Source organism: Hemibagrus wyckioides, linkage group LG09 (assembly GCF_019097595.1).
Source record: "Hemibagrus wyckioides isolate EC202008001 linkage group LG09, SWU_Hwy_1.0, whole genome shotgun sequence".
In the NCBI taxonomy this organism is placed as follows: Eukaryota; Metazoa; Chordata; class Actinopteri; order Siluriformes; family Bagridae; genus Hemibagrus; species Hemibagrus wyckioides.
The window spans coordinates 25,928,410-26,000,498 of record NC_080718.1 but is presented as its reverse complement, the minus strand read 5'-3'; the positions used below and the strand labels follow the sequence as shown (position 1 = coordinate 26,000,498).

The 72,089-nt window shown below is 38.7% G+C and overlaps 1 protein-coding gene across 1 annotated transcript; it reads left to right on the top strand.

Moving 5' to 3' along the window:
- The first annotated feature begins 15,078 nt into the window (after nt 1–15,078).
- htr1d (5-hydroxytryptamine (serotonin) receptor 1D, G protein-coupled) lies at nt 15,079–66,849 on the top strand. Its single transcript, XM_058398469.1, has 2 exons — nt 15,079–15,486; nt 64,934–66,849. Exon 2 carries the CDS (start codon nt 65,361–65,363, stop codon nt 66,504–66,506), a length of 1,146 nt encoding a protein of 381 aa, XP_058254452.1. The 5' UTR covers nt 15,079–15,486; nt 64,934–65,360; the 3' UTR covers nt 66,507–66,849.
- The last annotated feature ends 5,240 nt before the right edge of the window (nt 66,850–72,089 follow it).

The window sequence follows — 72,089 nt, the reverse complement described above, 5'->3', positions numbered from 1 at the left end:
TTAACCCCAGCATCTGGTTCAGAGTTTATAATCACACAGCGGAAATATTTCACAGCCTTCCAGTAGCCTTGGTTTCTGCTGCGCATTCAAGATAGAAAAAGAAGAAGTAGAAGGCTTTATTTGTCACATATTTCCAGTAAAGCAAAGTGAAATTCTTTTATTTGGGTGTCCCAGATGGTTAAGATGTTGGGGTCAGAGCACAGAGTCAGCTATGATGCATCATAGAGACAGAAACACAATAACAAATCCAGAAACACAATAACAAATCCAGAAACACAATAACAAATCCAGAAACACAATAACAAATCCGGAAACACAATAACAAATCCAGAAACGCAATAACAAATCCAGAAACACAATAACAAATCCAGAAACACAATAACAAATCCAGAAACACAATAACAAATCCAGAAACACAATAACAAATCCAGAAACACAATAACAAATCCGGAAACACAATAACAAATCCGGAAACACAATAACAAATCCAGAAACACAATAACAAATCCAGAAACACAATAACAAATCCAGAAACGCAATAACTAATCCAGAAACACAATAACAAATCCGGAAACACAATAACAAATCCGGAAACGCAATAACTAATCCAGAAACACAATAACAAATCCAGAAACACAATAACTAATCCAGAAACACAATAACAAATCCGGAAACGCAATAACTAATCCAGAAACACAATAACAAATCCAGAAACGCAATAACAAATCCAGAAACACAATAACAAATCCAGAAACACAATAACAAATCCAGAAACGCAATAACAAATCCAGAAACACAATAACAAATCCAGAAACACAATAACAAATCCAGAAACACAATAACAAATCCGGAAACACAATAACAAATCCAGAAACGCAATAACAAATCCAGAAACGCAATAACAAATCCAGAAACACAATAACAAATCCAGAAACACAATAACAAATCCGGAAACACAATAACAAATCCAGAAACACAATAACAAATCCAGAAACACAATAACAAATCCGGAAACGCAATAACTAATCCAGAAACACAATAACAAATCCAGAAACACAATAACAAATCCGGAAACGCAATAACTAATCCAGAAACACAATAACAAATCCAGAAACACAATAACAAATCCAGAAACACAATAACAAATCCGGAAACGCAATAACTAATCCGGAAACACAATAACAAATCCGGAAACGCAATAACTAATCCAGAAACACAATAACAAATCCGGAAACACAATAACAAATCCGGAAACACAATAACAAATCCAGAAACGCAATAACAAATCCAGAAACACAATAACAAATCCAGAAACACAATAACAAATCCGGAAACGCAATAACTAATCCAGAAACACAATAACAAATCCAGAAACACAATAACAAATCCGGAAACACAATAACAAATCCAGAAACGCAATAACAAATCCAGAAACACAATAACAAATCCAGAAACACAATAACAAATCCAGAAACACAATAACAAATCCGGAAACACAATAACAAATCCAGAAACGCAATAACAAATCCAGAAACACAATAACAAATCCAGAAACACAATAACAAATCCAGAAACACAATAACAAATCCGGAAACACAATAACAAATCCAGAAACACAATAACAAATCCAGAAACACAATAACAAATCCGGAAACGCAATAACTAATCCAGAAACACAATAACAAATCCAGAAACACAATAACAAATCCGGAAACGCAATAACTAATCCAGAAACACAATAACAAATCCAGAAACACAATAACTAATCCAGAAACACAATAACAAATCCGGAAATGCAATAACTAATCCAGAAACACAATAACAAATCCGGAAACGCAATAACTAATCCAGAAACACAATAACAAATCCAGAAACACAATAACAAATCCGGAAACACAATAACAAATCCAGAAACGCAATAACAAATCCAGAAACACAATAACAAATCCAGAAACACAATAACAAATCCGGAAATGCAATAACTAATCCAGAAACACAATAACAAATCCAGAAACACAATAACAAATCCGGAAACGCAATAACTAATCCAGAAACACAATAACAAATCCAGAAACACAATAACTAATCCAGAAACACAATAACAAATCCGGAAACGCAATAACTAATCCAGAAACACAATAACAAATCCGGAAACGCAATAACTAATCCAGAAACACAATAACAAATCCGGAAACGCAATAACTAATCCAGAAACACAATAACAAATCCGGAAACGCAATAACTAATCCAGAAACACAATAACAAATCCGGAAACGCAATAACTAATCCAGAAACACAATAACAAATCCAGAAACACAATAACTAATCCAGAAACACAATAACAAATCCGGAAACGCAATAACTAATCCAGAAACACAATAACAAATCCGGAAACGCAATAACTAATCCAGAAACACAATAACAAATCCGGAAACGCAATAACTAATCCAGAAACACAATAACAAATCCGGAAACGCAATAACTAATCCAGAAACACAATAACAAATCCGGAAACGCAATAACTAATCCAGAAACACAATAACAAATCCGGAAACGCAATAACAAATCCAGAAACACAATAACAAATCCAGAAACACAATAACAAATCCAGAAACGCAATAACAAATCCAGAAACACAATAACAAATCCGGAAACACAATAACAAATCCAGAAACACAATACCAAATCCAGAAACACAATACCAAATCCAGAAACACAATAACAAATCCAGAAACACAATAACAAATCCAGAAACACAATAACAAATCCGGAAACGCAATAACTAATCCAGAAACACAATAACAAATCCGGAAACGCAATAACTAATCCAGAAACACAATAACAAATCCAGAAACACAATAACAAATCCGGAAACACAATAACAAATCCAGAAACACAATAACAAATCCAGAAACACAATAACAAATCCAGAAACACAATAACAAATCCAGAAACACAATAACAAATCCGGAAACACAATAACAAATCCGGAAACACAATAACAAATCCAGAAACACAATAACAAATCCGGAAACACAATAACAAATCCGGAAACACAATAACAAATCCAGAAACACAATAACAAATCCAGAAACACAATAACAAATCCAGAAACACAATAACTAATCCAGAAACACAATAACTAATCCAGAAACACAATAACAAATCCAGAAACACAATAACAAATCCGGAAACACAATAACAAATCCGGAAACACAATAACAAATCCAGAAACACAATAACAAATCCGGAAACACAATAACAAATCCGGAAACACAATAACAAATCCAGAAACACAATAACAAATCCAGAAACACAATAACAAATCCGGAAACGCAATAACTAATCCAGAAACACAATAACAAATCCAGAAACACAATAACAAATCCGGAAACGCAATAACTAATCCAGAAACACAATAACAAATCCAGAAACACAATAACAAATCCAGAAACGCAATAACAAATCCAGAAACGCAATACCAAATCCGGAAACGCAATAACAAATCCAGAAACACAATACCAAATCCAGAAACACAATAACAAATCCAGAAACACAATAACAAATCCAGAAACACAATAACAAATCCAGAAACACAATAACTAATCCAGAAACACAATAACTAATCCAGAAACACAATAACTAATCCAGAAACACAATAACAAATCCGGAAATGCAATAACTAATCCAGAAACACAATAACAAATCCGGAAACGCAATAACTAATCCAGAAACACAATAACAAATCCGGAAACGCAATAACAAATCCAGAAACACAATAACAAATCCAGAAACACAATAACTAATCCAGAAACACAATAACAAATCCAGAAACACAATAACAAATCCGGAAACACAATAACAAATCCAGAAACACAATAACAAATCCAGAAACACAATAACAAATCCAGAAACACAATAACAAATCCGGAAACACAATAACAAATCCAGAAACACAATAACAAATCCAGAAACACAATAACAAATCCGGAAACACAATAACAAATCCAGAAACACAATTTATTTTTTTATTTATTATTTTTTGCACTATTTTAGGAAATAATGTCACAGAAAATGAAACACCTTCTGGCCAATCAGAATCAAGAATTCACAGAGTATTGTATAACATGATTTATAGCATGGAAAAGTTTTGCTTGGTAACTATGATTTGTGTAAGAGAGAGAGAGGGAGAGAGAGAGAGAGAGAGAGAGAGAGAGAGAGAGAGAGAGAACGTGTGTAAGGAATAAGGAAAAGTGCTTTGTGCAAACAGGACACCTACTCACATAACCTCTGTCTCCCAACACAACATCTGTACTGTACTGTTTGCTTCAACCTTTTAAACACTGACCTGTGTCTAAACTCGCTCTATTTTTATTTTTTAATTTTTTTTTTTTTACGTTTTTGCACACAAGCCATCCCACCATCTACACACACACACACACACACACCTTTACACTGTCAGACACACTTCACCAGCTCTCTCTTCTCTAACCTCAAGAATAGTTTCCTGTGTAAAACTGCTGAATGCAGCAAACATGACCAGGGAGCTTCCTAATGACCTCAACAACCTGAAGATCTAATCTCACCCTCCAGCTGGATCAATCTGCCCCCGTACGACACGCTGGGTGGAAACAGATCAAGAGAATATCAGACATGTACAGGAAAAGCACTATTCAAACTATTATTTGAATCCTTTTATGCAGAAATTATTTATACACATAGTCAGATTCTGTAGATATTCTCTCTATCTATTTTTACTTAAAACTGCATGATATATCAATTGTGTTTACATATTAAATATTAAAAAGTAAAAGAGATGTCCAGGAATCAAAAGGAATGCTTGAAATGCTTATTATTATTATTATTATTATTATTATTATTATTATTATTATTATTATTAATAATAATAATAATAATAATAATAATAATAACAATAATGATGATGATGCAATCTTCCAAGGTCTAAATATTCAGGTCTAAATTTGTGTATTTTATAAGTCAATAGACAATTTATTTTATTTATTTATTCATTTTTTCAGAAAATACGAAAGCATAGAAAATGTACATAGTTTTAGACTGTTTCATGATGCCAAGTGAAAAAAATCTAAATCTAAGACTATTAATTTTTACTGGAATTTGACGGAAAATATTTATTTTCAGATGTTTTAAAAAAATCTTTTTTAAAGTATTCAGATTTTTTAAATATATTTATTTATTTCTACTATATATATATATATATATACACTATATTGCCAAAAGTATTCGCTCACCTGCCTTGACTCTCATATGAACTTAAGTGACATCCCATTCCTAATCCATAGGGTTCAATATGACGTCGGTCCACCCTTTTGCAGCTATAACAGCTTCAACTCTTCTGGGAAGGCTGTCCACAAGGTTTAGGAGTGTGTTTATGGGAATTTTTGACCATTTTTCCAGAAGTGCATTTGTGAGGTCACACACTGATGTTGGACGAGAAGGCCTGGCTCTCAGTCTCCGCTCTAATTCATCCCAAAGGTGTTCTATCAGGTTGAGGTCAGGACTTGTATGCAGGCCAGTCAAGTTCCTCCACACCAGACTCTGTCATCCATGTCTTTATGGACCTTGCTTTGTGCACTGGTGCACAGTCATGTTGGAGGAAGGGGCCAGCTCCAAACTGTTCCCACAAAGTTGGGAGCATGGAATTGTCCAAAATGTCTTGGTATGCTGAAGCATTCAGAGTTCCTTTCACTGGAACTAAGGGGCCAAGCCCAGCTCCTGAAAAACAACCCCACACCATAATCCCCCCTCCACCAAACTTTACACTTGGCACAATGTAGTCAGACAAGTACCGTTCTCCTGGCAACCGCCAAACCCAGACTCATCCATCAGATTGCCAGATGGAGAAGCGTGATTCGTCACTCCAGAGAACGCGTCTCCACTGCTCTAGAGTCCAGTGGCGGCGTGCTTTACACCACTGCATCCGACGCTTTGCATTGCACTTGGTGATGTATGGCTTGGATGCAGCTGCTCGGCCATGGAAACCCATTCCATGAAGCTCTCTGCGCACTGTTCTTGAGCTAATCTGAAGGCCACATGAAGTTTGGAGGTCTGTAGCGATTGACTCTGCAGAAAGTTGGCGACCTCTTCGCACTATGTGCCTCAGCATCCGCTGACCCCGCTCCGTCAGTTTACGTGGCCTACCACTTCGTGGCTGAGTTGCTGTCGTTCCCAAACACTTCCACGTTCTTATAATACAGCTGACAGTTGACTGTGGAATATTTAGGAGCGAGGAAATTTCACGACTGGATTTGTTGCACAGGTGGCATCCTATCACAGTTCCACGCTGGAATTCACTGAGCTCCTGAGAGCGACCCATTCTTTCACAAATGTTTGTAAAAACAGTCTGCATGCCTAGGTGCTTGACTTTATACACCTGTGGCCATGGAAGTGATTGGAACACCTGATTCTGATTATTTGGATGGGTGAGCGAATACTTTTGGCAATATAGTGTATATATATATATATATATATATATATATATATATATATATATATATATGTATTTATATATATATATATATATATATATATATATATATATATATATATATATAAGACTTTAAGTGGAATCTGACGGAAAATATTCATTTTCAGATGTTTTAAAAATGTTTTTTTTTTTTTTTTACAATATATAGCCTTTTTATTTATTTATTTTTTTAAATAATTTTTTATTTTATTTTACTACATCTAGAAATTTTTTGAAAACACTGAGAATGTCTAGAGTGCTCCATAAAAAATATAAAAAATATTTTTTGAAATTGATTGCCCATGAGTGTAGATATTATGCATGAAAGGGTTAATTATACATTATATTGTGCAATTTAATGGACATTCATGACAGTAACATCTTCATGACTAAACTTTTATAGAGTTACGGCTCAATTCCTGTAGAAATGTTACAGTTAAAAATTTTTTTTTTTTTAAATTATAGAACTGTTTTTATATAAAAGGTTCGTTGCTCTTCAAGGGTTACACATAGAACTGTATTTGGGAGGAAAGGTTTCTACTGGCTGAGTACAGAACCCTAGAACCCCAAGGAACCCTAAGGAGAGTGGGTCTGAAAGTAGAGTCTATGATTTCTCTGATTTGGATATAACAGTGGAAATTATAAGCCACTATTAAAAAATGATAATATTTTAGTATAAAACATTGATTGTTTAGTAGTCTAGTCCATTTGAAATATCTCTAATTCATCTAATCATGTATCTAAATCTCAAACCAAAACAGTTCTGGCTTTAATCATCATTTGGAGCAGACGTTTTGGGAGAAACGTCTTTGCTACGTCACATACCCTAAAAGGACACGTCTGATTGCTTGTTCTCTGAAAAGGTCGGCTCGGAAAAACTGGGTCAAATTTCAATTTGGACGGATTTTTAGTGAAATCCAAGTGGCGCAGAAGCCAAAGCGTTGCGACTCCACACTCAGGGAGTCTGTTTGACTGCTCAGATGATCTGAATGGATTGAATCCAAACCTCGATGATGTAAAAAAGAAGCAATCAGTAAAAAAATTGTGGACTCGGACCTGCTGTTTTCTTTCTGTATAAAGTTCTAGATCATCTATGGTTTGGATAATTAGTAGTGAAGGGTATCTGTATGGTAGTGAAGGGTATAAAAGTTAAAGAAGTGATTAGCTTTAAAATGGGGGAATGTGTTTGCATGTTCTCCCTGGGCTTGGGGGGTTTCCTCTGGGTTCTTGGGGTCCCTCCGGTCCGAAGACAAGTGTTGTAGGCTGATCTAAAATCTCTAAATTGTCCATAGTGTGTGAATGGGCGTGTGCGTGTGCCCTGTCTGGGGTGTCCCCTATCTTTGGGATAGACTCTACAGGATAATGGATACACAAAATGGATGGATGGATGGATGGATGGACAGCTTCAAAAAGTTTACGAACCTCTGCACTAGATACTTATTAGACACTTAAAGTTATACGTATCATGTTACAGTCTCCCAACAGAAACACGTTTATCAGGAGATCAACTCCCAGTGATGTTGCAGCTCTCCACAGCTTGGAGTCAGGAGAGATAAATTGGATGTGTTGGTGTTATGCTCTCGAGAGGGTTGAGAGAGTAGATAATGCTTTCCTCTCAGTGTGTTTTTCTGCAAGAGCAGCACTTTAAAAAGATGCAGAGGTTCACTTCATACGTCTTGGAGAAAGCATGTGTAAGTCTTCACCATCAAAACTATTCTGAAGTTTCTCAAAATGCGATCTTGCCTCTGTGTGAACTCGTTCTACATCATCCTCTACTGCTGTTGGTAGAATTCCGATTCTAAGTACCGAGGATGCATTTCAACCACTTGAGCTACCTCCACCCCAGTGGTCTCCACCTCTGTCCTGCCATTGGTCAGTTTCCTAGTGTGTGCACCTGTTTTAGCTCATGCCTTAATTACAAAAGAATAATTCTTACTAAATCACTTTACAAAGTCTTGCTAGCCTCCTGGTGGTCCAGCGGCAGGACCCCGTGCTCTCGTTGCCGCAGCCTGGGTTGGATTCCTGGGCAGGGCGCTAACCCAGCCACTGAAGAGTTAACTCTGATTCTCAGTACTGAGGGTGCAGGAAATGACCGAGATTGAGGATGGATTTCAGTGCGCTGAACTTGCCTGAAGTCCCAGAAGTCACTGCAGCACAGCGGAAGTTTTAGCATCTATTTAACACAGGGATTAGGGATTGATACCAATACATTTAAATATGAGTCTAATATTAATCGCAAACTTTTTGTACTACATTTCTTATGTTCTGTAAAGCTGCTTTGAGACATTGTCCGTTGTTAAAAGCGCTATACAAATAAAATTATTTTTTTAAAGCAATAAAGTAAACGTGCATCTAAAAAGACTGAGTTTGATATAGGATTCCGATTGAATTGTCAGATTTATCCCTCAGAAGTCTCTGAATTAATCTATGCTAGTAACTCATTAGCTTAGTAACATGAGGTCCCAGTTGCGAACAGTGAGCTTACTTTATTAAAACATGCTTAATCAGGTGAAACATATTACCCAGGGAGCACTGAAGAGGTGAATTTATTATCTGCTCAGTGATCCTGTCCCAATAATACCTCACAGGACTCACAGCAGATCCAACAGACTTTTATTTGTCACGTAGACAGTTCTATAGTTTGCAGTAAAATGACTCTGCCTAGACTTTGCATATAAATAAACAAAACTGAAGAACCTAGGTTTAAAAAAGGGATGAATTGAAATAATAAGCAGTAAGATGAGGTTATAGAACGGGATTGCAGGAGGTTACATCACGTTACATGGAGTAGCATGATGTGTTCCATGTAGTAAAGGTACAGAATTCAGTGCAATCATTGAAGAGTTGAGGTATTTAACGTGCAGGTGAGTTATGTGTAATTCCTATTAAAGAGCAGGTGAGTCCAAATTCTTTCTCAATCTCAATTCTTCATTCTTTCAAAGATGCTCTCTTTACACCCTCCTCGTCTGTTCTTCCAGGGTAGCCTTCACAAGAATGCAGCATTTTGAGATAAGTTAAATTAAGAAGCCTTTAATTTTTGTCACATATACATTATTGCACAGTGAAATTATTTCATCGCATATTCCATCCTTGGAGGGTTGGGGGTCAGAACGCAGGGTCAGCCATGATGCAGTGCCCCTGGAGCAGAGGGAAGAGGATTGGGGGCCTTGCTCAAGGGCCCAATGGTGGCAGCTTGGCAGTGCTGAGGCTTGAATCCCAATCTTCTAATCAACAATCCAGAGCCTTAACCACTTGAGCCACCACCACCACCTCAGTGGTCTCCACCTCTGTCCTGCCATTGGTCAGCTTCCAAGTGTGTGGACCTGTTTTTAGTTAATGCCTTAATTACAAATGAATAATTTTTTGCAAAATCTTCATAGCCTCCTGATGGTCCAGCAGCAGGATCCTGGGAATCGAACCACAGCCTGGTTCGATTCTCGGGCAAGGAGCTAACCCAGCCACTGAAGAGTTAACTCTCAGTGCCGGACCCAATCCCGTATAAAATGGGAGGGTCGCATCAGGAAGGGTATCAGGTGTAAAACCTGTGCTAAATTAAAACATGTGGACCAAATGATCCTCTGTGGCGACCCCGAACAGGGAGCAGCCAAAAGAGCAACAACAACAACAACTTACAAAGTCTTGCTAATTGTTTATGTGTGTTTTCCGAATCTGTTACCTGTGCTCTGATTTACAATATGTAGGTGTTTTTTATTTTTTATTTTACTGCATGTAGGAAGTTTGTAAACACTGAGAATGACAAAGAGTCTAGAGTGCTACACGATTTTACGGTAATGATCTCACGAATCCAAATTCTTTCTCAGTCTCAATTCTCCAATTCTTTTAAAGATGCTCTCTTCATGTCCTTCGTGTTTTTCCAGGATAGCCTTCACAGGAATGCGGCGAGATTTTTATTCTGGTTTCTGGTCTTGTCTCCGCCTCTGTCCTGTCATTGGTCAGTGTTGTTGTTGTTCTTTCGGCTGCTCCCCATTTGGGGTCGCCACAGCGGATCACTTGGTCCACATGTCAGTTTTTCTAGTGTGCTAAATACAAATAACTTATTTTTCTAAAATCAATTTTTAAAGTTTTGCTAATGTTTGTGTGTTTCCGAATCTGTTATTTCCAGTTTTCCGGTTTACGAATACGAAATTCTTTTCTTTGCTGTTGCTCAACCAGTGCTCTGATTTTTTTTTTTTTTTTTTATGAAAACAACTCTCAGTTTTAGCTTTACACACTCAGACTCTACTTTTACTTTTTTTAGCTAATCTGCATCCTGCACATACCAAATGCTAGGCTGTCATGCTAATACGTACATAAAGTATGCAGTACCACGAACATCCTTCGGTGAATTGATATTTATAGAGGAGGGAGTGAAATCAATACCATGCATACCCCTCTCATTTACTACTCTGTGCAAAGAAAATTCACGTTTCGTCTTCACACTGGATCCTGTAGTTTTCTTTCTAACCTGTACAATCCCGAAGGACTATTATCCAGCGTGCGAGCCAAATACTGTATAAAATATTCATTATCCAAACATTGCCAAGGGATTGGTTTTGAATGCACGAAAGGCTTTAACGCAGCAGTAAAAGAAAAGAAAAAAAATTAAGAACATTCTGGAAAGGATTCCTCCAGAGAGAGGTGAAATTGGAATGAGCTTCATAGTGCACATGAGGATTGAAAGAGCAAACAAATGGCAAAGAGAGTACGAGTCCACTCGTGGTCGAGGCTTCGGATGTGCAGAGTCTTCAGGGAAATATATTTGTTTTAATAAGCCAAATATATAGATATAGTATATTTTAATAAGCCAAGTTCATTTGGTAGCCACGAAGAAGATCGATGAAAAAAAAACGTAACACGGCAAACGAGTCTTCAATTTAGTGCGAAAGAAAATTCTATTCGATTTGTTTAAAATTAAACGAATCTAGTAATTCATTCTCCTCTAATTGATCACAGCAAACTAGCATCTCAAGCGTCCAAATACGACTGTGCAAATTAGCCGTAAGAAGCATCATTCGCTTTCTTTGTGAGAAGGTTATGTTTATTTAGTTCATTTTTTCTTCCAGCACAGAACGATATATTGGGCTGTTGGTTTAAAACCTGTCGAAACAGGATGTATACTGTATTGATTCACTGATTCGAATCGGTTCACTGGTCTCCAGATCCGAGTTTGGGGTAAAGGTTCAGAGCTGATTCGGCGCAGGAGTCGTTTTTATCAGGGACAGCAGATATCACGCTGACAGTTCTCCATTTTCTTTCTTTCTTTCTTTCTTTCTTTCTTTCTTTCTTTCTTTGCCTGTCAACGATATCACGCTCACACCAGAGCCTGCTTTTAACTCCAGCTTTTGTCTCTTCACAAACAATTCTGCGCTCAGGGTTTGGAAATGGCTGGAGTCATTAGTGAGTACTTTGTTACTTCGCATCATTTAAGCATTATTTTTGCCGTATTTCTATTACATTCGAGTTATTTGAAAATGAATTAATTATAATTGCATGAAATAAAAGATTATTTTTTTTATTCGTTGCATTTTTATTTATATCTTTAGTCAAATTCACACATTACAGATGTCAGAAGTCTCTTTTTCTCTCATCTAGCCAATGACCGTATACTGTACATCAATTTTATTTACATTTCGGTTGAAATTCATCAAACGAACGTTCCATGAGACCATGAGCACAGTACGTTTTTGCCCGGATGTGTTCGCTTTTCATTTGAATCTGATTTGTCATATGCTGTGTACGTCTATATTGTGAGAAATTATTAAACAACACACTTTTCTAAGATATCGTGAGCATCGTGGTGTCTTTGTGGATGAAATGGTGGATCGTGTATCTGAGAAAACATCAGTAACAAAGGGCTGCAATTGGATTCCGAAGAGAAATGTATTTCTCGATGAATAAAATATCATTTCTCACGTCCTTGACTCAACCCTTTCATGCATTGTGTCAATCATCCTTCATTCATCTCTTACAGACAATAACGTAGTGTAAAATACAGTAGACATGCATAAACCTTCTGTTCTCATACATACACTTTCTGTAGATAAAATAATAATTATAAAAAATTACTAAAAAATAAATAAGATGTGCCAGATTATCACTTTTTGGAAAGATTTACTTTTATTATTATTTTTTTCTTCTATGCTTCATGTAATAGTCCTTAACTGGAGAAATCTTTCTGCGTTCAAATAAATAATAATAAAAAAAATAAACAAACAAATAAATTAATAAATACATTTTCTTTTTCAGAATTTAACATTACATATTTTAGACCTGGACATTAACATTTCTTTTTAAAAGAAAGATTTCTTTTCATTTTTATATTATTTTAGCCATAATATTATTTTAGCCTCTTTTTTACACATGGAAAATACATTTACTTTTAAATCTTAACTTCTGATCTTCAGAACTTCATGAGAAGCCTGAAAATAATTAACATTTAAAATAATAATTAAGAGTACTTTAGAAAGTTAACATAATATTATTTTTATTATATATATATATTACTACTAACATATAACAAGACCTTTTTAATCAATTTTAACATTGGGTGCTTTAACTGTATACTCTATTCTATAAATCTATATCAATATTACTTATCACACAACTAAATGAATTTTTTTTATTAAATTCTGTTAAATTCTTGATTCTGATTGGTCAGAAGGCGTTCATTCCTTTTACAGCATAACTCAACATAATATATATAAAGTAAGGAGTCTCCAGTGCTACTGAAGATACGAAAGAGGACAGAAGAGATTGTTATTTGTTTTAATAACAAGCTCTTTTGTCTCCTGATGGGATAACCATTCCTTACTCTAACAGCTTGTTTGGATAATGATCCACTCAATTTACATTCCCTGCACGTTTTGCTGGTACAGTATGGATCGTGATTCCAGGTTCTGTCTGCTCTAATTAAAGAGGTTCTGTACTTACATTAACCTGCTTCTGCCCCCCATTTTATTTCAGCTGCTCTTTCCTTAATAACCTTTAAAGAGCTGCTGATTGGTCTTTGGATTGTCCAGGATAACTACAATAGACCACATTTTGTTCCTTACGTTCGAATTACTCCAACAAAGAGGTCCTTGTGTTCCCACGAAAAAACTAAAGAAAGATCCCATTAAAAATAAATTCCTGTTTGCAGCACACAGGGGAACTGAGGCGTCTCTTCATTAGGAGGAAGAAGAGGAAAGGGAAACAAGGCCAGTAAATAAGCTCTCCTCTTCATGTATGTGCATGTGAGCACTTGACAATCTTTGCTGTTCAATTACTAGAGGGGGAAAAAAGGTGAGCAAAGAGACAGAGTGTGAAGATTGATTCAGTTGGTGCAGTGTGTGTGTGCGGCTGTGTACCGGGATCGTTTGTTTTGTTTTGTTTTTTTTCTGTTTATAAGACACTTCAAAATAGATTTTGTGGAGTGAGATGAAATCGTTTCAATATCTAATTTTCTAATCTCCTAAACTTTGACCATTTCCATCACATCGCCGATGGACATTCATCTACTCGGGGGATTATTACACACACACACACACACACACGCGGAATTTTGTTGATATATGATGAAATGCGATGAAGCTGACAGGAAACATTCAGGACATGGAAACGGATTGCAACATAAACCCATTTCTGGTCATGTTTTTTTAAAACTTTTCCTATACATGTTTACATTTCAGTATGTCTTCTGTTTTGTTGCTGTCTCCAGCTCTGCACCGTTATTAGTTCGTTGCCCTACAGTGTTCACCTTTACTGTGTCTCATAGAATCAATGTAATCAACTTATCAGGTATTTCTAGCATTAAGTCTAAACCCTGTTCCATTTGTATTATAATTACGGATCATTATAGCTCGGTGCTCTCTGCTTGCGTCTTAACCCTTGCTTAAATCTTTAATAATAATGGTTCGCCCTTAAAGAAAGCATTTGTTGGGTTTTATCATGTTTCATGCACATGGGAGCTGGTTTCATTTTATATACATCTAACAGGAGTGTGTGCATTAGCTAGCAGTGCATAAAGGAGTCTTTAGGTTCTTTAGATGCATTGTTGCTTCAGGTTTGAGGTTCTCATACCCTCATTATGTCTGTGTGGATTTCCTCTCGGTTCTCGGGTTCCCCCAAGCATACCAGTAGGCAGATCAGCTATGGTAAATTACATAGCCCTGGATTGATCTGTCTTCCAGGCTGTATTCCTACCTCATGCCCAGTTTTCCAGAGATCCAATCCAATACAAGGACTTCTGTTTGAGTTTGGAGCGTGTTCTTTCTCAGTGTAGAGGAATGTCTGTGCTAATCATAGCTCATCATACCCTCAGTAGATCAACAGATAAAACTGAACGACAGCTTCATGAAGACGGGAATCAGCACGCTTCTTTCTTGGAGCTTGATTAAGTGATTCTTTTCAGCAAACGCTTGCCAGTAATTACACATCTGGAACACATCTGTCTCAGCTAGGCTTAAACCGGATTACGCTTCCAACTTTTCAATGCGGGTTCGTCTTATATCTCTTAAATACGCACAGAGCGAAGAAGGGGAGGGGGGAGGAAAGGGAGGAAACTGGGCAAACCACGAAACTTAGGCTGTGTGCGCGCGACCCGGTGTCGATCTGAGCGAGCGCGCACCGTCAACCGACATCCGCGGCACTTTACTAAAGAAGCGGGAGACGGGACGTTGTGCACTCCCCTCTCTCTCTCTCTCTCTCTCTCTCTCTCTCTCTCTGCCTATAAAACGACTTTCCTCTTGCTGCGCTTTTTAATAAGCGCTAATAATCGCTCTGAAAGTCGCTTTTCGAAGTGCGGCGCAGGAGCGTGGCGTTTACGCACGGCACTTTTATTTACCAAAAACCCCCCGTCAGTGTGTTCGATGCTCTGGATATTCCTCTGTAATGGACTCACTGATGAAGTGTAAAATGTGATCGAGGCTTCAGACTGATGGAGTGAGTAAAACGCGTCCTGCTGTAAGATCACTGGGTCTCAAAAGTGCAGCAAAACCGAGGAGGTAGGGGTCTGTCATTTTATTATCATTTTTATTATGGAGATCTTTATCTTCCCACCCGCCGTGATCAGATATAAGTTTTAATAACAACAACTATTTGACTTCTTATATTCTTTATTACCTTATAATAAGTTAGAACTTGTATGGAACGGTTTTACCTCAGCTACCCCAAGTTGGAGTATTATTAATATCAGCCTGGACCTTTTATGTGTCCTGTCTGTGTACATATCACTGACAAAAAAAAAATCCACAGTCTATATTTATAGATATATCTATATTTTTTAACCCTTTCATGCACAGAGTCAATCGCTGTAAGATGTGTGTTTATAGGAAAATCAGAGAACATAAGCTGACCTCCAAATTTAAGATAACATTAACATTATTGTGATTTGGGCTGCTTTGTGTCATCACCATGTTCCTGCATCAGCTTTACATCCTATCTACACAAAATCCATGAAATATCTATAATAAACTAAACTTATTTATAATAATTAAAAAAATGCATTACAGCTTATAGCAATGTGTCCAATGCATTTCTTAACAGATCACTGTATGCATTATAAGCAGTGTTTATTAGACTTTATTATAGTGCCAATAGCCAAGAAATTCAGTGCCAGGTGACTTCATGCTTTACTTATACACTAGTTTTGGGGTTTTCTGTTTTTTTCCCCCCACTCTGTCATAATTCATTTATTAAAGAAGAAGTAAGAGATATCATGACTGCTCTTGAGATGTGCCTGATTTCTTTGGTATTAGTGTCGTGTATTTCATGTCAATTAACACTGATATAACAATAAAGACAGCTAGAAAGTGTCATGCATTTTAACCATTATAATATCCATCTGTGACCAATATGGAAAGTGTTACAGAGATATTCCTGCTTGATAAACCAGCCGAAGCTGTAAGGATTATTGCTATGTTTTGCTCCGTATCTGTTTGAATGAACCCGGAGCATTAATCCCCGTGCCTGGTGTGACTGACCGGTGATGAATGAATGATTTTCTATATGCCTGATTCAGCTCAGTTAATGTGTATGTTTAGTAGGTGTGTCAGAGCAGGAAAAGAAAAAAGAACCTCATTACGTGTGCTCAGCTCTGGTGTTTAATGTTTAACTGATGATGGAGTGCAGCAGTGATACAGGTATACATCTCTCCTGCGCTTCTGTATTGAAAGTGGTGACGGCGTTGACGGATTTCTCTAGAAACAGCTGGTCCTGTTTCATCATCTGTCACGGGCGATCTTTCTGATATGTCACTGTTTCGCATGTAAGGTTTTCGGGAAGGAGTCTCCAGTGTCGGTGCTACAGGAAAGTCTTCAGAACGTTGGATTTCTCGGTAGCACAACAAGCTGTTTTTGTTTCACAATTTTTGACATCAATCTCTTGATATAAGATATAAATGAGGAAGGAAGCAGCCTTTATTTTTGCCACGTGTACATTACAAGACAGAAATTATTTCTTCTGATATCTCAGTTGCACAAAAGCACAGAGTCAGGCATGATGGTAACAATAAACAGATAAATATGACATGTTGTTAAAGAATAATTTACACATCACTTCATGTTACAAGAGGAACTTCAATAAGTGCTGTGATAGGAAATGGGCTTTATATCCAGATGTTGATTATTTTCCTGTTACAGAACATTACTTGTTTCTTTAGTAGGAAGGCTTCATGCGTTCGTGTTACGCAGGTTTGATATTCTGGTGCAGAGCAGCCCTGGGAGAGACACTGGCTTTATCATCATGATGCAGGTGAAGCTGGGTTAAATCATCTCTCCCTTTCCTCTCTCTCTCTCTCTCTCTCTAGGCTGTAATTAAGAGAAGCATGTTACTTGTCCGTCACTGCGGGTGTTTCAGAAGCCAGTTTGTTTTTGAACCCATGGCTGACTCTTTGGATTCCCTGACAGAGCAATGAGAATTATCACTGTGTGTGTGTGTGTGTGTGTGTGTGTGTGTGTGTGCATGTGGGTTGAATGAGGATACACAAAACTCTTTGAGAATCCGTGTCACTCATCCTGGCTGTAGAGTTAGTTACTGCATTGTGTAAAAACTAATTTACTTTAATAGAGCATAGTTCATTGTCCTCTCTCTCTCTCTCTCTCTCTCTCTTACTCTCTCACTCTTTCCCTATGGTGCTCTCTCTCTCTCTCTCTCTCTTACTCTTTCCCTATGGTGCTCTCTCTCTCTCTCTCTCTCTCTCTCTTTCTTTATGTTGATCTCTCTCTCTCTCTCTCTCTCTCTCTCTCTCTCTCTCTCTTTCTTTATGTTGATCTCTCTCTCTCTCTCTCTCTCTCTGTCTCTCTCTCTCTCTCTCTCTCACACACACACACTTGTTCTCTCGTTCATTCAACACTCACTTTCTCTGTTTCTTTTTCTATGGTGCTTTCTCTCTCTCTCTCTCTCTTTCTCTATGGTGCTCTCTCTCTTTCTTGCTCTTTCCCTATGGTGCTCTCTCTCTCTCTCTCTCTCTCTCTCTCTCTCACACACAGACACACACACACACACACATACTTGTTCTCTTGTTCATTCAACACTCTCTCACTTTCTCTCTTTCTTTTTCTATGGTGCTTTCTCTCTCTCTCTCTCTCTCTCTCTCTCTCTCTCTCTCTCTCTCTCTCTACCTATGGGGCTCTTTCTCTCTCTCTCTCTCTCTCTCTCTCTTACTCTCTCACTCTTTCCCTATGGTGCTCTCTCTCTCTCTCTTTCTTTATGTTGATCTCTCTCTCTCTCTTTCTTTATGTTGATCTCTCTATCTCTCTCTCTCTGTCTCTCTCTCTCTCTCACACACACACACACACACTTGTTCTCTCGTTCATTCAACACTCTCACTTTCTCTGTTTCTTTTTCTATGGTGCTTTCTCTCTCTCTCTCTTTCTCTATGGTGCTCTCTCTCTTTCTTGCTCTTTCCCTATGGTGCTCTCTCTCTCTCTCTCTCTCTCTCTCTCTCTCTCTCTCTCTCTCTCACACACAGACACACACACACATACTTGTTCTCTTGTTCATTCAACACTCTCTCACTTTCTCTCTTTCTTTTTCTATGGTGCTTTCTCTCTCTCTCTCTCTCTCTCTCTCTCTCTCTCTCTCTCTCGCTCTCCCTATGGGGCTCTTTCTCTCTCTCTCTCTCTCTCTCTCTCTCTCTCTCTCGCACACTCCGATAACTTCATGTTCGATAACGGTTGCCCAAGTGAGGCGCTGATGAAGTGCCTGGATCATTAGCTGATAGCAATCTAAAGCACTGTACTTCTCTAACTAGCCAATTTATGAATTTATGAATAATCCCACAATCCCACAGCAGGGGCAGCTTCTGACCGTGGATTTTAGCCTCAAACAAAAATGAAGTCAAGATATGAACAAATTTGAAATGAACTAAATATGTAACTAACGAGAATAAAGTAAGTATGGAGTAAGAAAGTAAGTATGGTGTAAGAGTCAGCGCCTCCAGCACAAACATGGAGACGGCTAAGACGCAAACAATACACTTCCTTCAAGCCAAACAACTCTGTCATAACATCACCACGCCACTGTTTTTATTTTTGCTGCATTTGTAAAGATGTTTATTTCCTTGTTCTTTACGGCTTTGGTGCAATCAGATGTAAGAAAATTTGCGTAACAACAGTTGCGAGATTTCTGGTTCCTGGATAGAAGTGTTCTCCACTGTGTGATACAGAAAGTGTTTCTTCACACTGCCATTCAAACCAAAAAGACTTGAAAAGACAGCCCTATGTACAGTTTCCTGTTTTTAACTTTGACCCTCTCTGGAGATTTGGGTCTTTTAATAAAACTAATCTGACATTTACAGCTCACATCTACCTTTATGACTACTTTTATAGCTTCCTGACATATTCTTGATCATTATGTACCATACATACGGTCAGTATACAAATTACCAGTCACTCTACGGCATGAAGGGCTCATACATTTTCCTGCCTTTGATTTTTCATCTCTGAAATCCACTTTGGTGGTTTGAGTATTCATTCACCATTGTCTCAACTCTTAAATCAGGCTGGTTTTGTTAAAGCACTTTTAAGAAACCTAAATGTCCTTGTTGAAGTTCTTGAAGAAATCTAACAGCTGCTAATCCTCCTCCAGAGAAAGAAGGTCTAAGATATGATTATAAATATATAAAAAAATGGAGTACATTTTACTATTGATTGGAAGGTTCCCAATCCCCGAATCCCAGGACCTCCAAACTGCCACTTCTGGGACCTTCGGCAATGTCCTTAATCCTCCATTGCTTAGTTGTATAAATGAAATGAAATAAATGTAAGTCATTCTGGATGACAGCATCTGCCAAATTCTGTAAATGTAAATGAGTAGTCATTGGATGAATCTCTTTTAAAACCATTCACCTCTCCTTCTGTGAAGCATTCCTTCCCTGGGATTTTAGCCTCACTGGGTTATCACAGGGACAGTGCTTGGTTCCTGGCATAAGAGACAAAAGAAGCTGTCTAACAAGACACTGGGCATTGGGAATGCCAATTTTGCTAAGCCTTTCACTAGATATGAAACAACATACAGGCAGCATCTTCAACAAAACTGAGTAAAAGGTTTAGCCCTGTTTCAGACTACTTGAAGCTTGCAGCACCAAAATCTGCTAAGCTTTGCACTGGGTTATTTTCATCAGTGCTTTGTCAGCTGATCCCTCAGCCATGTACATCTGTCCACCGCTCAGCTCAGTGCTCGGTGCTGCAGAAAACCTCAACTGAATTCCAGGCTTTCCTCCAGTGTTGGATCTCAGGGATGACAGACTGGTATCTGTTAAGCTTACAATCATTTCTCTTGTCCGTTATCTTTCACAAAGAAATTGCAACATAATAAAGGCCACCAGCTATGTGTGCTTCGATTGGGGGGATGATGTCTGGTGAAAAGTATGTGCTAGCAATTTCCTTTGGGAAATCTCTAGAATATCCTGAGATTTTACTTGTATCTCCCTGTCACTCACTGCAGCCAGAAGAAGGTTCTTGGTGTTTCATGTTTTGTCTCTTTCTTTAGTCTTCCAGCTAAATGGCCAGGCACTTGGTCATATCACAACCTAAACATACTCTACAATGTGAAAAGGTGAACCATGGCAATGAGTGTGTGGGATCCTGCCGCTGGACCACCAGGAGGCTTGCTACCATACATGATTGCTAAATTAACTTCGCCTTTCATTTTTGCCAGTACTAAGGTGTTGAAAATAAATTAACATATTATGCGGTATGGATTGTGGTAGCTGGGGATGTGATAGCTTACTGGCTAAGGCTTCAGGCTACTGATCAGAAGCTGTCACTGCTGGGGCCTTGAGCAAGGCCCTTAACCCTCACTTGCTCAGTTGTAAGTCATTTTGGATAAGGGTGTCTGCCAAATGCCAGAAATGTAAATGGATTAAGCTTAGAAGATTGTTCCACCACTGAGAGACTGTCAGTTTGAAGGTTCTGGAAAGGAATCTCATGCCTCGCTGGTCATTAACTATTGGTGATTCCTGCAGGTAACATAAAGGTAGAGCATAGTGATGAGGTAGGGGGTGCTATTCCAGACAAGGTCTTGTATGTGAGCATCTAGGCCATGAATTTGATGCAGGAAGCCAGTGAAGAGAAAAAACCAAGGCTGTGACATGGGTCTTTTTGGGCTGATTGAAAACGTGGCATGGTGCTACACTGAGTATCATCTGAAGGGGTTTAATGGAGTTGGCTGGGAGGAGCAGGAAAAACACAGCAATCACAGAATCTAATGCTAGTTCATATTCCACATCTGATATTTGTTAATGTCATCCCCGTAAGATTGTAAGACTTCAGACTTTTGCAGTTGGGCTTCTATTCTTCAAGCTTGACCTAATGATGGATCCAACACCAGCCTGTTCTTGCCCATCATCCCAAAACCAATGCCAGGTTTCAGCCTCTGCTTCACATCCGTTACTACTACCTTCCTAACCGCTTACATGTTGGCAAGATGCCAGAGTCTGCATGGTGGATTCTCTCTCACCCCTGATCTGTCAAAGGGTCATGACCTGGCTTGCTGTAAAAACCCTGGATTCTTCGTACTGATCTTAGCAGTGGCTGCATTTTATTTCTCTGATCTGTAAACCAATCGATCAGAAACCCTTGCAGCTGTATATCGTCCTTTATTGTGCATCAACTGAGGAAAGGTTGTGAGAATTTTTGGTATCGGTAGCTCCAGACCTGAAACCTGCCAGACAGCCTTCTCCCAGGATACCTTCCAGGTCTCTGCTTGAGTGAGCATGTCCTTCACGCTCTCCATGCATCTTCATGAGTTCACCCCTAAACACTTTCTCCGAGTCTTAACAGGCTTTTCATTTATGCCAAGGATAGCATTAATTCTAATCCTGAAGTAGAACTTCGAGTTTGCTAATGGTCTAAACTCTTGGCAAACTATACCAGGCCTTCCACGGTCCATCTGGGACTGTTTTCATGCCATCCATCAATCCCCTGATGATATCTGATGGATGCTGCTTACAAGTAACCATCATGTCTTTGCTTTCCCACATCCCTACTGTTGTTATAAACAGAATCACTGAGATGGTGCTCTGGGTGAGAATGGAAAACGTCCAGTGATTTCCATTTGTTGGCCAAATTCCTGAATTTAAAATGCATCTGGAATCAGGACAATGTTTTCAGGATGGTTTCCACCAGCGTGCAAGCTGCAATCCTTCTTTAATCTTTCATCCGGGGGAAGATTTATATTCTACTGCATATAGCAAGCGCTAAGGCAGAGACAAAACTCCCACATTATTTCCTGAATGCAAACTCACAGGAATGTGCCTGCATCTGATTTGAACTGATCAGAACTTTTCCTTTTAGTTCAATTCATTGCTTTGTTGTAAATCTTGAGCTCCTTTTGTATTCATGAAGGTTATAATTTCAAACAGCCGCACTGTTGGGCCCTTGAGCAAGACCTGACAAAAAGTTCTGGGTGCAAATCTGCTTCATTATGCTTCGGATAAAAGAAACCTACCATACATGTATTTGCCTGAGATCTCACTTTTTAATTGATTTTAAACATGAAAAGCAAAAATGCTAAAGAGACATGAATCAGAACCACGCACCACGCTCTGTTATGTAAGAGTTATCAGAGTAAAAGCTGCAGTCTGGTTGAATTAAGTATATTTATGTTTGTTACTGCTGCTTAGTTTGAACCACCAGACTCAAAATCTGCTTTATCCTTACCTGCTCTTGTACACCGGATCTGATTCTGAACCATGTCCATGACAAACCGCATAATGCATAATGAATATTATTATCCTGTATCTGAGGGATTTCATATCTTTAGGGAATCTACATCTACATATTCATATTACCTGTACAGAGACATATGACGGTGAATAATTTAAGTACGGTGGCACGTGTGGTTCAGAAAATCCCTCAGTCTTCACTCTTTACTCATTCAGAGGACTTCAGTGGACATGACACACCTACAGCATCATTTAAGTTGAGATTTTTTCCAATTCTTTGTCAATTAGCCACCAGGATATAGTATAATCAAATCAAAATAATGATCCTGTTGCCCCCGAGGTCTGAAGGTTTTTCAACTCCCCATTCACAGCTAGTTCCTTTTTTGGTTTCTGTTAATATGCAACCTGTCAGAAAATGTGTGTAGACTCATTATGAAGAAAAATAAAGCTTGGAGCGAAGTATGTGGTGTATCTAAGTGGTTAAGGTGTTGAACTACTGATCAGAAGGTTGTGAGTTTGAATCCCAGGTCCCCCAAATTGCCACTGCTTGGCCCTTGAGCAATGTCCTTAACCCACAATTGCTCAGGTGTCTAAAATGTGAGAAATTGTAAGTCACTCTGGTTAAGGGCATCTGCCAAATGCTGTAAATGTATGTGGTATCTTACTGACCGGAAGGTTGTGAGTTCAAATCCCAGGCCCACCAAGCTGCCACTGTTGGGCCCCTGAGCAAGGCCCTTAACTCTCAATTGGTCATCTCTATAAAATGAGATAACAATAAGGGCGTCTGCTAAATGCCGTAAATGTAAGTAGCAGGAAGTAGTTCTCTGGTGAGTGTATGAGTCTTGTTCTTGTAAGGGTTTGGACTTCTCTGTTTGTCTAATTGACTCAGTTGAATCTATTCTATCTATGCTATTCTTGTATACTATTGTTGATTGTGTAGCGTATCTTGGAAGTGACTATGCTATGCTAATTAGTGCTCTCAGGTGGCTAATCAATTTCAGCCTTAGTCTTCCTTATGGTGGGAACTGTTTCCAGGGCTTGATCATGAACAGCAGCCAAGACAAATGTATGAATGTAAAAGATTAGTTTATTATTTATTATATTTTTAATTCCCTTGCATTATATTGTAGAAACATTTACAAAGATTCATAGGTTCACTGCATATTTAACATGCTTTATAGTATCTGATATAGTAGAAATCATCATTTAGTCGGTTTAATCTGATATAATCTTCTTTTATTCCGTCCCAATTTTTTTCCCCATAACGAACACCTGTCCAGTCTAAAGTGCGTCCACATGGACTTGATGCCTCACGAAGAATTAAACTGCATTCGTAATCTCGTTGAGGTTTAATCTGTGATTCTCAGTGGCAGTAAAGCAAACACAATCCCGTCTCTCATCCTCTAATGCTGATTAATTCTCTCTTCCCTTTCAATCATTTTCATACTAAACTTGCTCTGTTCACTCACTACGGTCTCTGACTCTTTCCATCTTATCTTGCTTTTTGTTTGTCCTTCACTTTAAGTCTTTCTGCGTCTGTACCAGTGGCTGTGGTACTTATCTTATCGTTCTCTTTTTCCACTTGCCTTTGACCTTCTTTTTAAGGCAAACAATAATATCAGTAAATGCTGGGCTGAGAAAAATGTTTCAGAGACGCAGATTCCGGCATACGAATGCCCTCCCTTATGAATTTTCGCCTTTAGAATTGAAATCTTGCAAGAAATTTGCATCGCCATATGTAGCATTTTTGGCATGCGAATGAACCAAACCAAACCGAATGGCAGCTAAGTTGTTTGTATGTCCAGGAGCCGTTCAAATCGTGTTTGCATTAGTGGAAAGCCAAGCGAAGCCAACTGAAGCGAGTTTATTTTCGTAAGCTGTTTCTAAAAAGTCTACCCACGATACCAATGCGTTCAAAAGCTACACATGTTTTTTTGTTGACAGATTGGTGGCGTGGGGCCGGTCTGTTCTATTTTTAGCCCAAGCTACACACCTTGGCCACACCTTGACCACACCTTCAGAGGTCTTGTGGAGTCCATCATGCCTCGATGGGTCAGAGCTGTTTTAGCGGCACAAGACCAACCAACATTATTTTAGGCAGGTGGTTTTAATGTTATGGCTGATTGGTGGCATGACTTCCTGTGAGGAGCCTTGACATGGAATTCTTGGCTTGGGTCAGTTGTTTGTAAACAGCCATACAGTTTAGATACACTTCATATTGGGAATATTGCTCATATTTTTGGAACGGATTATCTACATTTAAATTATTTCTTATGGGAAAATTTGTTTCTCAATACAAAATTTCACCTTAAGAACTCGCCTCCAGAACCAATTAAATTCATATGCTGAGGTTCCACTGTATCTGGTCATGAATGCCCTGTCTTTGGGTGACCCCCACAAAACTCACAAAGCTAAAATGACAAGTAAATGGCGAAAAGAGCTAGATGTTATATATAGAGTAGAATTATATATAGATATTGATATATAAATTTAACAGTTTAACACAGGAAAGTGAAAATAGAGGAAAAAACTCAACTCAACTAAAATAAAACTTCTATACATATAGATATAATAGGCAGGAAGTGAACAAAGCTGATGTGTTGGAAGCAGGAACAATGGGCAAGTGTAAGGATCTGTGTGACTTTGTGTGAAAGGCAAACATTGTTGAGGAACATGACAAAGACGCCTCCAAACTCCCCAGATCTCAATCTGATTGAGGATCTGTGGGATGTGCTGGACAAACAAGTCTGATCCATGGCCACATTTCATGGCTTACAGAACTTAAAGGATCTGCTGCTTACATCTTAGTGCCAGATACTACAGCACACCTTCAGAGGTCTTGAGGAGTCCATCATGCCTCGACAGGTCAGAGCTGTTTTAGCGGCAGAAGACCTCATCTTTTTTTTTTTATTTAAAGCAAAATGTTCCCTTGACTGATTTGCAGAAATTTCTTACTCCCTGTCCTGGAAAGGCAGAAGGAGGGGATTTATTTGCTGCAGCCCTGTCCTCATTTTATCAAGCTCTGTTCTTAATTAAATGCCTGCTCTTATTTGTCCTTATTTATTTATTTATTTATTTATTTATTTATTTATTTATTTATTTATTTATTTATTTATTTATTTAGGTGCATCGAATTGCATTTGACAGCAAAGAAAAACAATACGTCTGTCTACAGACATATTTTCTATCCCAGCTTTCTTTCTTTCTTTCTTTCTTTCTTTCTTTCTTTCTTTATTTATTTATTTATCTATATATTTATTTGTTTGTTTATTTATTTATTTTTATTTATCTATTTATTTATGTTGGTTTGCTTTCTTTAATTTTTTTTCATATCTAATCTTTCTTTAGTTGATGTCACTAATATGAAATTATTGGGTTTCACAAACGTTTGATTAAATCTGTGTTCATTAAACTGAAATTCAGATTGAAAACATATAAGTTCAACATTTAAAAAAAATAAATAAATCTTGCATTTTTCATTTATTTTAATAAACCTTTTTTAAAATTATTATTATTACTTCCTTTTATGTTGCTTTGAATTGCATTTGACAGCAAAGCAAAAACCCTGCTGTCTCCATCTATCCATCTATTTATTTATTTATTTATTTATTTTAAAATGTAAAGACAATTGTCTCTGTTTAAAGGTCAGTGGGCTAGACAGTTTTGGAAAAAAACAAACAAACCTGTTTTGCTCTCTTCTAGGCAGAAAACCTAAACTTTTAATATCTAAATTTTGGCGTAACATTTGGACTTAAGTCTCCTACTCTCAATATGGCCCATAGAGAGTCCTGTGATGAGCACAGGAGAGTTTTTAAGCCTACAGGAGCATGTCTTAGATCCAAATCTACAATATCCAGGTGAGATGATCCACTATAGCATAGTAAGCTAAGGATAAAACCTGAGCTAAAGAATAAAAGCCCAGCTCTCCAGGTGGACCCTTCACAATGACAGGAAGTGAGTCAGGAGAGCCGAAGTGCAGCTTTAGGACTGTCTTTATTTTCTTTTTATCCAAGATAAGGAAGTCTTATCCAATATGATGGATAAAACTGAATTCCTCCATGGCGTGAATCCGTCCATAAATAACAATGTTATGCTTGTGTCAAAGCGTCAATCAAATATGCATTGGAAGCACACATTAAATAGGAAGCTTATTCTGATACGGTCTCGTGGATTTCAGTCTAAATCCACCGTACTGCATCCAGTTTCTCGGAAACCTTCCCCTCTTGTTCTTTTATCTGTCTATCATTTCGAGTCTGCCCTGCTCTCCCTCTCTCTCCCTCTCTCTCTCTCACTGTCTCTCTCTCTCTGCCTCCATTAAAGCATCTCTGTTTCACTGTATCTCTCTCACACACTCTCTACCTCTTTCTTCCTCCCACTAGCCATCAGTCTTCTTCCTTTACTCATCTACAACTCCAATCATTTCCACATCCCGAGTTATCATTGCATTCCATGAACCTACGACGATACACATCTCACATCTTATATCTCACAGTTCTTATGATTACAAATTCATAAAAAATTACCCTACAGCATTTTTTTTCCTGATCATGACATGGTGATTCTTCTGACATTTGGTAAAAAAAAAAAATACATATATCACAGAGATTCAGGCTTTCTAATATACAAGAAGCTCATCAAAGTCAATCAGTCAGTCAGAGGGGGTTTTGTTGCTTTGCTTGAACTATGCTGAAGTTTGTAAAATGAAAGGGATGAAAAATCAAAGAGGGCTGTTTTTTTGTTTTTTTTATTTCAACATTGATTATTCAAGAATGTATTATTTTAATAAATCCAGGAAAAAATCCTTTTCAGCTTTCTGGAAAAATAAAATTCTCAAATGGTGGAAGCATGTGTATATATTTTTTAATTTAAATGCTATCATGTATTCACTTAATTGGTCTCTTTACTGATACTGACTCAAATAATATGGACCTCAGTACATCTATCTCTGCTGCCTTCAGACAATAAAAGAAAACTAGATGAAATGATAAGAATGATATATGAATGAGTATATGATTTGTGAAATACTGTGATTTAGTGATAACTGAGGAAATTAATAAAGTCCTTGATAATAGATTTAGGAGTGAGATCCCAAAAGAAAGAGGAATGAAAATAGAACAAATTTGCTAGTGAAGAATAGGGCTAGAAATTGTACATAATTAAAAAAAGAAGAAGAAAATATTATTTAAAGTTATTTATTTATTTATTTATTTTATATTTAGTTATATATTTAGTTAGTTATAGTTTATATCTATCTATCTATCTATCTATCTATCTATCTATCTATCTATCTATCTATCTATCTATCTATCTATCTATCTATCTATCTGTCTATTTGTTTGGTTTGTATTTATTTATTTATTTTTTAAAAATCTATCTATCTATCTATCTATCTATCTATCTATCTATCTATCTATCTATCTATCTATCTATCTATCTATCTATCTATCTATCTATCTGTCTATCTGTCTATTTGTTTGGTTTGTATTTATTTATTTATTTTTTAAAAATCTATCTATCTATCTATCTATCTATCTATCTATCTATCTATCTATCTATCTATCTATCTATCTATTTGTTTGGTTTTTATTTATTTATTTATTTATTTATTTATTTATTTTATATTTATCTATCTATCTATCTATCTATCTATCTATCTATCTATCTATCTATCTATCTATCTATCTGTCTATTTGTTTGGTTTGTATTTATTTATTTATTTTTTAAAAATCTATCTATCTATCTATCTATCTATCTATCTATCTATCTATCTATCTATCTATCTATCTATCTATCTATCTATTTGTTTGTTTGGTTTGTATTTATTTATTTATTTATTTATGAGAACATCAGCAAGAAACAATTCTAAACAAAGAAATGCAAAAGTACAGTGCAGAAGTGGTAGTAGATATAATAGAATAATTATTTTTTAATCAGATTTACCGGAAAATTTGCCATTAATGTTAATGTGATTATAACATTAACACACAATAATAAATAAGTGTTTTTAATAATAGGTTTTTTTTATTAATAATAATAAAATGTTTGCATAATTATGACTTTTAAGTATTTTTATATATTATTATTATATAGTATTATTATATATTAAATTATACAATATAGTTGTATTTATTATACATCTACTGTGATTGGAATAATATTGGTGGGTAAAATGTTAAACAAATCAGAAAAATAAATATAAAAAAAGTATTTAAAAAAAAGTTACATTATTTTAAAATATTTGCATTAATACAAATTCTTCTTCTACTTATTATTCTTATTATTATTATTATTATTATTATTATTATTTCTTTTATTTTTTTTTATATAAAATCACTACATAGTATTAACTGTAATTGTGACTATTAATTAATATTAATATTATAAATTAAATACAGAATATAAAATATTTAAGATAATTATATTATATTATATTATATTATATTATATTATATTATATTATATTATATTATATTATATTATATTATATTATATTATATTATATATATACAAATGCATTAAATAAAAATATAGAAGAATTTTCTTTTTATCCATTACCTTTAAATGCTGTTGCAATCACAGGTAAAAAGAGGTAAATATATATATTTATATATTAGTAAAACTGTGTGTTTTCATTTTCCTATAACTGATGGATACACCTGGAGTGTCACCTGCCCTTCACTGGTACTGATTAAGCAGTTAATTAAGCAAGTGAATGAATTAGCACTGATGACCTAAACTCCATATTCAGTCATTCCGGGAAACAGAAAAATGAACATGTTGTTCTGCTCATTAAAAAGATGCCATCCTCCTGTTCACAGATCAGCTCAGTGCTGCACCACTGTTTCATCAGGCTCACCTCTTACATTTTTCATGTCTTCATGAACAATAGTGGTCAAGTCTTCGTATTTTGGACGCTGTTTCGCCGGACTCTCCTCAGAATGTGCATTTATCTTCCTTATCTCACACATTGACTTGCTACTTCAACCTGATCAAAGTCTATTAAAGCCTCAGTGCAGAAGTGCTGAGTTGCAGGAAAGGGTGATGTATTGAACATTTAAGGGATTGTGTGGTCCTGTGGTCACTTCGTACTGCTGTAGATTGTGTCTTTGTTCGGTTGAACTTTATCTGTGTTTCGTAACTAAGCACAGCGTGATCGAACAATAAAGAAAAGAGCTGCTATACTCTGGGATTGGATCGATATGAGCAATGTGTCTCATGATAACAATAGTATACAATATTATATTACTTTGTTGTGAATAAGTCAAGTAGCCTTTATTTGCCACATATACATTACTGCACAGTGAAATTTTTTCTTCATATATCCTGTCCTTAGAGGTATACAGAACCCCTGGAGCGGGGAATGGTGTGGGGGTGGCCGGTGGTTGGCTGCCTTGCACAAGGGCCCAACAGTGACAGCTTGGCAGTGCTGGGGCTTGGACCTTGATCTTCCAATCAACAACCCACCTTAACCACCTGAGCTACCATGATAAGCTGGGGCTTGAACCTTGATCTTCCAACCGACAACCCAGAACTACCTTAACCACCTGAGCTACCATAACCCAGGGGGATATTGAACCTTGATCTTCTGATCAACAACCCAGAGCTACATTAACCACTGGAGCTACCACTTCCCACCAAAGGTTTTTGCATACCCCAGCTTTTTAGGAAGCCTGAGTGAGAGCACAGGGTCATCCATGATACAACACCCCTGGAGCAGGGAGGGTTAAGGGTCTTGCTCAGGGGCTCAGTAGTAGCAGCTTAGCTTGAACCCCTGACCTTCCGATCCGTGACCCAAAGCCGTAACTGCCTGAGCCACCCATTAAACACTAAGTGCTAAATAAAGTGGATAATTGCTAAAATTCTTTTATTTACATTAATTAAAAAATAACTTGGTTTCGTATTTAGTCGTTTAATTTACCCAGATCATTCAGAAATACTGTAAAAGTTCCAGCTTCAAATCTGCCTCCACCCCACCAGAGGGACTCACTGTCACCTGAGCACTGAGCAACTTCCGGGTCAAGGGAAACTTCCGGGTTTTTAAGTCATGCTGACAGCAGCTTCGACACAAAGTAAAAAAGCTGTTCTTTTGCTCGATTGTTCAATGTTTCATTGAGTTGGTTCGGCTGCTCGCCATAGCAGGTCATTTGGTCCACACGTTTTGAATTGGCACAGGTTTTATGCCAGATGCCCTTCCTGATACCCTCCCATTTTATCTGGGCTTGGGACTGGCATTGAGAGTTAACTCTCCAGTGGATGGGTCAGCTCCCTGCCTGGGAATCCAATCCAGTGAGAGCATGAGTTACTGCTGCTGGACCACCAGAAGCCTTAGTTTGTGTCATTTTGACATACATGTTTTTTTGCCATGTGTTTTGGATTCGTTTGCATAACGGACTGTCTTTACTGTGCCTTGAACCATTGTGCCTGTTTTACCAACTGTGGTTATGGATTACATTTTGGATTTGTTTGTTGTCGATTTCATTAAAGCCACAAAGCCGACTTTATCTCAGAAGTACTGTGTTTCTCAGTTATGGTGTTTGTTCTCGAAACATTTGCTGTATTATTCAAGAAAAATAATGAATGATAGAATCAAGGGGAAGGTGTACAAGACAGTGGTGAGACCGGCCATGCTGGTTTAGAGGCGGTGTCACTGAGGAAGAGACAGGAGTCAGAGCTGGAAGTAGCAGAGCTGAAGATGTTGAGGGAGTGAGATCTCTTTGGGAGTGAGACGGTTGGACAGGATTAGGAACGAGTACATCAGAGGGACAGCTCATGTTGGACGTTTGGGGGACAATGTTAGGAGAGACAGATTAAGATGGTTTGGACATGTTCAGAGGAGGGAGAGTGAGTATACTGGTAGGAAAATGTTGGACATGGAGCTGCCAGGCAGGAGGCAAAGAGGAAGGCCAAAGAGGAGGTATATGGATGGAATAAATGAGGATATGAAGCTAGTGTTGAGGATGCAGAAGATAGGGATAGGTGGAGAGAGATGATTTGCTGTGGGGACCCCTGACAGGAAAAGTTGAAAGAAGAAGAAGGGTGGTGTGATGATGTCCAACATGAAGTATGGATACTCTTACCACCACAAACCCACCTACCCAGTAGCCAGCTCTTCACTATCACACAACAGCTACCAAACACAGAGGGTAAAGGAAATTACATACTTCCTCACAGCTTTACAGACTGCGGCTCATGTTGCATCAGTGCTTCCTGGATTTTCTCTCGCTTTCAATTATTAATACCTCACCCCCTATCCACCCCCTCCGCTATTCTTCCAAAAATCGGACATTTACAAAGTTTGACACTAGAGACTCCTTCTAAAAATGTTAAATATCTCCTCACCTTATCAACACCATACAAGGCCCAATGCGAGCTGTTGCTATGGAGATGAGCTAATGTAATAATGTACAAGCAAATTAACAGAAACCTGACGACTGGCACAACTGCTTTACTGAACATTAATGATATCTTTCGACCAATCAGAATAGAGAATTCAGCAGCTGTATGGTTTTAAATATTTTGAGGAATATGTGGTGCCACACATGGAACAACAGTATAATAATAATTTATAATAATAAATATAAATAAATAAAATAAGTACAAATAAATTAGAATAAATGTATTTTGTTTATTTAATTTAATTATATTTTATGAATATTTAATTTTTTATTATTATTATTATTATTATTATTATTGATTTATATTTTATAAATATAAATACAATAAAATTAATACAATAAAATACAAATAATAATAAATAAAATTACTAATAAAATAAATATAATGCTAGTATAATGTTAACAACACACAATTGTCATAGTTCTTGTTACACAACTGTATCATTTCTTCCCAAAAAACAGAACACAGCCATTTTAGTGTCACCTCACATATAAAAGAGCAAGTGTGTGTGTGTGTGTTCAGGACATTGTGTGCCTTAGGTTATGGTGCATGTCTGAAAGTCTCAGGTGGCTCTGAGAATAAGTTAGTGCACTTCATTCCTGTTTCTGTCATTGTTAACTTTCCCTAGAGGCACACACACACACACACACACACATAAATAAACACACACACATACAAATACATGCAAACACATACACACACTTGTATATAAACACAAACACACACAAATACACGCACACATTTACAAACACACACTCATACACAAACACACACACACACACACACAAACACACACACACACATGGCTACAAAAAAACTCAGAGGCACATTAACATAAACACACAGTCACAAACAAACATATGCACACACACACACATGATTATAAAAAGCACACAGTCAAACAAACAAAAAACAAATAAACACACACACACACACAAATTAATAACCATATAAACACATAGTCTCATAAACACAAACATATTCATAAACATACCCCCACAAACAAACAAGCAAACACACACACACACATATATTGGATACACAACCACAGGCATGCATATAACTACACACACACACACACTAAAATGATATTTTTTCCATTGTAACTCATGAGTGTTTGTAGTGGGTCGTATCTTCTAGCTCTGTTGGCGAGGGAGTGTGTAAATAAAGGCAGCAGGGTTTATCTCACCGTGTGCTCCATCTCACTTCAGGAGACAGTGTGGAGTTTTCAGCTCTGTGTAGCTGATCAGCAGATACTGAACTCACGAGCACTGCTGATAAGTGTGTAGCGTCTGCAGGAACCTGAGGAGCAGGAAAGAGAAATAAAACTCACTAAAGCAGCACCTGTGTGTCTTTACCCTCTGCTCTACAGAAAAGATTTCATCTCACACCTTAAACATCCAACACTGGAGGATCCTTTCTGTAGTGACGCTTCCTCCAGAGAGGCAGATGTGACCATAATACACACACACACACACACACCATAAACACGTTCAGGTGTATATGACCTTCAAAAACACACACAGACAAACAAACAAACAAACACACACACACACACACACATCTCTGCCCATGTTCTGTCTTCACCCATGTCCTGTCTCCGCCCATACCCTGTCTCTGCCCATGTCCTGTCTCCAACCAGATCCTGTCTCTGCCCATGTCCTGTCTCCGCCCATGCCCTGTCTCCACCCATGTCCTGTCTCCACCCATGCCCTGTCTCTGCCCATGACCTGTCTCTGCCCATGTCCTGTCTCTGCCCATGACCTGTCTCTGCCCATGTCCTGTCTCTGCCCATGACCTGTCTCTGCCCATGCCCTGTCTCCACCCATGTCCTGTCTCCGCCCATGCCCTGTCTCTGCCCATGTCCTGTCTCTGCCCATGACCTGTCTCTGCCCATGTCCTGTCTCTGCCCATGCCCTGTCTCCACCCATGTCCTGTCTCCACCCATGTCCTGTCTCCGCCCATGCCCTGTCTCTGCCCATGTCCTGTCTCTGCCTATGACCTGTCTCTGCCCATGTCCTGCCTCTGCCCACATCCTGTCTCTGCCAACACCCTGTCTCTGCCCATGACCTGTCTCCACCAACATCCTGTGACTGCCCATGCCCTGTCTCTGCCCATGTCCTGTCTTCACTCATGCCCTGTCTCCACCTGTGTCCTGTCTCCGCCCATTCCCTGTCTCTGCCCATGTCCTGCCTCTGCCCACATCCTGTCTCCGCCAACACCCTGTCTCTGCCCATGACCTGTCTCTGCCCATGTCCTGTCTCCGCCCATGCCCTGTCTCCACTCATGTCCTGCATCCACCGAGACCCTGTCTCTGCCCATGACCTGTCTCCACCAACATCCTGTGACTGCCCATGCCCTGTCTCTGCCCATGTCCAGTCTCCACCCATGCCCTGTCTCCACCTATGTCCTGTCTCCGCCCATTCCCTGTCTCTGCCCATGGCCTGCCTCTGCCCACATCCTGTCTCCGCCAACACCCTGTCTCTGCCCATGACCTGTCTCTGCCCATGTCCTGTCTCCGCCCATGCCCTGTCTCCACCCATGTCCTGCATCCACCGAGACCCTGTCTCTGCCCATGCCCTGTTGATCTTTGTTTTGTTCCTCCATTTTCTAGTTTTCTCGTTCTCTCCTGTAGTTTGTGTTGATGGATTACTCTTGTGATTGCAGTTTTCTGATGGCTTGACCCTCTGCCTGTGCATCGTTTTGGATTCAGGTTTAGATTCTTTTGGCTCTTTCTGCCTGCTCTTTTAATAAAACTTAATAAAACTGCCGTTGCATTAAAACTTGCGGTGTGTGCGCAGAGTTTCTTTTATCCCGTGCAAAAGGTATTATTCCCACTGCAATTATTCATCCCTCACTAGATATTTCCATTCTTCAATAACGCCATTAACGATTATTCAAAATCATCTCCGTTACAGATTAGCACATTAATATCATTATCTTTCTTTCTAGAAGCTTCCCAGCGCTGTCTTCCAAATACAACTGGGGATTTTGCTTTTATTTTATTCTGTTCATTCTTTTTTTTTATTCAGTGTGTTTTCTCAGGATGTTGGTTCTTGCGTTTTTTGTTCACCACCTTGATACTTTCACCTCATGTTTTTCATTGTGGAATAATTAATCAGTATCAACAAACCCAAAAAACCCAGAATAATGGACTTAGGTGTGTTTATAAGGGTTTTATTTTGGCTTGAACAAGAGGCTAGTAATTGTTTGCTAAGTATACATGTTCACACACACACACACACACACACGCACACACACACATGCACACACACACACGCACACACACACATGCACACACACACATGCACACACACACACTCACAGTAAACATGATCAGTAAAATGGCGTGTTGAAGATAGGTCACGAAGATCAGTAAAGCATTAAGCAACAATCCCCTTCCGGCATTTTACCCATTTGAACAAGCCCCGGTTCACAATATCATTAGCCTCGGGTGAAAAAAGCACTTGTGGTGCAGTAATGGCTTCAGCTAATGGCTGACCTCTACCTGAGAGGGCGCAAAACTTTCAAACCTGGACGCTAAAGTAAAACAATTCACTTTTCTGTAATCTGTCATGGCTTTCTTCCATCTGTAAAAGGCGCTCTTTTAGGTTTCTTCACTGCTTTATATAATAGAATATAATCTGAAGGGATAATTAAAACAAATAAATGAACAAAATCATCATCCTGTTCAATAGTTTGACCTGGTGGTCAAAACTGGAACTGCAATAAATTCTAGAGGTCTATTGGGGCAGGAATCATGTTGCCCCATAATGAAAAAAGAGCTTACTTCATTCAAATGTGTGTATCAGATCTACAGGATTGAACTGAGCGTCAGTGGAAATCCAAGCGAAGCCGACTGAAACGAGTTTACGAATTTAACTCATTTTCATCAGTCAGTGAAAGCTGTTAGGAAAGAGTCAACCCACGATACTAACGTTACCTTCAGCATGCGTTCCAAAGCTAGGTGATTTTCCGGGTGTATTTTTATTGACAGATCGGTGGTGTGGGTCCTCTGTTCTATTTTTAGCCCAAGCTTGGTGGCACGACTTCCTGTGAGGAGCCTTGACATGCTTGGCTTGGGTCAGTTCTTTGTAAGCAGCCGTACAGTTTACATACGCTTCCTTTTGGGAATATTGGTCAGATTTTTGGGCAGCTGGAACGGATTATCTGCATTTACATTATTTCTTATGAGAAAATTCTCCAGAATGAATTAAATTCATATGCCGAGGTTCCACTGTATTTCCTGTACTGCTGAGACACCATCATCCGGGCTGGATAACTGACTGAACGTGAAGGCGTACTATATAAACGTTCCTAATAAAGTGGATAGTGAGTGTCAGCATATACAAAGCTTGTAGATAAGAGCAGATGTCAGAAAAGGGAGATAGTGTACAGGATGAAAGGAAGTGTTTAGTTACAGATGACAGAGTTTCAACCGTGAGAAAAGAGAAGGAAGAGAAAGATGAGGATTTTGTTTTGAATTTTTCAGAAGATGTGGGGGGTGGGGGGGGTGGGGGGGTTGTGGACATTTGTTGTACCCTAGGAGCTGATTTTTTTTTTTATCATTTATTAAAGTCTGGAAAACATTCTGGCAGGAAAACGTGAAAGAAAAGGCTTAGAGACAGGAAGTAATGAGGGTGAAGGTGCTTTAGAGCTTTAAAGCTTTCTTCCTGAGCTTTTGGAGGAAATAATTATTTATTTTTTTTACCTTTAAAATACGTATTTAATGATTCAAACTTAAAGAAGTAACCAGGTTGCATTTTTTAAGCATAATGTTAGCAAAAAATTCAATAAACAATTCAGTCATGGCTTCAAAAATAAGAATAATAATAGGAGGAAATGTGGAAATGTTACTAGTTAAATCTATTGAACTAATAGAATGAACTGATTTCATCAAAATATCTTAAATATAAAAATAAATAAATATCAGACACGGTAGATTTATTGCCATTTCCATCGGAACGACAACAACAGCCTTAAAAAATTGACCCAAAATCCGTAAAGAAAATTTTATTTCTGCTACTGTTATGTTTCTGGAAGACCCTGTGTACCTTTTAACATTTTTACGCATTTGAAATTATACATTTTTTATAATTTCTGATTTATATTTCACGCTAATGGAGCTCTATTTCGTTTAATTAGCTAGCAGCATCCAGAAACTGTCAGGATAATTCAGTTAAAAAAATCTACCTAATGTGGCTAAATATAGACCCGGGTTCTACAGAGGTGCGAGTTAAATTGTGTGTTTTTGCCTTAATGGATACGCGTTTGATTCAGAGATTTGTACTTTAAAGTGCTAAATACAGCGTGACGTCTGTGGAAATCGATTCATTTAAGCGCCTGAGGTGTAATTTAGTGCAATTTGCTTCAGGGATTTCGGCTATTACATGTGCAAATGAATGCATTACGAAATGTACGCTTAATACTAATTTACCTAAAGATAAAAAAGAAAAAAATCTACAAGGTACATCAGGTAGTTTTCTCCTTATTTATTTATTTATTTATTTATTTATTTATTTATTTATTTATTTATTTATTTATTTAACTTATCATTTATCTATTTGTTTTTATCAGGAGGAATTGGGGGTTTGGTAACCACCCAAATAACCAGAACTAGCCATTACATTAATGTCAAATAATAATAATACCATGATTAACTGAAACAGATGTAGAAGTCATTCATTTTGAACCTCAGTCAGATAAAAAATTGGATATATCACCATATTCATCATTTATGTTCAGTCATTATATTTTTTTACATGCTAGATTTCTCTCTATTTATTTTTACTCTGTTCCTATCTTATTTATTTATTTATTTTTCCATTTTATTAAAATTATAAGGACACATACGCTTTCACACTTTAACCCTCCCTTCAGTGTTCAAGCCTCCATGCTGTAGACTTTCCGCTCTTCTCCTCTTCTCCTGGTTTGAAGCATTGCACTGCTTTTTGTCGGATTGCATGAATGAGCAGGTGTTCCTATTAAAGTGGCCAGTGCATATAGGAAATGTTTTGAATGGAGATGTTGAGTTGCACTCATATTGTACACCTTCAGCCATCAGTCAGTCCATAGGGAGTTGGACAGGGTGAGGCAGTCAGTCTGTGAGTGTCTGTGTGTGTGTGTGTGTATGTTTGCTTGCATGTGTGTGTGTGTTTGCTTGCATGTTTGTGTGTGTGTGTATGTGTCGTCTTGGGGATACACAGCCTCGAGCAGCGCTGTGCTGTTAATATTTCACAAGTTCCTTCATGCCAGAGCTGATAGAGAGAGAGAGAGAGAGAGAGAGAGAGAGAGAGTGAGAGAGACAGTCAGTCACCCTGAACAAAGACTCTCCAGGCATCAAGCAGCAATCGAACACTTAAAGGCCGAGGTTGGAAAATGTTTTGGACAAAATAGATAGAGAGACGGACGGACAGATGGACAGATAGATAGACTGTTTTTAAAATACCCTTTAAGTTTACAGTTTCTTAAAATTCTTTCAAATAGCATCAGTTTTGCAAATTGCAGAGCCTTGACTAAAAGACACACACTCAATGAGAAAGAGAGAGAGAGAGAGAGAGAGAGAGAGAGAGCAAGAGAGAGAGAGGGGGACAAAGAGAGAGAGAGGGAAAGAGAGAAGGAGAGAGAGAAAGACAGACAAGGAGAGGGAGGGGGCGAGGGACAGAGAGAGAGAGAGGGAGAGGGAGAGGGAAAGGGAGGGAGAGAGGAAGACAGAGGGAGATGGAGGGAGAGAGGGACAGAGAGAAAGAGGGAGGGAGCGAGGGAGAGGGAGGGAGAGAGGGACAGTGAGAAAGAGGAAGGGTGTGAGGGAGAGGGAAGAAGAGAGGAAGACAGAGGGAAAGGGAGAGAGAGTGGGACAGAGAGAAAGAGAGAGGGAGATGGGGGGGGGGCACCATCACTGTCAAATCCCATTCTCCTTCCTATGGATCTTCCTAGAAGCTGGAGCAGTGATTATCTCCTCCAGATTGGTGCAGATTTGTGAATTACATGCGAGTGACAGCACCATCTGCGACAGAAACTTCCTCCATTCCAGAAGGAGAAATAAAATCAACACTGAAATCTCACTTCAGTCCTTCTGATGGTTCCCTGAGTATCTGTTGCTCTGAAGCCCAGAGCGGTGAGCTAAACCGCGCTGTTCGCTAACGGTTCGGTTATCAGAACCGAGAGAGAGGTAAAGGAGTGAAGAGAGAGGAGGTGAGGGTCAGGCTGGTGTAGCGGTTAGCAAGCAGGACTTTCTCAAGTGGTATAATCTCATCCAAAATAGCAGATATCCCGTTAATATATTAGCATTAGCCAGAAACTAGCTATATACAGTATAGATATTTGCTAGGTATTAGTCGTAGCTAGCACATAGTAATAATTATTACAAGCTGATTCCAGACGACTGACTTTTTACACAGCACATGATTGCATTTTTATGCCCTAGAACTGCACACAAATTACACATATGCAAATTTATTCATAACAGTCATTTTATAATTTTATCTTTTATACTTATATTGTAATATCATAAAATATTTTAAAAAAACATATATATATATATATATATATATATATATATATGGATATAATATATATATTCCTCTGGTTGAATGTACAGCTGATTCCATTTTATTTTATTTTATTTTTAATTTAATTTAAATCTCATTTTAAATTAATTTAGTTTAATTTTATTTAATTTAATTTTACTTTACTTTATTTTGTTTTAATTTATTTTATTTTTAATTTAATTGTAATCAAATTTTAAATGAATTTATTTTACTTTATTTTTATTTTATTCCCTTTTTTCACCCTATTTTATTTGACTCCATTATTAAAACCAAGACAGTTGTAAAAAACCCATTTGCTGCATGTCCTGCTGTATGATTGTGTATGTGAGCAATAGAAATTGAAATTTGAATTATTATGAAGAACATATGGCCATAACATCCACAGCTATTCTTCATAGATCAATTCAGTTTTATTTTATTTGTATAATAATGACAGTGTCAGAAATATAGAAATACAGGATGTAATTTTTTAATCTATACATTTTTCCCTATTGAGGAAGTCAGAGGTGATGGTGCTGATGGAAAAACTCTATTAGACGAAATGAGGAACCAGAGTTCCACTTCCTGTCGGTTAATCGAGTCCTTCATCATGGACTTTATTTTTAAAAAATCTGTCCTACATGTGTGTCTCTGTGGTTGCAATGTACATAAAGATATTTTACAGGACTTATGAGCGAGTGTAGACGTTGAAATGTGGACGGTTCTGGTCCTGCTTGCTGATGTCGGCTTTTCTAGTTATCAAAAATAAACAGCTGGGTGTTCGTCAGAGGCACAAATCAGTGAGTAGAGAAGGGTGAAAATGCATTTCAAATACTTTAAAAAGGCAAAGCAGAGAGAAAAATAAAAATACGGAAAGCAAGAGCAAGTTTAAAAATGGGGCTTGGGTCAGGAGACGGGCAAAGGTGGCAGACTAGGCAAAGACAAAGTTGTGAATCAGGTCAGAACAGTGTTTAATTCACAGCAATAGAGTTAGAGTCGTGTGTGTGTATATGTATGGCTCCTGGTATCGGTATCCTCATATCGTCCAATAAAAATAAAATAAAATTTTACATCCTGTATTTCTATATTTCTGTAAAGCTGCTTTGTGACACTGTCATTATTATACAAATAAAATAGAATTTAATTGATTTATGTAGAAGCTTTAAAATGGCTTGCTGTGGATGTTGTATTTTTTTTTTAAAAAATGCATTGTATAGACCCAGTACAGTGACTGATTCTATAAAATAAAATAAAATAAAATAAAATAAAATAAAATGAGATCTAATAGAAACAACTGTACATTTGACCATATTAAAATATTTTTAAAAATGCAGCATATGAACCCAATAGAGTTTCTGATTCTATAAAATTAAATAAAGAAAGAAATTAGCTATACATTTGACCAGAGAAAAATAAATAAAAAATATTAAAAAATGCAGCATTTCAACCCAGTACAGTGACTGATTCTCTAAAATTAAATTAAATTAATAAATTAATAAATAAGTCAATAAAATAAAATAAATAAAATAAGATTTAATGAGATCTAATGCAATCAGCTGTACATTTGACCAGAGAAAAAGAAATAAAAAATATTTAAAAAAAATGCAGCATATATATACCCCATACAGTGACTGATTCTATAAAATCAAATACAATAAAACAAAACAAAACAAAATAAAATAAAATGAGATCTAATCAACTGTATATTTGATCATATTAAAATATTTTTTTTTAAATGCAGCATATAGTTTCTGATTCAATAAAATAAAATAAAATAAAATAAAATAAAATAAAATAAAATAAAATAAAATAAAATAAAATAAAATAAAATAAAGAAATCAGCTGTACATTTGACCAGAGGAAAATAAATAACAAATATTTAAAAATGCAGCGTATGAACCCAATACAGTTACATTCTATACGATGATATAAATATAAAATGACGGTTATGAGTAAATTTGCATGTGTGTAATTTGTGCTGTGTAAAGAGTCACTTGCGGGGGTTGTACAGACAAATCCAGAAAATCAGCTTGTAATAATTATTATTATGTGCTAGCTAGGACTAATACCTAGCTGATTAAGCACAAAATGACCGCATGAGGATGTATATCTCTTCATATTTAGACACAGGTGAAGCCTCGTTCAGCTATAACTTGTTCACGGAGGTGTGTGACATCTTGAGAGAGTCCGAGATATTTACTCCAGTCGCTCATTTTAGTACGTCCTCATTATTATTTAACGTTTCAGACCACCAGAGCCGAAGCCTGACCCAGACACTGAGCTGGAATTTTTTTTATTCTTTTCTTTCTTTTTCCTTCTGCTCTCCATTCAGGCAGCTCTGGGCAGCTTTGCCAGCTTATCTTCCTCCTACAGGTCTGGATGACTTCAATACATGGCACTTCCTGTGGGTGAAGCTCTAGAAGACATGCTGAAGGAGGATAAATGGCCGTGAAGGCGAGGAAAGAAATGTTTTAGGAGCGCACTTCGGTCTTTCAATCACTTCAAACCGCTTTGGAGAGGTTTTTTTGTGTTTCCATCTGTCCTGGAGAGAGCCGTGCTTGTAAATGGAACGATGTACTGGAGGGAATGAAGCTAAAAAGAAAGAATGTGAAGTTCTTTTATTTATATATCAATAAGTATAACCTTGATTTTGCTGCAGTTGAATCAATTTGTTTGCTTTTGTGCAGTTCAGGGCAACTGCATTTACCTGTGTGTGTGTGTGTGTGTGTGTGTGTGTGAGAGAGAGAGAGAGAGAGTGTGTGTGTGTAAGAGAGAGAGAGAAAAAAAAGAGAGAGCGTGTGTGTGTGTGTTTGTTTGTGTGTGTGTGTGTCTTCAGTAGAAAGTTAAAGTATAAGTTGGAGTGTGTTTGTGTGTGTGTGAAGTAAAAGTATAAGCTGGAGTGTGTGATCGTTGAAGCTGCTCTGCATCTCAGTCTGCTCCCGGTTCCTTCTCTCTGCTCATTAATGACTTTTCTCCACAGTTCAGGTTCTCGACTCTCACTCTCGCACCTCAGGACGCCTCATTAGACTGCAGCTCGGGTTCCACATGAACACCGTGACACAGCAGCACTTATTCCTACACGGTCACATGTTCATAATCGACTCGGATCACACGGAGACTCACGTGAGCAGCCAGGATGAGTGATGTAGCTTTACTCACTTACTGAACTGAACCACTTTCATTACACACTACTCAGGAGAGCAGCTGAGCGATGCTGAACTTACTCCTGAGCCTGAATATTTCTCTCTGGAGCTGAAACCTCAGTGTGATACGCTCTTAAACAGAACACTTCTACACAGAACCTAAAACGGTTCTATCACTGGCTTCATATATGGAACTAAAAAATGGTTCTTTAGGGTTCAGTGAAAAAAAGCCAGTGTCCTAGGGTTAGGGTTAGTCTTTGGGTTTGGGTTAGTCCTTGGGTTAGGTTAGGTTAAGAATAAGGATGATTTTTAATTTTATCAAGTAAACACTCTTCTAGCCACAGGCACACTATTATCTTGTTTTTAGACTTGATAAGCAAAAGGAGGGGCTGACCATTTTAATATTAAAAGAGAGGAAAATAAAAGAGGAAAAATAAAATTGGCTGATTGGTAAAACCCCAAAATGTAGCTTTTCCCAAGTCAGATCAGCCCCCTGTTGGAGAATTAAAAAAGTGTTAAAATTACTTAGGTGCAAACTGTCACGACTAGTCACCAGGATCTCGGGTAGAGACTCAACCGTCCTTTGGACAAGAGGAAGTAGAAACAAGAAGCAGGATCCCAATTTAGAGATAGATTGGGCCCTGGGGAACTAGTTGCCTTGAGGGGTAGGGGTTATAAGTTAGAGTTAGGGTCAGGGGATAGGGTTGGGGTTAGGGTTATGGGTTAGGGTTAGGAGATTGGGTTGGGATTCGGGTTGAGGTTAGGGTTAGGGGGTTGGGGGTTAGGGTTGGGATTCGGGTTGGGGTTAGGGTTATGGGTTGGGGGTTAGGGTTTAGGGTTACGGGTCTAGTAGAATGGTTAGGGTTAGGGGGATGAGAAAAAGAAATTTTTTTTTTTTTAAAAACCAAAATAAAGACGACAGAATTAATGTAATTCTTGTACATGAAAAGAAGTAGCCAATATTTTATTATCTTCAATTTCATTTATATTGTTTTATTATATTATAATTATTTTGTTATATTATTATAGAACCCAATGTTTGGGAACGACCCTGTCTTACCATATCCAAGTGTTAAGTGCTATAATCAAAAAAAAAAAAGTGCTATTAAAAGTATGTGCTAAGATCAATCCACATCAACCTTTGTGTAAACCATCACTCCACTCCAAGATAGACATGAGTAACCCATAGGTCATTCCCAAATGAGGGTCAGTTAAGAAGCTTAGTTAATCATTTTACAGCAGTTGCTTGGTGGCACAGGGTCTTGAACCCAGGTTTCCTGGTTTTCAGGTTAACCCCTTAATCCCCTGAGCCACACCTGCTGAGAGGGAAATTATGATAAATCATGTCCCCACATATACACATCCTTACACAAGATATATACAAATCCTGATTGTCCCAGTCCATCACAACAATTCCTTGGCGAACCAGGGCCCAGAACCCTTTGGTTGTGCCTGCACATTTATACAAACACACCTATCTACACTTTTACAAAAAAAAAACATGCCCTAGATCGGGATGGGACCCCGGTCTGCCAAACCTCAACTCAACGTAGGTTTCCCTTTTCCTTCTCTGATCCGTATTCCATAAAATGTTGGTCTCTAGACCCGAGATCCTCAAATTCTCTACGCCCGCTGTCCAAAAATGCTCTGTTAAATGTGTGTTTAGAGACCTATTCTGAATGGTATATATGTGTTGTTTTAATCTACGTTCTGCACTGTACCTGGTTTCCCCAATGTATTTCTTATGACAATGTAAACAGGAAATGATGTAAATAATATTTGTAGTCTTCAGACTCATTGTGGACTGGATAGGACGTCTCTTGTTCTCTGTTCCCATAAACCTTAATTGTTGAAAATGTGATGTTGTCGCAGAAGGAGCTGTTGGTCGGCCAGATGCGAAACTGGCCCTAACCAGGAGGACCCGTAAGTTTTTGATTATGGGGATGACATCCTTGGGTTCTGGCACTACCCGTGCTAGGTTTCCCTGAAGGTCTTTTATTGTGTGTCTTTTAATGGATCTCAGGAAACTTTTGGAGTAGCCACGGTGTCTAAGGGCTCTGAACAAAATCTGGGTTGCTTCATGGAAATGTTGGTCCAAAGAGCAGAATCTATAAAATCGAATGATTTGGGACTTGATGTATGTGGAGTCTTGAAATTATTAGCTACTGAGGAAATTGATACTGTTATATATGATTGTTACTTTAACTTTAATGTGTGTATGATGAGAATTGGCAGAGCTTAAGAAGTCATCAAAATGTTGTCTGTCATGGTGCCAGACCCCAATGATGTCATCCAGATACCTGGAATACACTAAGGGTGTATGGGAGCATCTCTGAAACAAAGTTTCCTCCCACTCAGGCATGTAAATGTTTGCATATGCCAGAGCGAATTTCTTCCCCATGGCTGTTCCCTGAACCTGTAAATATGTTTGGGAATTAAATTCGCAATCATTTCTCCTCAAGTTTATTTCCAGTAATTTTAAAAGTTCCGCATCTGGCCGATCTGGGTCCAGATACCTGTTAAACCATTTTTCCACTGCCCCCAATCCCATTTCTGTACTAATATTGGTGTATAAGCTCTCCACGTCCAAAGTGAACAGGAAAGCTGATTCTGGAAGTGTAATTGTACCTATTTTGCTTATGAAGTCATAGGTATCTTTTAAGTAACTGGAGTGACGTTGTGACATGGGATTGAGAAAGTGGTCTATGTATTGTGCCACATTGTAAGTTTTGCTCCCACTATCTGACACCATCGGTTGACCCTGAGGGACCTCAGAAGGGACCGTCCATGCCAGTGGATCTTTATGAATTTTTGGTAATAGGTCAAATTTTCTTGTTCTCGGTGGATTTGAGCCAATAAGGTAACTGAACTGTTTTTGGTTAAGGAAACCCTTCAATTTAAAACCAGTTTAATGACTATATCCTTATTGTTTTGTAATTCTTTGAGGGCTCTGCATTCTGCCGGGTTCAGATTGTCTGGTTGGTCACTGGAGAGATCTGGAAGGAGATTAGTGATTGTTCTATTTTTCCGGATTAATTCTTTGATTGGTGAGGTCAATTGTGCACTATTGGGTTCCCATTTGGATTGTTCTATGAATATGACTGGTTCTTTTGGTGTTTTGTATTGAAAATGGTCTATAAGTTTGAGTTTCCTATTGTAGGTATGGATGTCCCTCCCCAGTCCCCTCAGGTCCGTACCTGGCTGCTTCGGAATAAAGTGTTAAAACCATAAACGGAAGAAATTAAAATATGGCAGTTAATCCAAAGGATCTCGGGTAGAGAAAGGCAAAAGGCGGAAGCAGAGTGTTAAGAATCGGGGTCCCAATTCCCATATGGATTAGGCCCTAAGGAAGTGGCAGTCTTGAGGGGGAGGGGATGGAGTTGGAGTTGGGGTTAGGGTTAGGGGTCAGGGGTTGGGGGTTAGGGCTGCAGATCTAGTAGAAAAGTTGGGGTTCAAGGTTGGGGGCATAATGAGAAATAGAAGAAGAAGAAGAAGAAGAAGAAGAAGAAGGGGGAAATCAAAACTAGGGAAAAGTTGGTTAACTGAATATAAATACTGTACAAGACCAGAGAAGATCCATAGTAAGTTAGTCCTTGGGTTAGTCCTTGGGTTAGGTTAGTCCTTGGGTTAGGGTAAGTTCTTTGAGTCTATTTTTTAAGAATAATTTAGGTCTTCATTATTATTATTATTATTATTATTATTATTATTATTATTATTATTATAAAACACAGCAAAGTCAAAGAGGGCTTACATTTATTTCAACATCATTGTGCTATTAAAATAAATCTGTCTACACTATTTGAATTATTTCACAAAGGTAATTCGATCTTTTTTTTTTAATGCATCATTGATACTCCAAACTCCAAAAAGTAATGGCACCCATTTCACTTTACACATATTTCCAATTATAAAACCTTTTTGTTCCTTTGTTTGTTTTTATTATCTATATAAGTTTCACACACTCCATGAGCAACTTTTTTTTTAAAGAAAAGGTTCAGAAGCCCGGGGTTCCGTACAGACCCCCAAGGAACCTCTTATAGTGAAAAGGGATTTTTAAAAGCCATAAGTCAGAACAGAAACACGCAGTTTGATGTGTTGTGTAAGAGTGTGTGTCTGTAAGAGAGTGAGAGAGAGACAGATAGTGTGTGTGTGTGTGTGTGTAAGTGTGAGAGAGAGAGAGAGAGAGAGAGAGAAGCCTCTATTATCTCCATAGATACATACACACAAACACATACACGCACACACATACACAAACATACACATACACAAAGATACACATACGAACACACACACACACATACAGACAGACACACACACGTAAACATACACACACACAAACATACATACACACACACACACACACACACACAGAGTACACTGTTCCTGTCTCATCTTTCTGTCTGTACAAAAGGTGTCCAAAATATTTAGAGAATAAAAGGATCAAACGATATCAAAGTGACGAGTCAGACATTGAGAGACACCTCAGTGCAAACCTTCTCCTGTTCTATGTGTTTGTGTGTGTTTATTGTGTGTGTGTGTGTGTGTTTATTGTGTGTATATGTGTTTATTGTGGACAGATGAAAAGGTGTTTGTTTATGGTGTGTGTGTGTTTGTTTACTGTGTGTGTGTGTGTGTGTTTAATACCTGGTGAATGTCAGTGTAGGAGAGATGGAGAGGTGTGTGTTTATTGTGTGTATGCATGAGAGAGAGAGTGAATCTGTGCGTGTTTGTTACTTGGTGACAGTCAGCAGCAGGTGTAGGAGAGATGGAGGTGTGTGTATGTGTGTGTGTGTGTGTGTGTGTGTGATACTTGGCAGTCAGCGGGTGTAAGAGAAATGAAGAGGATTTTATTTCCAGATGTGTGTGTGTGTGTGTATGAACTCTGTGAGATCTTCCTGCTCTGTAAGAAGAGATGCGAGTCAGTTACTGAGTTTATGTGCTTTACTGCATTGTGTGTGTGTGTGTGTGTGTGTCTGTGTGTGTGTGTGTGTGTATGTCTGTGTGTGTGTGTGTGTGTGTGTGTGTCAGTAATGAAGTGGAGAGGTACTGTATATCAGGGATGGACCTCACTATACTACAGGAGGTATAGACGGTGTAATAGCACTGATTCTGATATTCGCACCACACAGGCTGAGATGACACGCAGATCCAACAGTTCATTAATCTGATGAGACAATGAGATAAAACCAGGGTCAAAAACAGGAAAGCGGTCATCAGCAGAATATCTCAAGCGGTCAGCAGACAGAGATGATTATGCAAAAACCTGGGAGCAAAACGAGAAAAGCCACAGGATATCAATACTCAGACAAATGAGTGACAATTACTGCACAATGTTTTTGTGTGGATGAATGAACTTGTCTTGTTAAACAGTGTGTGTGTGTGTGTGTGTGTGTGTGCGTGTGCATGTGGTGAACGTTCTTGCAGTTTTTGTATGGAGCCGGGGATCATGGCGTCCATGTTTGTTTGGGGTTAACATGGACAGAAAGATCAAGATCACAATCTATCATCCTGACTCACTTGATGCTAAACTCTTGGCTACACTACACCCGCCCATTCTTTAAAAAAAAGAATAGTAAGGAGTGGAAATGGTCATCAATTTGGACCTGATGACCTCATCTAGCAGAATTTTCAGGAGATGTCTGGGGCTTATTTACATTCTTATCCAGAGAATCTTTTAATTTATCTAATTTTATATACATGAGGGTTAAGGGCCTTGCTCAGGGGCCCAGCCTGGTGGAGCTGGGATTCAAACTCATCCCCAGGGGCACTGTATGATGGCTGACCCTGCGCTCTGACCCCAACCCCCAGTGATAGGCTAAGCAAAGAAAGAATTTCACTGTCCAGTAATGTATATGTACCAATAAATACAACTTAACATCCCTTGTTGACTCCTTCCTACTTCTTCTCACCCTGTCCTAGATGAACCGACGTTCATTTGCTCTGACACGGATTCAGCTTCGAATACCGTATCATAAACAATTAGCCCGAGGCGGTCGTCAAATTAGAAATGCCATTATCCCTGAGGATGCCAGTCTGAGTCTAGCATGTGTTAGTGAAGCTCATTTGAATAGAAACATCCCCTCTGGTTTGTCTTTGATGGCTCGGGCTGTGACTCAGTACATATTTATTTTGTCACATAGCTGGGCTCATGGCTGGGAATTAATAACACATCTCGAATGAGTTGAGAAGCGGCTTCAGAGCTACTTCTTTACCCAGAAGTCCATGCATGAAAGTATTGAAAGCTTTACCGTTTAGTAGGAATGTTTAGCTATATGGAAAAAGTAGGAGGAGTTGGAGGGTAGTGTAATTCATCAGGTTTTGGAAGCTGGTGTCCTTCTTTACTTATATGAATGACAAAAATACCAGGAAGAGGAGCTACGGCATGTACTATATACAAACGCTCTCCATCACTGAGCATTCGAAGGCTTCAGCATGGAGGAGTTGGTGTTGAATCTGTAATGAACTCAGATGTTGAGCTGATTTATGAGATGCTCAGGAGCTCCTGCTTACACTCCAACTGACTGTACATGACTTTAGAATGGACATTATTTATAATCACACTCTCTGGTGTTTATAATCATTTATAATCACACACTCTGGTGTTTATAATCATTTATAATCACACTCTCTGGTGTTTATAATCATTTATAATCACACTCTCTGGTGTTTATAATCATTTATAATCACACTCTCTGGTGTTTATAATCATTTATAATCACACTCTCTGGTGTTTATAATCATTTATAATCACACTCTCTGGTATTCATAATCATTTATAATCACACTCTCTGGTGTTTATAATCATTTATAATCACACTCTCTGGTATTCATAATCATTTATAATCACACTCTCTGGTATTCATAATCATTTATAATCACACTCTCTGGTGTTTATAATCATTTATAATCACACTCTCTGGTGTTTATAATCATTTATAATCACACTCTCTGGTATTCATAATCATTTATAATCACACTCTCTGGTGTTTATAATCATTTATAATCACACTCTCTGGTGTTTATAATCATTTATAATCACACTCTCTGGTATTCATAATCATTTATAATCACACTCTCTGGTGTTTATAATCATTTATAATCACACACTCTGGTGTTTATAATCATTTATAATCACACTCTCTGGTGTTTATAATCATTTATAATCACACTCGCCGGTGTTTATAATCATTTATAATCACACTCTCTGGTATTCATAATCATTTATAATCACACTCTCTGGTATTCATAATCATTTATAATCACACTCTCTGGTATTCATAATCATTTATAATCACACTCTCTGGTATTCATAATCATTTATAATCACATTCTCTGGTGTTTATAATCATTTATAATCACACTCTCTGGTATTCATAATCATTTATAATCACACTCTCTGGTATTCATAATCATTTATAATCACACTCTCTGGTATTCATAATCATTTATAATCACACTCGCCGGTGTTTATAATCATTTATAATCACACTCTCTGGTGTTTATAATCATTTATAATCACACTCTCTGGTATTCATAATCATTTATAATCACACTCTCTGGTGTTTATAATCATTTATAATCACACTCTCTGGTATTCATAATCATTTATAATCACACTCTCTGGTATTCATAATCATTTATAATCACACTCTCTGGTATTCATAATCATTTATAATCACACTCTCTGGTATTCATAATCATTTATAATCACACTCTCTGGTATTCATAATCATTTATAATCACACTCTCTGGTATTCATAATCATTTATAATCACACTCTCTGGTATTCATAATCATTTATAATCACACTCTCTGGTGTTTATAATCATTTATAATCACACTCTCTGGTATTCATAATCATTTATAATCACACTCTCTGGTATTCATAATCATTTATAATCACACTCTCTGGTGTTTATAATCATTTATAATCACACTCTCTGGTATTCATAATCATTTATAATCACACTCACCGGTGTTTATAATCATTTATAATCACACTCTCTGGTATTCATAATCATTTATAATCACACTCTCTGGTATTCATAATCATTTATAATCACACTCTCTGGTGTTTATAATCATTTATAATCACACTCTCTGGTATTCATAATCATTTATAATCACACTCTCTGGTATTCATAATCATTTATAATCACACTCTCTGGTATTCATAATCATTTATAATCACACTCTCTGGTATTCATAATCATTTATAATCACACTCTCTGGTATTCATAATCATTTATAATCACACTCTCTGGTGTTTATAATCATTTATAATCACACTCTCTGGTATTCATAATCATTTATAATCACACTCTCTGGTATTCATAATCATTTATAATCACACTCTCTGGTATTCATAATCATTTATAATCACACTCCCCCAGTGTTTATAATCCAGAATCCAGACCCAAATGCAGGGATAAAATGGCAGACTGGGGTTTTATCAAGAAAATAACAAAAACAGACATGGAAGAACACTAGGGAAAAAACACTAAGCGACAGAAATACTAAACAGGAAACAGGAAAAATAAAAACATAACCTGGAGAATGAAACCAGGTAACAAGAGACAAAGACTCAGTAAAAGACACAGAGACAGCGGGTATATATAGGGAAGGTAATTAGTGAGACATAAGGAACAGGAGGCGGGGAAAGGGAAAAAGGATTGGGCGTGGCAAACACGTGAGCAAACACAAAACGTAAACAGAAGCACATGGGAATGTAACAATAACATAAACGAAGCCCTGAAAGATCGCCCTCTGGTGTTCTGGCAAGGAATTGCCAAGTAGTCCATGACAACTTGGTCTAAAAATATTGGTCTTAATGCATGGCTAATGAAAGGATGATAGCAATATTGCTTAGTTTTTATCAACGAAAAGTACCAATAGTTTGTTTTGTATCTTTCTCCCAGTACTATATGACTGTTTACTAGTGTTAATGCATTGTCCTTAAGCTGTAGATTGGATTAAGACAGCTAGAGCTAGGATCATTTCTCTTTTAATGACAAGAAGTCAGAGGTGAGAAGGAGATGGGTGTGTAAAATAAAAAAAGTTTGCAACAGTGACAGATAGGAGCAGCTTATTTCAGAAAAGAAGTTTTATTTGAAGTCTTCTTGGGTGATGTTTTCATTTAAACGTCACTTTACCTCGTCTGAACCCACGTCTTTCTTGTGTGTCTCTCTGCCCTCAAGCAGGATCCATCATCATCATCATCATCTCGTCTCTGGTTTTGTAGAAAGGTCAGCTCTTGCATCTTGACAAACTGTCAGCGAGTATCAGCTCAGCAGTGTGAATCCCGCTCCGTCCGTGCTGTTGCTTTTTTCTTTACCGAATTGAACTTTGATGCCTTTTCACTAGGGATAAGTATCTCTCTGAGAAGATGCTTTCAGAGTGAAAATTATTATATCTACTCCGACAAAGTTGCGTCCATCAAACCATCAAGCTCATTGTCGTTTCTTGGGATGTCTTGATGGTGATTTACCTCTGAATAAAACACATTCGTTAAGGTGTCTGCTCAAAAATATTAACATTTCAACAACGCTATTTTGGAATCTTCCAGGAATTTATGCTCATTAAGTGACTGAAGTAAAACTAGAGTTGCTTATCCGCTGGGAAGTATGGACACTGACAATAAACTAGCTAATTAGCATGATTGGGTAAGTTAGCACAGATTCTTCATTAGGGGGTAGTGTTGATAAAGTGCTTAAGTTGGGTTACTGAAAATTGGGGAAGGCTGAGGGTTCAAATCCCACCGCCAAACTGGATCCTTGTGTAAGATCTTCATTTGCTTTTAATAAAAATAAATAAGTGTAAGAGAAGTGTTTGCTTAAATGCTTAAGGCTTTGGGTTACTGGTCAGAAGGTCAGGGGTTCAAACCCCAGCACTACCCAACTGGGCCCTTGAGTAAGGTCCTTAACCCTCTCTGCTGTATCATGGCAGACCATGTGCTCCATCTAACTTCCTGTCAAGCTCAGACATCCAAAGAGAAGTTTTTCACTGTGCTATAACGTGTATGTGAGAAATAAAGGCTTAGTCTAAATGTGGCTATCAAAATGTATATGAACTGAATAAAAAATTAAATTAATGAAATGACAATGGAAATTAAACAAAAAAAATATTTCAATATTATTAAAAAATGTATTTACATCTGAATCAGGTGAACAGCTTCAAGGAGCATTCATCCATATATCCAACCATCTATTCATTTATCCGTCAATCTATCCATCCAACCACCAACCAACCATCCATCCATCTAACTATCCATCTGTTCATCTATTCATCCAACCATCCATCAATCTGTCCGTCTGTCTGTCCATCTGCCCGCCTGTCCGTCCGTTGAAAAAAAAAAAAATGCATCCATACATTCAACCATTCATCCAACTATCCATCAATCCATCTCCATCCATTCATTCAATCATCTATCCAACTATCCATCCATCCACCCATCCAACTATCTATCTATTCATCCATCCATCCATCCCTCCATCTTCGCATTAAAGATTAATTAAGATGCTCGATTTAAAAGGCTGAACTCTATTAAATAGAACTCAGCATGGTACGAGGTGTTCATTTCTAGCAGCGTGCAGCTATCAACTATCAATCCATACATCCAACCATCCATCTATCTCTCTATACATCCATACAACTATCCATCAATCCATCCATCACATTCTCATTGAAACTACACTCAGTGACTGTACAGTATAGCTGTAGTGACAGAATCCCAGTTAGCCTTAAATATGACTCTGCCAATGCAGTTTATGTCTCCTAACATTTTATTAATGACATACGACTCTCAAATATGGAAGAATATGTGAATTCATCCACACACGTTTTTATCCATATTACTTATAAATAATAAAGATCTGTGAATTGTTTCATTTCCTCTTGCCAGCAACGAGCTTTATATCTGTTGAGTCAGAGCCGAGGACAGAAAGTTCAGCCCTCCTGCTGAGTTGAGTTTCATTCTCATGCACAGATCGATGCTCATCTGTAAGCTGCTAGCTCTTCCGCAGGGATGATGGAAGGTTGTCAGCTTTAGTTAAAAACAGTGTCTCTGTGTCTTCTGTGACAAGATAATGGGATGCCAAAGCTTGTACAGCTCGTACTTTTCGAGCTGAAGTACAGAACCTCATCAGACTGAATAAGTACATTTTCTATTTTCAAAGCCTCCCACGGTCACTTGAGATGAAAACGCTGTGTAAGGAGTCACACCTAATGGTGGCTGTGGGAGGATCGTTGTGCTCAGTTCGATGGTGAAGGATTCGAAATGACTAATGTTTGGAGTGGCGTGAGATTGAAGGCTAAAACCTGAAACACTAATGTTTGTCTCTGGCTTGCTGCAGTAACCTGACCTACCAAAGTCACTGCTTTACTCTGCTCCAAAATCATGACGTATTTCTACCAGGTTTCTGAACAAATCGGATTTAGAGAGATCTTGTCAAAATATCTGAGAGCCAGTGATAGACTTGAGCTTAAATAACGCACCTGAGCTTGAAGTGCAGACCTTCAGCTTCAGTTTGGAGATATTTACAGTATCTCACAAAAGTGAGTACACCCCTGACTTTGTAAATATTTTATTATATCATTTCATGTGACAACACTGAAGAAATGCCACTCTGCTACAATGTACAGTAGTGAGTGTCCAGCCTGTATAACAGTGTAAATTTGCTGTCCCCTCAAAATAACTCAACACACAGCCATTAATGTCTAAACCGTTGGCAACAAAAGTGACTACACCCCTAAGTGGAAATCTCCAAATTGGGCCCAATAAGCCATTTACCCTCCCCGGTGTCATGTGACTCGTTACAAGGTCTCAGGTGTGAATGGGGAGCAGGTGTGTTGAATTTGGTGTTATCGCTCTCACACTCTCTCATACTGGTCACTGGAAGTTCAACATGGCACCTCATGGCAAAGAACTCTGAGGATCTGAACTGTATCTGTATATACTGTATATAACTGTTACTGTATCTGCATGATAGCTTTTTTTCTTTCTGAAAGCACAGATGTTCCTAATAAAGTGGGCAGTGAGTATGTTTATACTCTAAAGGTCAAAATCTGTACTAAGGTCACAAGAGCGATATCTGAAAAAATAAAACAGAACGCCTTGAAGGTATTACCTTCAAAAATCAGTGTTAATACAGCGGGATTGAAAATGGAAACAAATTCACGAATCCCCCGTGGCTTGAAAGATTACGCTTCAAAATTATGCTTTGACTCGTGTCTGAAACTCGGATGAAGATTAGAAGGGAGTCACCTGGATTTAGAATAAAAGAAAACACACACACACACACACAACAGGGGCAAACAAACCTCTGGGTATGGATCTCCAGAAAGAAAATAAACTCGGCTTTAGTATAAATAAATAAATAAATAAATAAATAAATAAATAAATAAATAAGAATAAAATAATATATGCGCTGTAGTGTATATTATATGTTTAGTGAAATATCCGATATCCGTACCGATCTCGTTCAGTAACCCGAGCGCTAATCGTGTTTATTAGCTGTTAGTTTATTAGTCTAATCGCTTAAAGTACACACTTTATTATTCCTCCTAATCGTTCCTCCTCGTGTTTACAGTTAGAAATGTAATCAATAGCTGATGTCTAATCTTTTTTCTAGTGTGATCTGAATGATCTTTTGTAAAAAAAAATCTAGAAGAATTATTGTGTATTTAAAGTGGCGGTCATTGATTGCTTTGGATATTAAAATGCCCTTTTACTTAAAATAGCCCTTAAACTGATTTTTAAAGTATTATAGAACATAAACAAAACAAAAGTTTATGATTCCTACAGGTTTTCTTCATCAAGATCCTTTTCACAAACAGCTCTTATGAATTTCGAAGCTTAAATCCATTTAGCAGAAGTAAAAAGGAGCTCCGCCTCACAGACAGTCACATGACTTCAGCATCACCTCCACTGAGCTTCATCTCTTCCACTCTTTATTTAAAATCATCTCTCCTGATCCACTCAGCTCTTCTGCTCTTTTACTACAGCGTTGTGTTTCTACTAATAACACACACTTACACAATTTCCAAGCATTTCAACACTGTAGTAGTTGATGAGTTTCTCATTCTGTGTGATGATGATAACGTCTCTGACGTCCTCTGTAGTCCTGTTTAGCCACGTGTTCACATCTGTATGTTGTAGAATTAAACGTGAAATTATCCTGAGCTTGTTTTTAATCATAAACCCATTCAAAAAGCCTTCAGGACAATAGAAGTGGAAGTGGAAACTAATTTTCAGGTTTTAGGACTTACTTCTGCTGGAAGTTAGCATGTGGTGCTAAATATACCAGACCTTCAGACCCTCTGAGAAAGTCCTCTATTTTATTGAAGCTGCCAGGATGTGAGGGGAACTTTAGCAAACTCAGAAACAAACAAACAAACAAACAAACAAACAAATAAATGGATGGTTGGCTGAATAAATGAATGAACAAATAAATGAATGAATGAATGAATGAATGAATGAATGAATGAATGAATGAATGAATGAAAAAAAATAAATGAACAAATAAATGAATAAACAGAAAAATAAATAAAGGAATGAATGGATGGATGGATGGATGGATGGATGGATGGATGGATGAAAAAATAAATAAATAAATAAATAAATAAATAAATAAATAAATAAATAAATGGATGGCTGAATGAATGAACAAACAAAAAATAAAAAAAATGAATGAATGAATGAATGAATGAAAATAACTAACTAAATAAATAAATAAATGGATGGATGAATGAACGAATAAAATAAATAAAATTCACTAGACGACCCCCCCCAATCTCACATTGATCAACTTATTCTCTGGATTACAAAAACAAACTCATAAGCCGCAGATCAGTCACTATGCAAAACCATAACTTTTGGAACACTAGTTATATACATTGAGCATATATCTTTTATGCTGTTGGGTATGTGCCATGCTTTGTAGATCACATGTAATTGGGCATGTAGTAGAGAGCAAAAGCTTTAGTCTCATCTTAAAAGGCTGGACTTGATTCCTCTTTTTTTTCTGCAAGCAGCCCATAGATATAAAACCCCATTTCGTTTCACACAAGTGATCTGAGGAAAAGCAAAGCCACTTTCTCACCTTCGCTTCTCGCCATGCTGTGCTGCTCCTATTTAATAACTAAACTTTTCACTCCAACTGAATTGTTCCTGTTTTGGAGGAGGAACTAATCAAACAGAAGCAGAAAGATTTACTAACTTTAATAAGCGGCCTCCTGGCTTCATTAGGGATTGGTGTTCACCACAGCAGTTTGTGTTTCTCTTCTCATCTCATCTCAAAGCTGCATGGATCTGGTGGGAAAAATAAGCTGGACAGCAGTGACGCTGAATCAATGCAGAAGTCTCTTTTTCAGTAAAGTCCAATACCACATGTACAGCTTAATTTTATTACGCCTGTCAATTAGTCATGGTATTTCCATTGATTTCCATTGGGCACTGTGCGTTTCGTATTGCTGTCTTTCTTTCTCTCTCTGCTAAATACTTCTCTGTGCTGAGTTCTAATGAAATAGATGTGGCCTTTGGACTTATTTGTTCCAATAAAAGCGACATGGCCTTTCTGCTCAGCAGCCTCATTGAAAGAGACGTGGCCTCTGGACTCTTTTTTCTGGAGGAATCTGTGCCTATTACTTCTAGTGAAAAAGGTGTGATCTCTGTACCCCTTACTTCTAGTGAAATAGGCGTGTCCTCTGTACCCCTTACTTCTAGTGAAAGAGGCATGGCCTCTGTACTCATTACTTACAATGAAAGAGGCGTGGCCTCTGCACTCTTTACTTATAGTGAAAGAGGTCTGGCTTTTGTACCCATTACTTCTAGTAAAGTGGTTTGGAATCTGTGCCTATTTTTATAGTGAAAGAGTGAAAGTCTCTGTACTCATTACTTATGGTGAAATTACTCAATTACTTCTAGTGCAAGAGGCGTGGTCTCTGTACCCATTACTTATAATGAGAGCAACGTGGCCTCTGTACCCCTTCTTCAATTCTAGTGAAAGAGTTGTGGCCATTTTACATCTTACTTCTACTGAAAGAGGCTGCACCCCTTACTTCTAGTGAAATAGGCGTGGCCTCTGCACCCCTTACTTCAATTCTAGTGAAAGAGGTGTGGCCATTTTACATCTTACTTCTACTGAAAGAGGCTGCACCCCTTACTTCTAGTGAAATAGGCGTGGCCTCTGCACCCCTTACTTCTAGTGAAATAGGCGTGTCCTCTGTACCACTTACTTCTAGTGAAATAGGCGTGGCCTCTGCACCACTTACTTCTAGTGAAATAGGCGTGGCCTCTGTACCAATTACTTATAGTGAAATAGGTGTGGCCTCTGTACCACTTACTTCTAGTGAAATAGGCGTGGCCTCTGTACCAATTACTTATAGTGAAATAGGTGTGGCCTCTGTACCACTTACTTCTAGTGAAATAGGTGTGGCCTCTGTATCCCTAACTTCTAGTGAAATAGGCGCAGCCTCTGTACCACTTACTTCTAGTGAAAGAGGCGTGCCCTCTGTACCACTTACTTGTAGTGAAATAGACGTGTCCTCTGTACCAATTACTTATAGTGAAATAGGCGTGGCCTCTGTACCACTTACTTATAGTGAAATAGGCGTGGCATCTATACAACTTACTTCTACTGAAAGAGGCTTGGCCTCTGTACCACTTACTTCTAGTGAAAGAGTGTGGCCTCTGTACCAATTACGTCTAGGGAAAGAGGCATGATCACTGTATCCCTTACTTCTAGTAAAGAGGCATGGCCTCTGTACCCATTACTTATAGTGAAATAGGCGTGGCCTCTGTACCACTTACTTCAAGTGAAGTAGGCGTGGCCTCTGAATCCCTAACTTCTAGTGAAATAGGCGTGGCATCTATACAGCTTACTTCTAGTGAAAGAGGCGTGGCCTCTGTACCACTTAATTCTAGTGAAATAGGCGTGGCCTCTGTACCGCTTACTTCTAGAGAAATAGGTGTGGCCTCTGTACCACTTACTTCTAGAGAAATAGGCGTGGTCTCTGTACCACTTCTAGTGAAATAGGCGTGGCCTCTGTACCACTTACTTCTAGTGAAATAGGCGTGGCCTCTGTACCACCTACTTCTAGTGAAAAAGGCATGGCCTCTGTACCACTTACTTCTAGTGAAATAGGCGTGGCCTCTGTACCCCTTACTTCTAGTGAAATAGGCGTGGCCTCTGTACCCCTTACTTCTAGTGAAATAGGCGTGGCCTCTGTACCCCTTACTTCTAGTGAAATAGGCGTGGCCTCTGTACCCCTTACTTCTAGTGAAATAGGCGTGGCCTCTGTACCCCTTACTTCTAGTGAAATAGGCGTGGCCTCTGTACCACTTACTTCTAGTGAAAGAGGCGTGGCCTCTGTACCACTTACTTCTAGTGAAATAGGCGTGGCCTCTGTACCACTTACTTCTAGTGAAATAGGCGTGGCCTCTGTACCACTTACTTCTAGTGAAAGAGGCGTGGCCTCTGTACCACTTACTTCTAGTGAAATAGGCGTGGCCTCTGTACCAATTACTTCTAGTGAAAGAGGTGTGGCCTCTGTGCCAATTACTTCTAGTGAAGGAGGCATGGCCTCTGTACTCATTACTTATAGTGAAGGGGTGTGGCCTCTGTACTTATTACTTCTAGTAAAGAGGTGTGGAATCTGTGCCTATTACTTGTAATGAAAGTGACATGGTGTCTGTATCCATTACTTATAGTGAAAGAGGTGTGGCCTTTTTATGTCTCACTTCTAATGAAAGTGGCGTGTCCTCTGTACCCCTTACTTCTAGTGAAATAGGCGTGGCCTCTGTACCCCTTACTTCTAGTGAAATAGGCGTGGCCTCTGTACCCCTTACTTCTAGTGAAATAGGCGTGGCCTCTGTACCCCTTACTTCTAGTGAAATAGGCGTGGCTTCTGCACCCCTTACTTCAAGTGAAATAGGCGTGGCCTCTGTATCCCTAACTTCTAGTGAAATAGGCGTGGCCTCTATACAACTTACTTCTAGTGAAAGAGGCATGGCCTCAGTACCCCTTACTTATAGTGAAATAGGCGTGGCCTCTGTACCCCTCACTTCTAGTGAAATAGGCGTGGCCTCTGTACCGCTTACTTCTAGAGAAATAGGCGTGGCCTCTGTACCACTTACTTCTAGAGAAATAGGCGTGGCCTCTGTACCACTTACTTCTAGTGGAATAGGCATGGCCGCTGTACCACTTACTTCTAGTGAAATAGGCGTGGCCTCTGTACCACTTACTTCTAGTGAAATAGGCGTGGCCTCTGTACCACTTACTTCTAGTGAAATAGGCGTGGCCTCTGTACCACTTGCTTCTAGTGAAATAGGCGTGGCTTCTGCACCCCTTACTTCTAGTGAAATAGGCGTGGCCTCTGCACCCCTTACTTCTAGTGAAAGAGGCGTGGCCTCTGCACCCCTTACTTCTAGGGAAAGAGGTGTGGCCTCTGTGCCAATTACTTCTAGTGAAGGAGGGATGGCCTCTGTACTCATTACTTATAGTGAAGGGGTGTGGCCTCTGTACTTATTACTTCTAGTAAAGAGGTGTGGAATCTGTGCCTATTACTTGTAATGAAAGTGACATGGTGTCTGTATCCATTACTTATAGTGAAAGAGGTGTGGCCTTTTTATGTCTCACTTCTAATGAAAGTGGCGTGTCCTCTGTACCCCTTACTTATAGTGAAATAGGCGTGCCCTCTGTACCCCTTACTTATAGTGAAATAGGCGTGCCCTCTGTACCACTTACTTCTAGTGAAATAGGCGTGCCCTCTGTACCACTTACTTATAGTGAAATAGGCGTGCCCTCTGTACCACTTACTTCTAGTGAAAGAGGCGTGGCCTCTGTACCAATTACTTATAGTGAAAGAGGCGTGCCCTCTGTACCACTTACTTCTAGTGAAATAGGTGTGCCATCTGTACCACTTACTTATAGTGAAATAGGCATGCCCTCTGCACCACTTACTTCTAGTGAAAGAGGCGTGGCCTCTGTACCCCTTACTTCTAGTGAAATAGGCGTGGCCTCTGTACCACTTACTTCTAGTGAAAGAGGCGTGGCCTCTGTACCAATTACTTATAGTGAAATAGGCATGCCCTCTGCACCACTTACTTCTAGTGAAAGAGGCGTGGCCTCTGTACCCCTTACTTATAGTGAAATAGGCGTGGCCTCTGTACCACTTACTTCTAGTGAAAGAGGCGTGGCCTCTGTACCAATTACTTATAGTGAAATAGGCGTGCCCTCTGTACCACTTACTTCTAGTGAAAGAGGCGTGGCCTCTGTACCACTTACTTCTAGTGAAATAGGCGTGGCCTCTGTACCACTTACTTCTAGTGAAAGAGGTGTGGCCTCTGTACCAATTACTTATAGTGAAATAGGCGTGCCCTCTGTACCACTTACTTATAGTGAAATAGGCGTGCCCTCTGTACCACTTACTTCTAATGAAAGTGGCGTGTCCTCTGTACCAATTACTTATAGTGAAATAGGTGTGGCCTCTGTACCACTTACTTCTAGTGAAAGAGGCGTGGCCTCTGTACCACTTACTTCTAGTGAAAGAGGCGTGGCCTCTGTACCAATTACTTATAGTGAAATAGGCGTGCCCTCTGTACCACTTACTTCTAGTGAAATAGGCGTGGCCTCTGTACCACTTACTTCTAGTGAAAGAGGCGTGGCCTCTGTACCAATTACTTATAGTGAAATAGGCGTGCCCTCTGTACCACTTACTTATAGTGAAATAGGCGTGTCCTCTGTACCAATTACTTATAGTGAAATAGGCGTGCCCTCTGTACCACTTACTTCTAGTGAAAGAGGCGTGGCCTCTGTACCACTTACTTCTAGTGAAATAGGCGTGGCCTCTGCACCCCTTTCTTCTAGTGAAATAGGCGTGGCCTCTGTACCACTTACTTCTAGTGAAAGAGGCGTGGCCTCTGTACCACTTACTTCTAGTGAAAGAGGCAAGGTCTTTTGATAATGTTTGTCCATTGTGTGTCACTACCAAACAAAGAGATGTTGAATCAGTTCCAGGTGTGGCATCTACACAAATCAGGTATCCATGGCTTCTCACTCCTAGAAACAACATCTTTTTTTCTAGTTAAGTTAAAATTAGGTTGCAAATACTGAATGTTGATAACTGTATCCTATCAGATATTTTTGCTGAATTAAATGTATAGTTTATTTCACATAACTGCACTTAACATCGTATTATCATACCGTGAAATATAGAATTGATGCACAAGTGATACACAAACCTGATAATAACATCATGGGTTATGTAATAAAATAATCACATGTGGACATTATTTGGTTTTCTTTTGGAAAAAGTTCTAGTACTTGGTTCCTTGTATGGTTTTAACAATGCATTCCTATATTCTCATCTGTAAAGGCAGTCAGCCTCATCGTATAAGGTTATTATTCATAGAGGGGGAGCGGGGCTGTCACCATCAAATCCTTTGTATTTCAGCTTGCCAGCCCGCAAGAGCACACACACACATACACACACACACACACTCCCGTACCTACAGTGCACACATCACCCAGGGCGCAGTGTGATGGGGAACAGGTGGCAGCTGTGCATTCGGGCGAATGTGAATGAACTGTGTGTTATCACTGTCTGTCTCTGTCCCTGTGGGTCTCTGAGCCACCACGGAGGCAACGTTACCTTCATCCACTTTACTAAAGAACATCCCCGAATTACCAGTGCAGCTGCCAAGCTGTCACTTTACACGTTATCCCAATTCGGTTGGGTCATTAAAGTAAAATGTTCTGGGAATTACATTCATTAATAAGTCTGTTGATCTTGTGTTGTTAAGCACTAAATGCTCTCTCTCTCTCTCTCTCTCTCTCTCTCTCTCTTCTATTACATAAAGAATATCAAAACGTAAAAATTATGCAACATACTGTAGTGGTATTTCATTAAAAAATATAACAAATACTATGGATAATATTTAGTTCATACATGCTCATTTTTATGAAGGGTGCCAATATTTATGCACACTGTATATTTTTGTTGTTTTTTACTACATGGTGTACTGATTGCTTTGTCTGTATAGCTGGGGATTAGAGTCATTCTCTAAGCGACTGATTCTACAAAGCCTTATATGAATATATGTGTGTGTGTGTGTGTTTATGTATAAACTGACATATACCATGTGCTTGTATTTTATTTTGGTTTCAATTCCAGTCCTTTCTCCATCCCGGTCCTGTCATTAGTCTGTTGTCTTATTACTGTGTTCTCCTGTTCCGTGTTCCGTGTCTATTCATTGCGAAGTCTTGAACTCCTTCGTCTTGATATATACCCATGTCTTGTTTTGCTGTACTTCCTGGATTTGAGCCTTGCCCATTTCCCTTTTTTCTTCCCTGTTTACTTCCCTTTCTATTTCACAGATGTAGAAACAAATTTACATCATCTGTATCTTAAAGCTATTGCTGTTCTGATATGGTGACATAATGTATACAGACATGACGCATCACGTGAATCTGGCGGCTTTTAGGCCAAGCACTAGAGTTGCTCTATGGCTAGGAATGTTCTGTTATCATGTTTTTCTTACCCAACAGATGCTGTGTGTTATGATATGTACATTAATGCATTATGTACTTCATGTATAGATTGGTGACTTGAGGCACACCTAGCATGCGCGACTCATTCTCAAATCAAACTTCTTGCTAAAATACACACACCAACCAAATCTACAGTCTGGCTATCAGTAGAAACTAGTGGAAAACTTTGCATTTGCTCAAGACAGATTATCTTTTTTTTTTCTGAAAACTCAAATAAATTATTCATGTGCAATGTGAGAAAACAAAACAGATTTTATCCGGAGTGTTAACCAAAGACATTTTGACATTTTGAGTTTCCTAGCCGAGGTAATTAGCCTTTTTCAGACAAAACAAACATGAGAAGCACACTAGTGAGCTAAAGAAAATGTATAATTTGTCTACATCTGGTTGGTATAGCACTTTAAACATTAGAGAGTGGGTTTATTTTCATTTAATAAGAGATTAAAAGTATTATCAATGCCCTTTATAGTAATCATGTTAGTCTGCGCTAACTAGCAGGCTGATCTGTTGCTATGTAAAGCTCATGTTAACACACAGGAAATGCATCTCTGTAAAAGAATACTTCAGAAACTAAAAATGATTTTGTTCAGAACACAACTGTAGTTTCTGAAGGATGGATAGTGTTAGCGCCAGCTGTTAACCAACAGAGCGCTAATGTTAGCCTTGTGAGCTGAAGTGAACGAAGGAATTTTTCTCAAATGATATGTTGTATGCTGTATATGTTATGTGTGTTTTGTGTGTTAGCAAGGCTAATATTAATCTGAAGCCTGCTTAAGCTTTACTGGCTGTAAAAGCTCAGCTGTGGCCGAGAAAATAAACAAAAACGGACCTGAAACCACAAACAAACTGGAAAAGGTAGGTATAATTTGTGAATGGAATTCTTACCGCTGATTGGACAAGACATCTGTCACTCAGGATATACAAGAAGCAGGAAATTGTGTATTTCTTGTACATGTGTGGAGTTCTGCACTCACTTTCAACCATTTCTTTCCACCTTAAATCTAAGAAAATAACAAACATATATATTTATATTTATAAATATCATCATTCAACAAACGGACGGACATTCATATGGCGTGATTTTGGATATACTGATAGCGTATCATGGCATAAAGATTAGTTTGTGATGTATAAAAACACACCTGAAGAACGTAGGAATGTTTCGAAGACAAAACTATTCCAGATTAAAGGAGGTAAGAGCAGAGCTGCGTTCATACACACACCAATCCTCTTTCTACTGCTGCAGCCTGCTGGACTTCTTCTATATCCTGATTGACAGATGTCTCGTCCAATCAGCAGTAAGAATTCCATTCACAAACTATACCTACCTAAATCTGCTGTGTGACGTGTTGTTCGTTAAAAGATCAAGATGTATCTTAATGTTTGTTTGCACGTGTCCGTGTCTGTTCACTCTGATAGATAATACAAGCAGCAATAACACACACCATTTGCATTTTATTAAAGTGTTTACCTTGGCTAGCCTCTCATTATATCGCTGCCTTGGGTGCATCTAATCAGCTGTTACTTCTGTGCAGTGACACACACACACACACACATTACAGGGAGATATAAAGGTTGTGCTACATGACCTTCAAAGAGCTTGTTTATTCATGCCGTCATATCCTGATTTTAATTTTTTTACCTTTTTTTCTCTTACTCTTTTCCAGATTTTCACTCAGACATGGATTGATTTGGATTTGCCCTAGTTCCTTCCATCAGGAGTAGCAACCAGCATCAGAAAGTTCTTCTTCTTCTTAGCTCTTTATCACTGGAGAGACTCTACTAGTGAGCAAAGTGGAGGAATTTCTATAGAATTTACCTGGACGATAGAACAATTAATTCGGAACAAGCACCAAAGGGTCGGGTTGATTTTTGCATCTAAGTCATCTGGTATTGGGTACAGATTTTTAAATAGAGCCATAGCTTCTGTTTTAGGACTTAACAAAAACCTTTAATCCAGAGATATGAGCTAGATTGATGGGAAACAATCTGTTATTGAAGAAAACTTGTTTTATAATGGCTTATGGAACTGTTAAATTACTGAAAATCCTGCATCTCTCTTGACAGTGTAGCTATGAGCAGGAACACAGAGGCATGATGGATGAGTACAATAACACTGCCGAGGTTTTTCTCTTTAACAACACGAGCAGCTTGGACACTTCAAAGCCTTGGGATGAAGCAACTCGACTAGGTGTCCAGATCTCTCTCTCGATCCTACTAGCTATAGTAACTTTGGCTACGATGCTGTCCAATGCTTTTGTCATTGCCACTATTTTCCTGACACGCAAGCTGCACACACCTGCAAACTTCCTGATTGGCTCTCTGGCCCTGACAGACCTACTCGTGTCTATCCTGGTCATGCCTATCAGCATCTTGTACACAGTGAGCAAGACATGGACTCTCGGTCCGGTGGTTTGCGACATCTGGCTCTCATCAGATATCACCTTCTGCACAGCATCCATCCTGCACCTGTGTGTGATTGCGCTGGACCGATACTGGGCCATCACGGACGCGCTGGAGTACTCCAAGAGACGGACGACTGGGCGGGCCGTGCTCATGATTGCAGTCGTCTGGGTGATCTCCATTTCTATCTCCATGCCCCCACTCTTCTGGAGGCAAGCTAAGGCTCATGAGGAGTTGAAAGAGTGTCTGGTCAACACGGATCAGATCTCTTACACGCTCTACTCCACTTTTGGTGCTTTTTACGTGCCCACCGTACTCCTTATCATCCTTTATGGGCGAATCTACGTGGCTGCCCGCAGTCGGATCTTCAAGTCACCAGCGTCCAGGGCAAAACGATTCACTACGGCTCAGCTCATCCAAACATCGGCTGGCTCATCCCTGTGCTCGCTCAACTCCTCATCCAACCAGGAGGGGCATCTTCACCTAGGAGGGGCCGCAAGTGGAGGAGGAGGGTCTCCAAATTTCACAAACAGCGTTAAGGTGAAGCTAGCGGATAACATCCTGGAGCGAAAACGTTTGTGTGCAGCGAGAGAAAAGAAAGCCACAAAGACACTGGGCATCATCTTAGGAGCCTTCATAATCTGCTGGCTGCCCTTTTTTGTAGGAACACTGGTCATGGTTCTTTGTAAGAACTGCTGGTTCCACCCAGTGCTCTTTGACTTCTTCACCTGGCTCGGCTATCTCAACTCGCTCATCAACCCTGTGATCTACACAGCCTTCAATGACGAGTTCAAGCAGGCCTTCCACAAGCTTATCAAGTTCAAGAGATGCTACTGACACTTCCAATCTGAGCTTGAGCTCAAGAGGGTTGGTATATCGGGCATGAGCAATGGTAGAACTTTTTCTCTGGCATTTACTTTGTTGTATTCAAATGCAAACTGATGCATTTTTGCATAGTTGAATGGCCATGAGACAGCTTGTAAAAAGTTGTGCCAAATTGTAGATGTTACCCTGTAGATTTACTTACTATGCATGTCTTAGAGTATCTGGTTCATCCTTTAGAAAATATTTGTCCTGTATCTATAAGCAATTAGAGACGGCAAGAGCCTTACTGAACATAACGGGGGACTCGTCAAATGTTATGCTTTTACAAATACGTGGTATATACATAGTCTATAGAGAAGAGATATATAAAGATTTCATTTTTCAAAACACTTTTTGTTGTGCATTGTGGTCATTTTCTGTTTAGATTCTATTCAGACTATAATTATATATTTAAAATATTTGAATAAATACCTGTTCTCTAAAAAAGCAAAACATCCTATACAGTCAAGTCCATAAATATTTAAACATTGACAAAGCTGCTATTATTTTAGCTGTGAGGTTCCTTGCACTACCATGGTTAGGGGTTCAATTCCTGCCCCTGCCCTGTGTATGCGAAGTTTATAGGTTCTCCCTGTGCTTTAAGGGGTTTCCTTTGGGCACTTTGGTTCCAACCTCCCAATCCAAAGACATGTGTTTTGAGCTGGTTGGTAACTCTAAATTGTCCATAGTGTGTGAATGTGTGTGATTGTACCTTCTAAGGGACTGGTACCCCATCAAGGGTATCCCCTACCTTGTGCCTCGTGCCCTGGGAAAGGCTCCAGACTCCGGTTAAGGGTAAGTATTACAGAAAATAAGTGTTCTGAGTTTCCAGGGTGACCACTTTTTCTTTCCAGACCTGTCTGATTCCTCCAGATGCTCTACTCTGGGTGAAGTCTCGTCGCTTGGTGGTGCTCAATGCTGCTGGGGATAGATCTGTGACCCAGGGGACTGCTGTGGATAGAACCACTTGGAGACTATCAATTAATTAGAAAATAGGTGTATTTGAGCAACTCATAGCAATATACTATAGTGGACTCCTAAAATAACAATAACTTTGTCAATGTCTAAATATTTATGAAGCTGACTGTATCTTCAGTGTTCACTTTATCATGGTAACCTGGACCCAGAGCTTATCCCCAGGAACTGTTTAAGAAACATGAGGCAGGAATACAATCTCAGTGGGATACAAGTCTAGGATAGGGTGCTATACATACACATATTCATACCTAGGGGCAGTTTCATCACATCAGTGGATGCACTTACCAGCAGGTAGGAGGTGCGAGGAAAGCAGAAGCCCAGAGGAAACCCACGCAGACAAGGGGAACATTCTTGCAATTCCACACAAACAGGAACCCAAGCTCAGGATCAAACTGGGAAGCCTGGAGTCTTAAGATTGTAATTCCACCCACCACGCCACCTTGAAAGATAGCATCATTGCACAATTCTTCTAAAGGAAAGTAATATACGGTTTTACCAATGGTTCCCCATGACTACTCTTTGCTTTATGAAGAAGGGACTTTAGGAGTTATACTGGTTTTAGAGTTCATCTGAGCTCAGTTTAACCCAAAGGTGATTAAGTTCAGCACTGTTAGCTTTTAAAATTGGAAGGAAATAACGTCCAAAAAAAAACAAATGCATTGCAACCCCTAAATGACCAACACCATTGTACCAAATCATGTCATGTATATGTCCCACGTCTCACTCTTTCAGCCTCCGGATTCTCTTGATCTTGGAATCTCTCACCTAGGGATTACTCCACATGTTAATCATCAATGAAGGTTGCATTGATTTGATCATGAAGAGGAAAAGAAATTGATTCTGGAGAAGCTCAGCTTAGGGTTCATGCATGTAAAGAGTGTGTTGCTGTGAGCAGCCTGTCAATTCGGATTATTTTCCCCCATATCTAAAAGGCATCTGACCTTTACTTTGGAGTTTTCCTGCCATCAAATCTAATATGATCTATTCGTATCCTGTCACACATTTCCTTCACGTCAAGACCTGATTTGATCACATCTAAAAATGTCTGTTAAAATCACATCAGAGTTTGATACAAAAGCCATAAGGTGATCCTGTCAATCAGGAAACTGTCAAGAAGTATAGACATGTAAACTTTTTGTCTATCTCTCTTATTTTGTGGTGAAACAGGAACACACACACACACACACAAAGAAATCCAGACTGTACCTAAGTAAAAGCACAGGTGGTTGTGAATATTTCTTCAGCTGTTTATTCAGCTAATTCTCAAAGCCACCATAATATCACTCACCCACACACAAATAGCTTCACTAAAACTGAAGCTCTAACCTGTAAACCCTCTTGTGTAAAGTCTCCTGAGAGCAGATAGCTAAAGTACGCATCAGCTGTTCTGCTTTAACACCCACCCACAGCTCAGAGGAAAGGACCTGGCTCATAGAAGCGATGAAATATAGCAACGCAAATACCAAAACGACAATAAAATGCATTATGGATTATTTAACGCATTTGTATAGAGCAGTATAAATGAAATCTGGCATATCTCCTCCTCATCTTCTTTCACGTAGAAACCGTTTGCCAGGTGTCTATACAAAATAGTCTTTATTATTGAATGGAAAACGCCTAAATGAGTGACTGGACACATAGCAACCAGTCACATAATTAGCTTAATGGAGTCCAGAGTTTATTAGTAGTTCATGAAGCATTTCTAACAAGTATAGATTTGTAAGTATATATATAGAAACAAATATTTCAATATAGAACCATTTCGAACTTTCTAGGACTTCACTTGCTTCATACATGGAACCCCATATACACTATATTGCCAAAAGTTTTGGGACACCCCTCCAAATCATTGAATTCAGGAGCTGGGCTCGGCCCCTTAGTTCCAGTGAAAGAAACTCTTAATGCTTCAGCATACCAAGACATTTTGGACAATTCCATGATTAACCTTACCCCGATAGAACACCTTTGGGATGAATTAGAGCAGAGACTGCAAGCCAGGCCTTCTCGTCCAACATCAGTGCCTGACCTCACAAATGTTCTATAGGAATTGTCAAAAATTCCCCTAAACGAAGCTATACACCATGTTCCCAAAACTTTTGGCATTATAGTGTATAAAAGAACTCAGATGCTGAGCGAATTTATGAGTTGCTCAGGAGCTCCAACTGACTGTACACATATCAGGCATAACATTATGACCACCTGCCTAATATTGTGTTGGTCCCCCTTTTGCTGCCAAAACAGCCCTGACCCATCATGCACTGTGTATTCTGAAACCTTTCTATCAGAACCAGCATTAACTTCTTCAGCAGTTTGAGCAACAGTAGCTCATCCATTGGATCGGATCACAAGGGCAGAGTGGGAACACCCCACAAGAGCTGCAGTTTTGGAGATGCTCTGATCCAGTGGTCTAGCCATCACAATTTGGCCAAAATCCTTACGCGTGTGCATTTTTCCTGCTTCTAACACATCAACTTTGAGGACAAAATGTTGACTTGCTGCCTAATATATCCCACCCACTAACAGGTGCCATGATGAGGAGATCATCAGAGTTATTCACTTCACCTCTCACTGCTCATAATGTTATGCTTGATTGGTGTATATGACTGTAAAAAGGACATTATTTATAATCACACTCTCTTGTGTTTGGGCTGAGGATGAGGTTTCCTTTTGAGTCTGGTTCCTCTCAAGGTTTCTTCTACTTACCAAGTAAGGGAGAAATCTCTAGATATCTGAATCCAACATGTGGTGTAAGCAAAAGCCCAGACCTGAATCTAATCAATAATCAAGAATGAAGTCTTCATCCAAGCTTCATGTTAAGTAGAATGGGCACAAATATCAAGATTCAGATGTGCAAACCTGATAAAGACACATCCCAGAAGAAATTTTTATTTATTACTGTACTGGCAACCACAGTTTGGTTTAACCCAAAGGGATGAATATATTAACACAAGGTGTGTTACAGTAGGTGTGTTGAGAGCCTGTGAGATTAATCAGATTTTCAAGTTTCACAGCATGCCCTTGAAAATCTCGTGTGCTATAAATTTTTTATATATGTGTGTGTATATGTGTGTGTGTGTGTAGGAGCACAGGACTCATCCCACCACCTAAACCTGGTTGAGTCATCTGTCAAAAACTACATTGTCTGGCTTTTGGGTCTTTTCTTCTCGCTGACAGAACACCATTAGTTCAGAAAACATCTCCTACACCACTGCTTCCTACACATACTGCAAAAAAAAAGAGAAAAAACATTTGTAGCCTCTTTTCCAAGTGACTGATCAGCGCTTACTCGTGACTGTGAACAGATCTGATCATCAGTTCCTCGGCTAAAACAGACACTCTTTCCAAAATTCTGTATCATTAAGCAGCATTAGGTTATAACCTTAACGTTTTTTAACTAGCCGTCAACCATTCACTGAGGATACTTCTTCCTGCTTTTTTTATTTTTCATTTTGAAGAAAAATCCTAGCAACCTACATGTACCATCTAGACCATCTAAACATGTACCATCTTTTTCTTTTTCTTTTTTTAACGTGACATGCCTTGACATGTTACATGCTAGTCATTGTTTGGCAGATTAGCAAACCGAGCTAATTGGACTTGCTACGTAGATTCACCAGAGGCGGCGATGATCTCTGCTACTTCCTTTATATTTTTTATGTTTTTTAAGGCATTCAGTGAGAGAGTGTGTCAGGAATCACTGGGACAGTTCCCTGCCAGACCACTGGAGGGGGTGCTAGCAGGTGAATTGGTGGAGCCTGCTTTTCTGTTTGTTTTCCCTTGTACTTTGTGCCACGCCCTCCCTATTGTTCTATCTTCCCACCTTGTCACCTGTTTCCCATTTACCTGGATGTTTTGCCCTACATATGTAAGCCCTGTCCTTGGCTAGTCATTGTTTGTTGGTTGTTCGTTTCTTCCATGTTCCGGGTGTCTAGTGTTGCCAGTCTGTATGACGGACTGCTCATGTTTTGTTTATTATGTTTACATTTCATTTTAGTCCTGTGTTACCCCTCTTAATAAAGCAGTGCTTCGTTCAATCCTGCGCATGGTCTGAGGGTGCATGCAGTTACCACGGAGATCCGGGTTTGAGTCCCGCATGGTGTGAGGGACCCCGATGTGACAGAGTGTGTATGAGGGGGAAAAAGCAGTTAGGAAGCTAGCGAAGTGAAGTAACATCTATCCATCCCTATTGTACTGGCCCCTGTGACCCTATTACTAATTAGGGTCACAGGGGCCAGCTGGAGCCTACTCCAGCACACATTGGGTGAAAGGCAGGGGAACACCCTGGACAGGTCACCAGTCCATCACAGGGCCACGTATAGACAGACAACCACACACACTCACTTCTACAGGCAATTTAGAATCACCAATCAACCTAATGTACATGTTTTTAGACTGTGGGAGGAAACTGGAGTACCCGGAGTAAACCCACGCAGACACGGGGAGAACATGCAAACTCCACACAGAAAGGCCCCTGCCTGTTCGGACCCAGGACCTTCTTGCTGTGAGGCAACAGTGCTAACCACTAAGCCACCATGCTACCCAGTGAAGTAACAATACATGCTAAATAGCTACGGAGGA

What these genes read in the sequence shown, in the direction of transcription:
- htr1d (XM_058398469.1), top strand. Translation starts at nt 65,361, where the DNA reads ATGATGGATGAGTACAATAACACTGCCGAGGTTTTTCTCTTTAACAAC.